General features: G+C 40.9%; 7 protein-coding genes and 1 pseudogene across 10 annotated transcripts; 3 read left to right on the top strand and 5 right to left on the bottom strand.

Moving 5' to 3' along the window:
• Nucleotides 1-2,175: 2,175 nt before the first annotated feature.
• On the bottom strand, nucleotides 2,176-4,973 carry LOC104420636 (annotated as a pseudogene).
• An 818-nt stretch (nucleotides 4,974-5,791) lies between these two features.
• On the bottom strand, nucleotides 5,792-11,463 carry LOC104419261 (L-aspartate oxidase, chloroplastic). The gene is made up of 8 exons (XM_010030879.3): nucleotides 11,047-11,463; nucleotides 10,290-10,430; nucleotides 9,558-9,912; nucleotides 8,894-9,136; nucleotides 8,644-8,700; nucleotides 8,474-8,554; nucleotides 7,597-7,658; nucleotides 5,792-7,054 (listed from the first exon to the last, which is right to left on the bottom strand). The coding sequence occupies exons 2-8, from the start codon at nucleotides 10,421-10,423 to the stop codon at nucleotides 6,049-6,051; spliced, it is 1,938 nt and encodes a 645-aa protein (XP_010029181.2). The 5' UTR covers nucleotides 10,424-10,430; nucleotides 11,047-11,463; the 3' UTR covers nucleotides 5,792-6,048.
• A 4,097-nt stretch (nucleotides 11,464-15,560) lies between these two features.
• Nucleotides 15,561-21,273, top strand: LOC104419259. 3 transcript variants are annotated; one of them, XM_010030875.3, is made up of 14 exons: nucleotides 15,561-15,864; nucleotides 16,523-16,667; nucleotides 16,772-16,839; nucleotides 16,944-16,997; nucleotides 17,104-17,187; nucleotides 17,304-17,392; nucleotides 17,898-17,978; nucleotides 18,498-18,628; nucleotides 18,951-18,992; nucleotides 19,652-19,728; nucleotides 19,799-19,889; nucleotides 19,963-20,044; nucleotides 20,688-20,760; nucleotides 20,963-21,273. In XM_010030875.3, exons 1-14 carry the CDS (start codon nucleotides 15,767-15,769, stop codon nucleotides 21,129-21,131), a joined length of 1,284 nt encoding a protein of 427 aa, XP_010029177.1. In that variant the 5' UTR covers nucleotides 15,561-15,766; the 3' UTR covers nucleotides 21,132-21,273. The 3 variants fall into 3 exon arrangements, with proteins under 3 accessions (XP_010029177.1, XP_010029178.1, XP_010029179.1); XM_010030876.3 differs by having other exon boundaries at nucleotides 15,562-15,864; nucleotides 17,307-17,392; XM_010030877.3 differs by lacking the exon at nucleotides 15,561-15,864 and adding an exon at nucleotides 16,161-16,309.
• Nucleotides 21,274-21,422: 149 nt separating this feature from the next.
• Nucleotides 21,423-25,716, top strand: LOC120285881 (protease Do-like 1, chloroplastic). The gene is made up of 8 exons (XM_039301862.1): nucleotides 21,423-22,203; nucleotides 22,379-22,501; nucleotides 23,024-23,195; nucleotides 23,751-23,788; nucleotides 24,390-24,588; nucleotides 24,727-24,879; nucleotides 24,999-25,133; nucleotides 25,305-25,716. The coding sequence occupies exons 1-8, from the start codon at nucleotides 21,770-21,772 to the stop codon at nucleotides 25,380-25,382; spliced, it is 1,332 nt and encodes a 443-aa protein (XP_039157796.1). The 5' UTR covers nucleotides 21,423-21,769; the 3' UTR covers nucleotides 25,383-25,716.
• A 1,866-nt stretch (nucleotides 25,717-27,582) lies between these two features.
• On the top strand, nucleotides 27,583-29,133 carry LOC104419258 (transcription factor MYB23). Its single transcript, XM_039302240.1, has 3 exons — nucleotides 27,583-27,822; nucleotides 27,931-28,060; nucleotides 28,538-29,133. The coding sequence occupies exons 1-3, from the start codon at nucleotides 27,690-27,692 to the stop codon at nucleotides 28,905-28,907; spliced, it is 633 nt and encodes a 210-aa protein (XP_039158174.1). The 5' UTR covers nucleotides 27,583-27,689; the 3' UTR covers nucleotides 28,908-29,133.
• A 493-nt stretch (nucleotides 29,134-29,626) lies between these two features.
• Nucleotides 29,627-33,956, bottom strand: LOC104419257 (carbonic anhydrase 2). Its single transcript, XM_010030871.3, is given in 11 exon segments — nucleotides 29,627-29,824; nucleotides 30,081-30,239; nucleotides 30,626-30,660; nucleotides 30,663-30,730; nucleotides 30,844-30,929; nucleotides 31,295-31,348; nucleotides 31,473-31,589; nucleotides 31,743-31,791; nucleotides 32,105-32,251; nucleotides 32,616-32,674; nucleotides 33,604-33,956. Coding segments are annotated over 11 exon segments (1,014 nt in total). The 5' UTR covers nucleotides 33,805-33,956; the 3' UTR covers nucleotides 29,627-29,785.
• Nucleotides 33,957-40,906: 6,950 nt separating this feature from the next.
• LOC104419256 (phosphoglucan phosphatase LSF1, chloroplastic) lies at nucleotides 40,907-46,659 on the bottom strand. Of its 2 annotated transcripts, none has more exons than XM_010030869.3 (10): nucleotides 46,290-46,659; nucleotides 45,923-46,029; nucleotides 44,910-45,369; nucleotides 44,719-44,790; nucleotides 43,886-44,007; nucleotides 43,310-43,525; nucleotides 42,611-42,716; nucleotides 42,261-42,373; nucleotides 41,813-41,957; nucleotides 40,907-41,329 (listed from the first exon to the last, which is right to left on the bottom strand). In XM_010030869.3, exons 1-10 carry the CDS (start codon nucleotides 46,590-46,592, stop codon nucleotides 41,210-41,212), a joined length of 1,764 nt encoding a protein of 587 aa, XP_010029171.2. In that variant the 5' UTR covers nucleotides 46,593-46,659; the 3' UTR covers nucleotides 40,907-41,209. The 2 variants fall into 2 exon arrangements, with proteins under 2 accessions (XP_010029171.2, XP_010029172.1); XM_010030870.3 differs by having other exon boundaries at nucleotides 46,322-46,461.
• Nucleotides 46,660-49,942: 3,283 nt separating this feature from the next.
• On the bottom strand, nucleotides 49,943-51,239 carry LOC104419255. Its single transcript, XM_010030868.3, has one exon. It carries the CDS (start codon nucleotides 51,095-51,097, stop codon nucleotides 50,180-50,182), a length of 918 nt encoding a protein of 305 aa, XP_010029170.2. The 5' UTR covers nucleotides 51,098-51,239; the 3' UTR covers nucleotides 49,943-50,179.
• Nucleotides 51,240-53,711: the final 2,472 nt, after the last annotated feature.

The raw sequence follows: 53,711 nt of genomic DNA, 5'->3' as shown, positions 1-53,711 counted from the left end.
TTGGTTTTGATGTCAATTCTCAATTATTTGTTAAGATTTCAAGATAGTCGACTCATTTAGCTATGCATTATTATGTCTGGGCATTCCTAAGTGAATAGTGTTATCTCTTCTTTAAATTTATAAACCTATGTCTTGATATAAAGATTTGATTTATTATGGGATATGAAAGAGCATGTTTGTTGCATTAAAATTTGAATTGAGCATTTACCATATTTTGGTATTTGCGAACTTTGTTTATAAAATGGGTTGTAAAATGGCATGTGAAATGTATTTTGGTTTAAGAAACGAGTTTTGAAATGATTTAAAAAATGCTATACGAAAAGTATTTCTGGTAAATGAGCTGGGTTGCAAAAAAATTATGTGTTTTGGTTTGTGAAAACTAATTTTTGATAAATATTTTGGTTTAACTTTGTGAATTGTGAAGGATGTTGCAAATTTGTGTTGTGCTCAATATTGCTGTAAGCCCAATGAAAGGCTTGTGAATATGCACACTAGTTAGGATATCCTTGTAAGCTAGCCACTAGCAATATATTTATAGACTTTACCAAGGGAGAGTTTGATCACCTTGTCACGAAACGTTATACGTGACGATAGTTGAATATTTGAGCAGGAGTTTGGAAAATGGATGAATCATTAACATATGATTTGAGATTAGTTGATAAATGAACCATTGACGTGTGTGTTGATGAGATTAATTGATTGACTAGACCATTGATGTTTGTTATAATATTATTGATTTAACAAGTGCTTCATACATATAGTTATGTTAAAGCAATATAATTCATTTTTATCTTGTATGTGTATCATGTACAAAAATTGAGTTGAATGAGTTCTGATATTGTGCATAGTAGGTGCTCAATCTGCTTAGAAAAAATATACTACTCACTAAGTTATGGATGCCCATTCCATTCATCTTTCAGGTTTTCCATATCCCTCAATTAGTAGAGCATTATCGTGGGGACTTTTGAAAGTTGGTCTTTGGTGGTTTGAGGTTATGTCATTCAGGTGGAAAGATGCCAATGTCATCACCCTTATCCCTATATGATTTAAGGTGTGACATCGCAAATTCCTCCTCACTTTATCTCCATCAAGCACCTTCTTGATGACCGCAATAGCAATTCCTCTCCATTCCTACCATATTCAACATCATATTCAAATTTGTCCTAATTGACAGTCACAAACCATTATTTTCATATCTAACTTCACCACAATCACGTCGGTTAAAATGTCATTTATGTTGAATTTTTACAAAGTCACGTTGGATAAGTAGTTTACCACGTGTATTTCAACGTCAGCAATTTAATTAGAATAGTAAATTGGAAGTTATTGGTGGATAAATCCGTTAGTAGTACCAATTTGGAATTTTGTGACTGAAAATTAGTTAGAGGTAAATTTATCACAAATATAACAAACTAGCAACCAATAAAACCAAAAAAATCATCAAAATGTAATCACATGTCATGTCAAGAGACTGGAGCTCAGGTTTTTATATCGATGAGATGTAGCATTAAAAGTCCTTTCAGCTGCACACATCCATGGCGCCCGTGGGGAAGTCTCGAGAAACATGACCACCGTAGAAAGCAAATCAAATGATCAAACGGAGATCTTACTCGATCTCGAATGTATTATTCGCTTTTGAAGACAAAAGCTTTGCATCTGTTTAAGATAACTTCAGTTAGCAGAGTCAGAATCATCCTTGTCAGTGATGCCAGAGAGGCAATCATGCCCTTGGAGAAGCAACCTTACATGAAATAATCAAGTTACAAATTGCAAGAGAGATCTTCTCTGCAAGAGATTGAGAGGCCACCCATAGGATGATCCAATCCAAACTCCTCTTCAGCATGACAAAGCAAGTCTTGGAATGGAGAGTGATTCAGATAATAAAGTCGGCAATGCAAATCGCTTCTCTTTTGCTTCAACATAAACAGACAAGTGCCCTCTGGGAATATCTGCATTTTCTGTTGATGAAAGAACACGGCAAAGCATATGTGTTCGCCCGAACCCCCTTGGGGACACAAATGGCAATGAGTCTTGAGACATATATCGGTCTAGGAATGAGACTGAGAGAGTATAAAAAAGGAAGCTTCGATGGTAAGGTGTGAAATTCTGTGCTGGTGGTAGAGCCGAAGGCATATATAGATAAGTAGATGATATGGACTTTATTTGCTAACAGGAATGAATGAGGAGGAATCAGCATGCAGGGCCGAGCTAGAGAGACAAGGACTCACGAGAGATCACATGGTAGTGTGTATATGCCAAACAATCATTGAGACAATGAGAGCAAGTACCGGAAAAAACAGTACCCCGCACCTCTTCCGAGAGAGGTTTCCAAAGAGGTCCTCGTAGAATGATGAAGACAGCAGGTAATGTAAAAGCCTCGGTTTCAGAAACTCTCAGAAAGAAGCGTTTGTACTCAGTGACATGCTGGAGAGCTCAACAGGCTCAACCTATTTTCATAATCCATTTTGACCTTAACAGACCAAATCAAAGGCCATGCAGTGGCTTTTGAACTGTTTCATAATCCATTTCTCTTGGTGGCATACATTCATGACATTTCAGAGAAGATAAACCCAATAACTGCGTTGTGACTTTACAGAGTACATATCTAAACATAGTTGACCTTCACCCATAAGCATCTCTGAGGAGTAACTACATTCCAACCCTAGCATGTCATATCCAAAAGTAAAATACTGAACTCTTAAGAAACTAACGCTGGTTCTCAACCCCCTTGTGGTCATGCATTCTCTGAAGCGTGACACTTCCTAATTGAAACTGCAGGGTAAGAGAAAGAGCCACTGAGGATTCGGCTCGCAACCCATTTGTTGGCCGCCTCTGTGTAGTGAAAGCCATCCCAACTTATGCGCTTGGATGGATACTCACATGGATTGCCATATACAGTTCCATTTACTATAGCTTGCTTGCCACAATTAATATGGTAGCCATAGTAACTGCCATAGCAAAAACTAGACAGATCAACAAAACCTGCACCATAGTGTCAAACATCGGATTTGGATCATGGGTTGCATTTCACTGAACTAATGCTGGGACAGCCTCAAAAACATCCGAACTTTATTTCTATTCAATGAGCAAGAGAAAAAAAAAGTGCAATTACCTCGATCCTTTAATTCACTAATCAAAGAGTAATTGGCTGAGTACACATCAACGTGTCACAGCCTCCAAAAGCTGTTCTCTTAGCTGTAGAATCCTGTCCTTGAGCTGCTTGTTGAAGTCTTAGCCACCTCATTTTGAGGCCTTACACATCCATTCTGATCCAGACTAGTGGGTTTATGATGGTCATATATGATAGCGTGCGGCACACGACGGGGCCAGTGTCGTGTACCCAGAACACTCTGGCTACTTCCTCAGACAGTTGCTGAGACATGAAGCCGGGTCAGTATTTTTAAGAAATTGCAGCATCATTGAGCTAGTCTGTTGCTTACATGCATCGCCTGAGAGATCTGGCTCAAAATATCGGGAATGGAGGCTATGACTTGTTCCATCAACGTATTTTGAAAATACATTCGCAAGATCATTCTGTCCTATCAAAGTGTAAAAAACCTCTGAGAAGTCTTGAGGCCTGGGCAATCTGTAACTAAATGCTGAGGTCTTTTGCTCCATTGTCGTATTCTCAGAAAAAAACATGATCATTTTGTCCCATGTCAAAAGTGTAAAGAGCTGAGGTCTTTTCTGCTGTCCAGATTGCCAATTCAAAGTCATTATCAACAATCTTATATAACCAAATGACATTTGGTCTCGCATAAGCGAAATTACATGCAGAGAGGTCTACAAAGGAATCTCACTGGACTGGTTGAGTGGATTATAAAGGTCGCTGATGCAGGGTTTTAACCTCAAAAATTGTGATATCTGAATGCCGCGATGGAACAGACTGTGGCAAGATGGATCAAACTGTAGGCACCAGGCTGAATGGATGGTCCACTAGTCACAAAGTTTGCACCGCATCTAAAATTTGTTTCAATAAAGTCTAGATATGCACCCATATATGACCAAGATCTTCAGCTGCACAAAATAGTATTAGCAGAAATACAGTTCTAATGTAGAAGGTAAGAAAGCTTTCAGATAGGAGTAATCCAAATTATTGACTTCAAGCTCAAAAGGTCAAATTGTGGCTTTCGCTTACACCCCTCTATGGCATACTAAAGAAGTGGTAGCTGAATGTAAGACGGGGCCAATTTGGCTGAGGCTTATCACGTTAGTATTTCAACAACAGGCACCAGAAACCATCAACAGTTGCACTTAGGAGCAATCAAAAGCGCATAGATTACACACAAAAGACAAAATATAGCTAAGCTTTTCGCACGATAAAGGTGATCATTCATTTCAAAAAGATATAAATGGTGAAAACATCTATGCCACCAATTCTCCCCAGGATGCTACTTTTTCTGTTGTGCAAGGCATGCTGAGAGTAAATTACACACAGAAGCCACGGCCGACATAAACTGAATGTGATCGTTCCACGTTATTACTCTGCTACGCTCCCTCAATAGCATGACTATAGAATTTCTATACCTTACTTGCCCTTTTAGCTAAAAGATCAAATGACTGACAATATGTTATCAATCACTGGACTGCCAAGCTGGTCTCGTAAGACTAACAAATTAAAGAAAAAGGAGACACAGGATCCTGAATGTCACACCATTGAACGTTAAATGCACCAAAAAACAGAGGATGAACAACACTAACCAATCTACATTCACCATTTTTGCTAGGAAATCACTAATGAGCCAGCTCACCAATAAATTTGATAATGAGACGGCCACCACAGAACCTGCTGAAAGGATGTCTGAAGAAGGTCTCACTGTAGGGGGCAGTGATCTCATAAAGCACGGCGGATTTCACTCCAGTGTTTGATTTCTACTTGCCGAAGTAGAAAATCGCCAGTAACTCGCATCCCGTTGGATCGCCAGTGGCAGCGAGAGCTCCAAGCAGCTGCATCAGCACCAAGCAGAGGGAAGGTAGTCTGACTGAAGAACACATATTGGAGCGGCGAATCACAGAGCACAAAAGCAAAGGAAGAGAAGCTTAATAAAAGCATTGGCCTTTAATAGAGACTGGGAGCGCACTGACATGGAGGAAATGTTTGAAGATACGATGGAGAGAAAGAAGATGACAATCATGTTGTCCGACTTTTCAACAGTGGCCCATTACCAAACGCAGCGAGGGAGGGTCATTGATTGCAGCGAGTTCAAGTTGGCGAGGGTCGTCGTGAATCACACGAAACTGTTGGATTCAGAATCCGTTTACCAGAGGGAAAACGCAATAGTGCTATGGAGTTTCTCTGTCCGACACAACATATGGAACACGAAAATGCATTAAAATGCAATGATAAGTCAAACTAATAGTAGGTAGGGAATGAATTGAGTTTACCTATTTGTCATGTCAAGAGAATTTCAACCCTCATGAACTAAAGCAGTTTGGAGTTTCAGTGAACTACCCACCCTCACTCTTGATTTAGCCAATTCAAGAGTCAAATTTAGGTATTTACAGTTTGATCCGCGCCTTCGTGCAAAATCTCTCTGCCTGACAAAGTTTGGGCAATATCGGAGAATATTATATCATCTTAACTCAAAGATTAGGGACGGACCCTGAACTCGGGCTCAAGCAGCCGCAATCTGATATAGCAATGCTGACGTGAATGGTTCGAAGCACGTAAAAGAAGAGTGCACAACGTCAATTGCATCAAAACAAGAAGCACACATGGAAAACTAACAGTTCAAAGAGAGAAAAACAGGTCCACAAAACTTTCAGGAAAGCACACACTTACATCTTCATGTATGTAAAACAGAGCATGGTTCCTCATGAAACTTTTCTTTGAGGACAATCAATACGCCATTTTCAGTAGCAATCAAATCAATAATTTTGGCAGTAAAAAAAACAACCAGATGACCTTTGCTGTGATTCATTTCTTCTGTGTGACCTTTAAATACAAATTCTAGCTTGAATAAATTACAGCCCCTAACCAATGATTATAGGGACTAAAAGTGCGAAAGAAAATAATAGCATCAAAGAAAAGTTAATCTGCACCAGTTATTAAACCGGCTGCCTGTGCAGTTGCCGCGAGCTCCACGTGGTATTGACGGTCGAACACGGGAGAATAATTGTCGGGAGCCTCATACTTTCCTCCACATGAGGGAAATCGATTGTATAATGGAGGCCACGACTCTCATGCCTGGCCAGGGCGCTGCTCACCACCAGCTTCGCGCAACAAAAGAGATTCCTCATTTCACAGGCCTCGAGCGCAACCATAGTCGGTTCCCATCCTCGCTGAAACAAGAACTTCTCCCATCGAGTCTCCAACTCATGGATCTTTTCCTCCGCACTCTCTAATCTCGTGGTGGACCTAACGATTCCTACATACTCCCACATGATAGATTGCAGGTCCTTCCTCACTTGCTTTGTAACGTTCAAAATGTCATCCATGATGCTGCTCCGGAGGGAAGAGGGCATGACTGGCGCCCACCGGCTCGATGGACCGATGTAAAAGCCGGACTGACTCATGTGATCTATTGAGGGCTGCACAGCTCTTCGAGCAAACACCAGTGCCTCAAGCAAAGAATTGCTGGCCAGTCTGTTCGCTCCATGCAGTCCAGTGCAAGCAACCTCACCAGCCACATAAAGGCCTCTAACATTAGTCTCACCTTGGAGTCCAGCACGGACCCCACCACACATGTAATGAGCAGCAGGAACTACAGGGATTGGCTGGCTAGTTATGTCTAGACCATACTTGAGGCACTCAGCAGCTATGTTGGGAAAATGTGCTAGAATTTGCTCTCTGGGTTTGTGACTTATGTCGAGAAGCACATACTTCTCATTCCGTTTTTTAAGCTGATCATCAATACTTCTCGCAACCACATCCCTCGGGGCAAGCTCTTCTCTCTCATCATATAAAGGCATGAACCTTTCCTTGGCCAGATTGTAAAGTATTCCACCATCACCTCTGACAGCTTCGGTGATGAGAAAAGCATTTTCCCGGCTCTTCTCTGGTTTAATGGGCAACCCTTCGTCTGCTAAGGCAGTAGGATGGAACTGCACAAACCTGTAAAAGTATATAAATACTGCCCTAAGCACAAGTACAGCATTGGTTCAAAAGCCAATGGAAAGCCAACCTATAAAAGCCAGAATGAGAGGCTTTTATCTCGTGCTTGTGGTTCTTAAGTTGAAGTATATATGAAAACGTCAAAAATACAGTCAAAAGCGTGTAGTGCATAGCAACAAATTTGTGGCTAGACTTTCCTGACATTAAGGACACACCATACAAAATTCATAATTTACAAAGTCAGAGCCACCAAATACTATACATACAGTGGCAGGTCACAATTGAAGTCAAAAAGCCAAATGCTGCAGTTTTTTTCTATCAGAATCCCAGCAAGATACACTTTCGATTCCAAATATATGTTCTAGGAATTAAACTGGTGGCAAGCAAAGGATTTTGGTTTTTGATCTTCAATCAGGTGGAAATTGCTACATTTATGATCAGTATGATATTCATAAAAATCCACAGCTGAAACACATATGACAAGAGACACTTGGGTACTCCATATATAGATAAACAGCAGCAGTTAGCAAGTATATACTCACTCCATATTAGAAATCACAGCCTCAGCCCGATGAGCCATGGCTATCCCATCTCCAGTAGCCACCTGTAAAATAAAGATAATTAAATAACTTAATCTCGCTCATCCTAAATCTGTATAAAAGATTGTATCGTGTTCAGTTGATAGATAATTTCTTTCTCCAGAAATTCAATAATGAGCTACCAACTGTACTCGTGAGAACATCTAAAAGAGAGAATGCATGCTCACCGCACTGTAGGTCAATTTTCAACAACTGAAATGATAGAACATATAAGCAAATAAATCAAACTGGGGAAGAGGTGAAGAATCCTATTTCTACTACTCTTCAACTACCAAGATACTGTGGCCAAAAATAAAAAATAAACTACCAAGAAACAGAAAAATTCATGTGGTTAATTTTCACAAAGCAAGGTTTTCCCACACAAACTCTACATATACTATCAAAAGACTTCCAAGCAGAACAAAGCTTAGAAGCAGATTAGTGCACACTTTTAGTGCGCTCCTATACTTGCATTCGCAACCCTTTAATTCTAGCTTAACAAACTATAGCCAGGCTGCGAAAGAAACAAGATTTTCTGAATAATTGTCAGAAAGTTTTATTGGACACATCTTCATGAGTAAACTTGAGATACATTTGCAATAAGTAGCATCTCAGACCCCAAAAAAGTAAAAAAAAAAACCCAAATTCAAAGTCTTTTGTTTGGGTTCCATGTTCACTTTTTAGAATTGATGTAGGCATGATAGCTGGCACCAAATCCACGTCTTGACGAGATCAAGAACACTTAAAAGAGAGAGACAAGAAGCACAAAAATCATGGATGCATGAATATCATAACTAATATGGATAATTAGATAGAGTGAAGCTTGGCATAAAATATATACCGGAGGATTTGTGGTTGTCGGATATATATGTCCAGCCCCACCTGATGCAAGCAAAGTCACCTTCGAAATGAACCTCACTACCTGAAAGATTAGAAAAGGAATTCTTCAAATTATAATGTGAAACCTTCCAGTAATTCTACACAGATAGCAACAGTTCACTTCATCACGACCTCCAGAGTTTCAGTGTTTAAAGTGTCAACGCCATGACAAACTGTCTCAGAACCATCCTGCAATGGCAAAACTTTTATGCATTAGTGGTGGTATTCTTAGGGTACTTTCAAAATTCCTCCTGTTATGAGCATTTAAAGCCCGCCCATGTCTCCGTAAATTGGTAACTCAAAGTGAAATGATATGCCAAAAAGCACAACCATACAGTCCACGAAAGAAACCATCCAGGAAAAAGAAAAAGGTGAAGCAAACCTGAGAGGTGAGTAAATCTACTGCAAAATGATGTTGGAACATAGAAATGTTGGGATCATTTACAACCGCTTCGAGCAAAGCCCGCTCAATCTCTTTCCCAGTCATATCAGCAGCATGAACAATTCTGTGATGCGAGTGGCCCCCCTCCCTTGCTAGATGCAGGTTCCCATCCTCCCCATGATCAAATGATGCTCCCATGGCAATCAATTCTCGAATTCTGTCAGGTCCTTCTGTACAAACAACCTGAGAGGAGAAAGAAAAAATGTCGGGATTCCTCAGTCATTTTGCCTGTCAATGGCTCTTCATTCCCAGGCTATGGATATGTCATGAATTCAACATAGATGATCCTCGAGAGTGTACAAAACCCAATATTTGCCTCAGTTAATGAGCATAAGTGTCTTAATTGCCATATGACATACCAGTGCCGCAATGTTTAAAAGAGAAAAGGTTGTGGTACTCAATTGCATAGCTTGTACTGTAAGAGCAGCTCCAAAACACATTGGTATCTGACAGTGTGCTCTTTAAACTTAAATGCACCTAAACAGACCACATAAAGAAATGAAGAGGAAGACCATTGAAACTTATCTCTATAAACTCTCAAATCCAAGAAATTCCAATTCATAAAGAAACAAGAGGATGGTCAGTCATCTATCCTGGTACTTACCCGAACAGTCTCCTCATCACATAGATAAGCACCTGCAACAATTGTGTCCCTCATGTGGCTCTCTACAGAATCCGAAGGACAGAGCACAGCACTAACACCGCCCTGAGCATAATTTGTGTTGCTCTCATGAGGCTCAGCCTTCGTAATCACGGCAACAGATCCATGTTTTGCCACTTCAAGAGCATACCGCAGGCCAGCCACCCCACTTCCAATGACCACAAAATCAAAAAATTTTGTAGAACCATCTTCTAAGCACGAATTAACAGCTGTTCTACTCGGCTTCCAGCTTGCATAGAATGGGTAACAAGAGAAGTTATATCTCTGGGTCTTTAAGGATTTTGATACCCCATGTGACCTGCAAATTGAAGAAGACAACCATTCAGTTGAGAAATACAATTTATTAAACTCAAAGGTGGAATACTCCAATGCTGTAAGTAATTATGCATCGAAATGGTTCCCGCAATTCAATGATGAGATGCAATGTGCCAAGAAAATCTGTTCATTCAATATCTCTCTTTTCCTGTTTCTTTTCTGCCACACATTGATGCAGCTCCAAACAGATCAGCCAACCAAACACCACTCTATGGTTTATATTTACATAAGTATTGACACTGTCCTAACCAGTTTGAGCATTCTTCTAGTCCACTGGAGTATTTCCAAATAGAAAATGATCTAACAGTCAAAATGTACTCCGAAATTAGAACATGCGCCTATCCAGCTGTAGCCAATTACCATGAAAGATCTTTCTGCATGCATCTTTTAAATGCTGTGACTGAAACACAAGAATTTCGACGAAGATTTTGCCCCTTGTAGATCGTCACACTGTAGTGCAAAGTGCCACTTCCAGCTGGAAGAACAGTTGTCATTGCAGTTCTGCAACACACAAAAGAGCAGCATCTAAGTAAGACACAATATAGATTCAGAAAAGAGCCCCCGAATCATAAACAAATAGAAAATTAAGTTCTTTTCACTTGAGGACATCCATTGTCAGATTTGAGAACCCACCACAGAAAGAAATGGCATAATTGAAGAAGAGTACAATTAAGTTTACAGAATTTACATATATGAAATCATCCCCCACCCCAGCCCTGCAAACAAAACCGAAAGAAATGATACCAAGGGGAAATTTTGAAACAAATCATCTTCACCATGTTGTTTCCCCTGGAGAAAAAGATCGTCCTTTTTCAATTGACTCGTTACCTCACAAGACATAAGAACCCCATAAAAATTTTGTAACCGAACATGATCGACTTACCCATGAAAGAGAACAAAAATGAAGAGACAAAGGTACAATGAGCAACCGAAAACGCACACACCGCAAAAACAAAAACAAGAAGAAAAACAAACGGGCTTACAGCAGAAAGCTCGTATAAAGCAGAAAAATCTATAAATCCATCAACCAAGCAACCACTCACCAGCGACAAAGATTCAAACCAAGAACGAACATTCCCAGATTCCAAAACCTCGAGAAGAAGAAGGAACTACTCACCAAAGGGTTTTTCTTCTCCTCCTCCTTTTCTCAGCTTTCGACGCAGAGAAAAACTCCACCAAGAACGTGACCAAGACCAACGACTACCAAAGTCCAAGAATATCACGGTTCGCTCTTTCGCTTTCTTTACGCGAAGAGATCAAAGGGAGGGAAAAGAGAGATCGCGAGAGGATTCGGAGGGAGAGAAACGAAGGGTGGTGAAGGGCGAAGGGGAATCCTAGAATACCGAGACGCTACACCCTCTCTCCTTTTTAGAAGAGAACCGGGGGGGGGCATGGCAACCCGCTCGCCCGTTCTTGAAGTTCGCGCCATGTGCGCCGCCATTTTTTTATTCTTTTCTTGTCCTCTTTCTGTTTAACTGTTCCAAAGTCGTTCGTCCCTGGCGAGGTTGTCCCCGTGTGGCGCTGATCGGAACGAACCAGGAATCAAGAACGGGAAGGATCGCACGTAAATTCAACGGAAATCGTGCGAGTTCTTTTATAAAAAATAAAAATAAAAATTAATCTTGGCTCTAGCTAAAGAGCTAAAGAGCTAAAGAAAGATCGACTCAACTAGGATCGAGACGGATCTTCCTTCCTTTTTCATGGAATACCGAAAGATTGGTAGGAATGAACACCGGTCCTACTCCTATCCTTTTTTTCTATATTTTATTTATTTCTCTTCTAGAACTAAAGTTGCATCAAGGGTGGAGGAAATATGCATTGTGAAATTTCTGCTTAGATCCAAAGCCAAATTCCAAAATCACAATAATAACTCAAAAAAAAAATTAAATCTTTATTGTTTTTTCACAAACAGGATAAAGAAATCATGCTGAGTTTTCAATTAAAATAGGAAATTCATTTGTACGTAGCAAAAAGATGAGCCTTGAATTATCATATTACAATATAAGAAATATGATTATTTGCAAAAAGAAATAGTATACTCTAATTCAGAGAGAATTATAGCTTAAAGATACCGTTGGTTTCCAGGTAGATAGAGCCAATTCCATATTCGACAAACCGAGAATCTACCCTGCCTCATCTATTTCTCGATTCCACGATTCTAAAACCAATCATCTTGTACTATTTATTTTAAGGCTTTTGTAGGAAGTCACTCTGTACAAGTTTTTTGGTTTCACTAATGACTACTATTTTAGATATGTCGAAAGTCGGGAAATACAAATTTCAACGACAGAATTTTCACGTTTGAATATTTGGAAGGCTAAAGCTCTAAATTTCAAGGCCACAAGCTCCACCTAAAAAGTGCAATAGAGAGGGGGTGGCCCTACAGCAAAGGTCAAAAGGGTCTTGCTGATTTATGGGCCATGAACGTGGTCCATTCCCTCAGCTGTGTTCATAAGCCACAGGACCATGATCTTCGCCAAGCGATTCTCACCACCCAAATTGGAAAAGAAGGGCGTGGAAAATCTAGACCAAAAAGGCAATTGGAATTGAACGTGGTAGGTGGGTCATGAACTTTCCGGGAAAGGCGAGCGTTCCCTTCTTTTTTCTTCTTTTTTTCCCGACATTATTATTTGTTGAAATGACTAAAAACGCGAAGGACGGGGGGAACCAGGACGGTGGTCCTGACATCACGTAGCTTAGCAGAGAAAGACGAGAGACTGAGCTGAGGAGAAGTTGGATTTGGTTTCTGTTTAGTCATTGGCCATTGCTAAGAAGATGGCCCGATCAGAAATTGGAAAGGCAGCTAAACAGATACCCATTTTTTTGTCCCTTCTTTGGAAAACAGACGCTGCCGGCTAGAAATTCTTTTTGGTGTTTATCCAATGGAGATTCACCATAAATTCGACTCCCCACATCACCAAATTTGAAAATGACTTCGTATTCAGATTATTATAAGAGATTGAGATCGACCCACGTCTCATTTGGTTCATGAAGTTGGTGCAAGCGTTTATTTCTTTTATTTAATTCGAATTCTTCAATTGAAAATATATGAATCGCACGCGTTAAGATTGACTCTTCGTGAACTTGAAGTAAGAAAAGATAGGATTGGAAACTCTCGTCATCTGAATTGATGGTACACACATCAAGATTGACTCTTCGTGAACTCAAAGTAATGAAAAATAGGGTTGAAATTTTTCGTCATCTGAACTGGTGGGGTACGGGAAAACAATACACCATGTGATTGTGGGCCTACTTCCCTAACGAAACGATGCTAAATTGAGTGACTTGTGGTATTTTTCTTGGAAAATGAAAGGAAAGTTACAAGAAGAAGAGAAAAGAAAGATTGGATTTCTTTTCTAGGATAGCAAGTCAAAGACTGGATTTCTTTTATGGTATAGCAAGTCAACTTGCCGTTGTAAAAGAGAATTCAGGCGCCGGGGGGGTGGCGGCTAGGGAAAGTGGGGAACAGTAATGTCAAAGTAAACCGTCCAATGCTTTTGGAGGGAAGGAAGCAGCGGTGGAGTTTCCGGTGCATTTCTCTTGGACTGATAAAAGCAAAGTTTCCATAGTTGACTTATGTCTTTTTCAGCTTGTGGAGAGCTTGCATGGTACAAGACAAACAGAACCATCGGAGGAGAGTTTAGGCTGCCTTAATCACCCCGAAACTAAGTAGTAGAAGGGGACAAAAACGAGTACATAATTATAAAAAGAAAGAGCATGTATCTACCCACTTCCTGGCTTTCAGCACATAACTATTCGTCACCCAATTGCGCAACTCAATGCCAAGTCTTTCTTTATGCCTCTCAACTTCCATTCTAAATAATGTCATGCCCAGAAAGTGTGTGATCATTATAGATGATGTAATGCCCCAACTTGAAAAGGATGGAAAGTGATCATCAAGGCCAGCTTGACAAGAATGGAGAGTGATTGTTAGAGCCAAAAGGCTCGAATAAGAAGTAACTCCCTATAAGCTTTTAGGATAGAAAAACGAGTAGAAATGAACTGAACTGTACATCGAACTAAACGAGAGCGTTCTTGGAATATATATATGTGAGATTAGAATTAACTCACAAGAAACGCTTCTGATGGATAGCATCATAACTCCAATTTCAAGCATTCTCAATCAAGAACACTATCGGGATAAGTAACCCTTGGGAAAGAGTGTCCACTTGCTTGGTATGGCACAAACCAAAGCAAAAAATAACTTAAGTGAGTTAATCCACAAATTATTTCAAATTGTTCAATTGTTTGCCCATAATTTTTTTTTGGTGCAAGCGGCTCCCTAAAGTGAATGTTCTTTTGTTTGAATTAGCCCTTCCATCTAAATCATGGACGACAATGTTAACATGGCTTTTAAGACATCATTAATACTGCAAAGGTGTCCTACATGGTATTCATGATATGATGACCTAGCTTGATGATAATGAAGAGTGATAGTTGGGGCTAACTTGACAAGAATGGAGAGTGATCGTTAGGGCCACGAATAAGAAGTAGCTCTCCATATATGGTATTCTATTTCTATTTTAATTGAAGTACCAATTCGAGCAGAGATACATACATTTTAAGAACCTAATTGCACAAAAAAGAAATTGGATGCCTAATTAAACAATTTGAAAAAGTTCAAAGACATACAGGAGTGCTTTTATCTCTATCTTCCAAAGGGGGAGAAATAAATTCCTGCGGACCATAGGCTTGTCGCAAGGCCCAACTCAAGTTTGATAATGGAAAAGCTCGAGTCCAATAAGCAAATAAGCCCAAGTTCTTCCAAGAATGCTCAGACCATTTTTCTTTTCTTTTTTCCGTCTTTTTGCAATATAGCATCTTTCTTTATAGTATTTCCAGGCCCGATCACAAAATGATATCATTATCCTAAGATGTCTGTATATACTCCTAAACAATGCACACAAAAAAAAGATGTGACCCACTTGATTGATAGAAATTTTATGTTTAGCTGTGAAATTTCTAAGTTCAATATTGACTTAACTATCTAGGCAAATAATACAAAGAAAATAAGATGAAAAATGGGCAATTAAAGCATGATGAATATTCATGACCGAAAAAGAAGAACAAAGTGTCCGATGAATATGAAATGGATTCGGTGGACATTATACGTGCATCTTGATTGAGATGTATATGAAATGTATTTGATCAAGATCACATATGACATCTTGATTTCGATATGGTAATTTATTATAGTATTTTCTGTGCTTGACTGTAATAAATTTATTTGATTTTGGGTTTTTCTAATATGAATCACTTATCGAGAGATGTTGCTTCAAATCGAACTTGGTTAAAATAATTTTTTATTTAGTAAGCCTAACAACTTTTACGAAAGATGCTAATATCACGATTCATTTTTGGGAAAGGAGAATCACATCGATCCCTATTTAAAAAATGTAGGTATAGTTAAAAGAAGATGAATACTAAATTTGAATATTGAGCAAAAATTCATCTACTCGCCACGCAACATTACCAGGGAGGCCACCTCACCCGGCCCGAACCGGCCCGAACCGGCCCGACCCGACCCGACCCGACCCGGGAAGAGGTCTTCGAAGGGAAGTGCCACGTCACTGGCGTCTGTTGCCGCTGATGTAGAGCGCCCCACCTCCTTCGAAACCGTTCTTCTTCTTCAACCAGAAAAAAGCAAGAGAGACATGCGCGCGCATCGAATCTCTCTCTCCCAACAAAATTCCTCCTCCGTCTCCGTCTCCTTCTTCGCACTTCCTCTGCTCTCCATTTCTCGACCGGAAGAAATACCTAACGCCGACCATCGCGGCGAGCTCGGGTAGCGCGCGCCGGAGAGCGAGAGAGCGAGAGAGAGAGAGAGAGAGAGAGAGATGGGGAACTGGTTCTTCAAGGAGCCGCCGCCGCCGCCGCCGCCGGTGGTGCTCGTGCCGCCGCTCTTCGACTTCCCTCCTCTCGCCGCCCGCACCAGGTCTCTGCTCCGCGCCGATCGTTTTCCTTCCGCTCCCGCCTCGGTCGTGGAAATCCGTGTTTCCGCTGCGACTTCCTTGATTTCTTTTTTCTATTTTCGGTCGGCGCATTGGCGAGTTTCGTGGGACTTGCTCCGTCTTGGTGATTGTTTCGGTGTTTCCATGGAGCTATGGATGCAAATCGGAAGTCGGTGCTCGTTTTGCACGTTGATCAGTGTGCTGTCTATGTTTTCGTTAGTTTAGCTGAAGTGTCTTTCTGATTGCGACCGCTGATTCGTATTTGTTGTCCAATCGATGTGAAGTTGTACAGCGAGGCGTGCATTTTTTTTCCTCGTTTATGTTTGAGTTTATTTCTAATAGCTTGTGAAGGCCTGCATTTCAGCTGCTCGGGTCCTCAACACTTTTGTTTATCCTCTTTTCGCACGGCTAGGAATATGGAAGAGCAAGGTCCATAAATTTGATTACGTTTTCGATTTAGATGTTGTTGGGCCAGATTGTTTTGTATTTGGCCTACTTTATGCAGTGGGTTTTTCCAGCTTTTGGGATAATTCACTGCTCTTTTATATACGAAATTGATATCTGCTAGTGTGGCTTGTTTTACTTCAATTCGAGGACATATTCAGCGATTTGTGAAAATGAAGAATGTTTTGGGTATTGCAGAATGTTGGAGTCCTCGTACAATTTGTTATTCGGGAAGCTTGTGCTTAAATGTTTATTTGAGGACTATTTTGAGGATGCAAGGCATTTCAGCACAAGAGTTATGTTAAAGCCAATCGATGATCCTCATGTGGATTTGGTGGCAACTGTATCCTTGGTTATTCTTGCTATTGGCTGGATATTACCCACATAATGTGCAAGATTCCATGGACTTTCTTGCTGCTTCGGTCTCTTTTTCCTTGACTTTTATAGGTTTCTGGTCCATTAGATCATAAGCCAGACGAGCAAATTGTAGGAAATGCAATATTTCGATGGCAGAGGTGATTATTTTTCTTCTGTCATTATGCTTCATTGTTATGAGATATGTTCTAAAGTTACTCATGGTACTTACTCTATCTTCTTTGTATGGTCTCTGTAAGAGCAGCGATGTGGATGATCCTCATACCTTCATGGATCTTTTTGTATCAAACTCTGATCCGTAAGAAACATTATTTGAAGATAATATTTACTATCACTAGTTCTTTGTGTTTACGTTCCATGATTACAATATGAGGCTTAGTTTTGCTGTGCTTGCTGCACCGAAGGATCTTGCAGGTGAGATCATGTGCTTACCATCCTAGATTTGGGTTTGGAGCTTTCGGCATTTTCCCTTTGCTGTCGGCAAAGAGGTAAATTCCTACACAAATCATCTCACTTAATTTTTGAGGCCGCGCTTGCTATACAGATTTATTTTGGTCTATTTGCTTAACAGTATTTGAATTATTGACACTGCCTTCTACTCTAGCAGAGAATCGTCAGAAGATTATGGTGTCATGGGCTTGAGATATGGCTCAGGAAATTTGTCCTTGGGCGCCACTTTGATGCCATTCTCTAGTAAGTCACTTCAATTTGCAATAACATATATTTTTCTAAGCATATGACCGGAGTCCACATTTATAGCTTTAATTTATGCAGTCATTTTTTGTGTCACTGGTTAACTATTTCTTTCTTGTGTCATGGCGAGGCAGTAGAACAACATTTTATTCTATCATTGTTAAGTAACCAAACATCTTACTCCTATCCTTGGTTGTATCTTCCCGATAGGTTGAAGGAGAGAAATCAGGGTGAAGTCTGGGGAAAGTTCATCATCTAGAAAATTTGATTATTGGACAACCAAGATGAGACAAAATGCTAGTTCCTTGAAAGAATTACCTGTCACTTTTTTTTGTCCTCCGTGTTAACTAACTCCCTTCTTCTTCATCAGAGAAGGGAAATTGTAAGGTTTGAAGGTGTTAATAGTGTCAACTTGCCTTTTGAGATGGGTCATTGTAGCTTGTCTTATTACTTCTGTGTAGCTCACTATGAAATTAGGGTTCTTACGCTTTGGTATCTGATGCAGTGAAGGATGAGTTGCCAAGGACTGCATGGCTGGTGAGCAAAATGGGAAGACTAACTGCTGGACTGCAGTACGAGCCACTATGTAAGGCTAGTTTAAGTCAAATTATTACATGAAGAACGTTTGACCTAGGAAGAAGATATTATAAATCAGGCAGATACATACATGTAACTGCACGTATCCTTCTGAGAAGATTGGCATACCTTACACCATGGAAAAGTATGCTCGGACTGGCAATATCATGCAGTTGAAACTGGTCATCTGAATTTATTAGATCCATTGTCCTCCAGTCCTATATCTTATTCTTCTGGAGCATTTAATAAAACTTTCTTTCTGAAAACATTATCTAGTGGGTGTGAAGGCAATAGAGCATGTGTGTTGTGTAATTGCAGCTGAACATATGGCAGATATGCATGAGTGTAGTTTGGTATGTCGGACACATGGCAGATTTTGATGGTCAGTCTTAACAACCTTTTGAAGCATGCATGTACATAATATATATGTGATGTCAATGAGACTATGAGAAATATCTCTGAAAGTTTAAGATGCTAGGATGTCTTTTTGCCCTTTTTTTCTTTTTTCCTGAATTGCTACTTGTTCCAGATGGGAAAGAAGACAAGGCAAAATATAAGAACTTGCAGAACTGGAGTTGTGCAATTGGCTATGGGGGAGGATCTGGCAGTCCCTTGAGCCCTTCGTTCAACTTTAATCTTGAACTTGCAAAGAGTTCCCAGGTATCTCTATGCTCAAGTTTATCTATCCCTATGGAGTGGTTAAGAACTCTGATGTAGTCTTCACCTTTTTCCAAGGTTTCAATAGGTTAGTTAGAATGTGGACTTTTAGATAAATGTTAGAGGTTGTTTGGAAGCAGTCATTAAAAGTGTACAATCTTGCTCAAACTTAACGCAGTTCTTTATTCAGAGTTTTAATGCAGTCCTTTATTTAATGTTGCCCTTCACAATGTTCAATATGAATTTTTTTTCCCTTTATACAATGCTCGACGTAAATTTGTTGCATATAGTTTGCTATGATCATCTCACTTTTCTTGGACTGCAGTTCATTGCCTCATTTTACCAACATGTGGTGGTCCAAAGAAGGGTATGCTACTTTTCCCATTTCAGACTTTTGAATCGTCTTGTTTTCATCCTTATGTGTAGGCAATCTCGTGTTCATCGAGTTTACTTTTAGCTATTTATGCTGTTTTTATTGTACTTCTTGCGTTCATACATATGGAATTTTTAATTAGATACTAATGGTACTGTACTTTAGCTGCCTCAGTTACATATTTTACAAAGATAAGATTTCTACTGGTTCAAGATAAAAACAATGCTAAGGACAGAAACCGCTGTATCATGTTAAATTCCACAATTAATTTAAGAACCCCATACTGTGTCTGACTGCAATTGAGGCTATGTACGACCATGTTTGAAAAAGAAGAAGGGGAAGGAGGAGGAGTAAAGAAATTTCATGTATTTGGCAGCTACAGACGTGGAAAATCTGGTTGAACAGTTAGCATTGTGCTGTTTTGGTTCCTTTTCGGCAGATACCGGTGACTAGCTTGCTTTTCTGCAGTGTTAGAATCTCATGTCATTGTTGTGTTTAGTAAACTTGTAATTGATAAGGTACTTAAGATCATGACACATCGTTCTTCCTGGTTGCAATTGTTACTTTCCTGATATGTTTCCTGCTGTGTACATTGTGGCACTTATTATCGCATGGCATTGTTTTTTGAGCTCTGAAGTGCTTTATCCGAACAGGTGAAGAACCCCCTTGAGGAAAATGAAGTCATCGGAATCACAAATTATATTGACTTTGGTTTTGAATTACAAACAAGGTACTTTAAATGCTAGAGTCTGTTATTTTGTTGCAGCAGAATATCTTAATAGATTTACTCCTTACAATAGGGTCGACAAAACCCAAACGTCAAAAAACTATTCAGAGTCCACATTTCAAGTTGCTGCGTCATGGCAGGCCAACAAGAACTTCCTGTTGAAGGTAAAGATCTTCAAAAAAATTTGTGCTCATTGGTATGCACTGTAGCATTAACTAGTTAATATATTTTTTCCAGGGTAAGATTGGTCCTCTAAGTTCATCAATAGCATTAGCATTCAAGTCATGGTGGAAACCTTCCTTTACTTTCAGCATTTCAGGTATCTTTTGGGTACAGAGTTTTATACATTTGGTTCAAACCAGCTTTGTTCTTTAGTACGGATAGGAAATATAAACTACTATATAATTAAAACTATTTGAAAATCTCATGAAAGACCGAGAGAGAGATTCAAAAGCTACATTTTCACTCATAGCTTAATAAGAGAATACCTAAGATGCCTCTTATTATTGAGCATGAGAGATGCCCCAAATCTATTAACTTTAATTAGACCTTACCCCACTGATTAATGCTATTAAAATATACTTCAACAGGATGGAGTACAACTTGTGAATTCTTTGTTCACCAGATTTGTTCTTTTAGCTACCCCCTTCCGTACTGGTCCTGTAGATCTTGATTTGGTATAGGTCTCGAGCAACAAGGTTCAGGCCAGTGATCAGTAGAAGCAAATTTATTCCATTCAAGAATGGCTTTAATGTCAAGAGTCCTTGAAAATAATATGTTGGAAATAGGATTTTCAATATTGATGATGGAGTCTTGCCTTCTGAAAGATCTTAAAGAAATTGTTGAAGTTGGATAGCTTCTCGTTACTTGTATTCAATTGGACATGAAACGACCTCTACTTCTCAATTATTGCATTATACGTCATTATAGTGTTGTGACTGGATCTTCCGATCATCCTGCAGCTACTCGAGATCGTTTGACTGGATCGAACTCCTGTGGGTTTGGCATTCGTGTTGAGCATCTAAGAGAAGCCAGGTTTGAATTATACTTGCGGACATGTTTGTTGCCTTTGTACGAGACTATGCTTTTCAAAATTACGACAACTTTGCTTGAGAATTCATAGGATGCCTGCGACTTCCCTTGAAGTTCTTCTCATCAAATGAGTGCAACATGGTACATTTTGGTATTAATGATGAAAACCAACCCTGATTGTTCTTTTGGATTCCCAAACTCGCAGCTACCAGAGAGCTGATCCAAATTTCGTGATGCTGACACCCAACAAGGAGCACCTAGCAGAGGGCATGGCGTGGAAGACTGGGAAAAGGCCGATGCTGCAGGCCGATGTCAACGCCGGAAACTTTTCCGGCTTACCAAAGGAGTTGAGACCCTTCGAGAAGATCTTATAGTTCATGCTTTTCCTTTCTCTTCCCTGATCTAAGCCACCTCTTTCTTCGCTGTTCATGATTAGATCGAGGGATTCTCTCGACGTTATAGTGGCAAAATGTTCCAGACGTTTCACGACTCGATAAACCATCTTTTCATCCGATGCTGTTACATTCGCACGCACTCCATCAGATAAAACTTTCTAGTGTAGTGGATGAGACAAAAGAAGGTGGAAAAAGACGAAGACGAAAAAAGGCCGTGGGCAACTACGTAATCCAAGGGGCCACGTTCTTGTGGCTGAGGCGATTTTGGAGAAGAGGGGGGGGATCCCTCGGAACGCATGCCAATGACGGAACTCTCTAGGACGGTCCAGACGAGTTCCCTCGGTCGCCGTGGTGCTCTTCCGACAATCGACGCAGCCGCGGTCCTCGACACGAGACAATAAAATAGAGGAGGAAAAAGCAATTTGATTGGCCAGCGGAAAACGATGAAATTCTCATTGGTCGAACGAGCAATTTTTTAATTTTTTAATTTTGGCTCTTTTTTGAATAGTGGGGGATATTCTGGACGTAGCTCCACCACAAGCTAGAAAAACAGGACGTTAACCCGGGAGTCAAATCCTCTCCCGTCGGGTGCTCCGACGAAGTTGTAAACCCGAACAATGGCGGCGGCAACTGCTCTCCATTCGCTGCTCTGCACCTCGCTCTCCAACTCTTCCTCTGCCTTTCCTCTCTCTCGCTCCCACCTCGCCAGGCCCGCCAAATCCGTCCTCTCCCTCCACCGGACCCCCGCCGCCGCCGTCCTCTCCATCCTCCGCCCCGCTCCTTCTCGATCGCGGGACTCCGGTTCCGGCCGGACCGCCCTCCTCCTCCTGGCGAGGGCCAGGGACCTCCCCCTCGCCTCCGCCCTCGACTCCGTGCTCCTCGTCTGCACCTCCATCGCCCTCTCCGTCTCCCTTCTCGTCGCCGACGTCGACCCCGCCTCCGCCTTCGTCGTCACCCCCCAGCGGAAGCTCCAGACCGACGAGCTCGCCACCGTCCGCCTCTTCCAGGAGAACACCCCCTCCGTCGTCTACATCACCAACCTCGCCGTCAAGTACGGGCCCCCTTTTACCCTCTCTCTCTGTCGATTGCGTTTTGCATCTTTAGAAATCCTGCACACTGCTAGCCCCCACCGTTCGTGCTTGCTTTAATAAATAAAAAAAAGGATTTCTTTTGAGCGCTGCCTTTTGATTGGTGCATGGCTCGGTGGGATTTTTTGGTGGGTTCAGGCAGGATGCCTTCACCTTGGACGTGTTGGAAGTGCCGCAAGGGTCGGGGTCTGGATTCGTTTGGGACAACGAGGGTCACGTCGTGACCAATTATCACGTCATTCGCGGCGCTTCTGATCTCAAGTTAGTCACCTCCTTCTCTGGTTTTCGCTTCCTCATCTTTGAATGTCGCCGCTAGTTTCAGCAACCCCTAGGTGCCTACTAGTCGGGCAATGTAAAATAAGGGAGCATCGTTTGCCTCTCATCTATGTTGTGTTAACTGGATATGAGGTGCTTACTGGAGACAATTGATCAAGTGTGCTGGTTTTGATAGAAAGGGAGCTGCTTGTTGATGCTAATCTGTTTATTTGACGAGTCATCTCTATCGGAAACCGCTTTCATGAATTAATTCTAATTTTTGAGGCCCAGATTCCTAGGTCTGTTTCCTGGTGAGATATTCCGATTTTGATTGGAAGGTGGTTACGGATACATTACCATTTCGTTGCTATGCCGTGAATTCCTTCACCTATGGAATAGAACCCTCTTGTCATGCTTCATTGGGAACTCCAGAGGCGAGGGTTGCTGGATCCATTTCCTTATGCTAATGGATCAATCTGAAAGCTTCCGTTGTGTTCTTCGGTGTAATTTGGCTATAGTTGCCCACAGGGTCACACTTGCGGACCAGTCCACGTATGATGCGAGAGTTGTTGGATTTGACCAGGACAAGGATGTTGCCGTGTTGCGGGTCGATGCGCCAAATGACAAGCTTAGACCAATCCCAATTGGTATCTCCGCAGACTTGCTTGTTGGTCAGAAAGTCTACGCAATTGGCAACCCTGTAAGCACGGACGTTCGCTTTACCATTCGAACAGTGTTTTCACTGTTCCTGGTCATGATTTGTGCTCTAGGTCTTACATATAAAGTCTTGTGAAGTATGATTTCCGTTTTCCTTTCCTGGTGAAATATGTACATGTACATTTTAAGAACATTTACCTAGTATATTACTTCACAACCCATGTATGTGTGATACTTATCTAAATGATATGCATTGTTTTTTTAACCTAGCAAATTGGCAAATTTCAGATGCTTATTTTGGACATGAAATCTTCATATTACCTCAATTTGATAACTCATATATTTTCTATGTGAAGAATATGTGGCATGGTCGCTTTTGAATGTCTTAATATATGCATCTATTTTTTTGTCCTTTTGTCATGTTGGAGGCTGAGTGAGTCATGATTTAGTTATTGCTTGACGTGAATGTGGTGGACAGGAGTGGCAAAGTTTAGGCCTTGGCTCTAGTATTTAAGAGATTACACAGAATTCAATTTAGTTAAAATCCGGACTTTGTTTTGTGGATATAATCATTTGAGATGATTTTTGTTTCTTGCAGTTTGGACTTGACCATACCCTTACCACTGGTGTTATAAGGTATGATAGTGTGAGAAAGGAGCTTTGCAATGTTAAAGAAGAGCATCTTGAGTTTGTTCATGCTGCCTTTATTTCCTTTTGTACTTTCTGGAGATGTTTTGCATTTACCTACACAGTTTTCACAGTTATGTAACCCTGCTCGCTTAACCTGATTTAGTGGTACTGAAATGAAAAGGTGGTAATCAGTTTTGAGGGCACATTATTGGAGGGGTGGGTAATTAGACTAAAAAAATTGATCCTTCGGGGCAAAAATAATCAAGGAGCTTATAATCATTGGGACTCTCCCTATAGCTTGACTGGATTATTGGCAGTTTTAATGTTCCAAATTTTTGCAATTACAGTTGGGTCTAGCTTCAAATAACGATCCTAAAGTTCTCACAAATTGAAAGGGAAATGATCTCTTCAACTGGAGGATATGCTTGAGGAATCAGCTGTTTTGAGTTTATCTGCCAGTGAACTAAGTCCGGAATTAAAAAAGAAACCAGGCAGACAACATGAAAGAGAAATAAATGCTGTTGAATTTTTTCTTTTTCCAGCTAAGTCGAGAATTTTGCAAATTTTAAGTGAATATCCCTCTCATTTTATCCCCTACCTGTTGCAGTGGCCTTCGCAGAGAAATCAGTTCTGCTGCCACTGGGCGTCCAATACAAGATGTCATACAGACTGATGCAGCAATCAATCCTGGAAATAGTGGGGGGCCGCTACTAGACAGTTCAGGAAGTCTGATTGGAATTAACACGGCAATATACTCTCCCTCTGGTGCTTCCTCAGGCGTTGGATTTTCAATTCCTGTTGACACTGTGAGTATTTCTTGGATTTTTTTTCTATATCCTTAAGAGGCCTCTGCAGCATGCATTCTGTAGTTGACGTCAATACTGGCATAATTCAATCATCATCTGCCTTACGAGTAAGTTATTGATATAAATTAATTGATTCAGGTAAGTGGAATTGTTGATCAGCTGGTAAAGTTTGGCAAAGTCACTAGACCAATCCTAGGTATTAAGTTTGCACCTGATCAATCTGTGGAGCAGTTAGGAGTAAGTGGAGTTCTTGTGCTAGATGCCCCTGCTAATGGACCAGCTGGCAAAGCGGTATAATTGATCTTCTTCAGGCATCATATTTCATACTATGTCTCTTCACAAGTTTATTTCTTTGGAGACGAAGGCTCTGCTTCAATGCATATAATGCTTAATTGGTTTTAATCTGGCAGGGCCTACTACCGACCAAACGTGATTCATATGGTAGGCTTATTTTGGGTGACATCATAACATCAGTCAATGGAAAAAAAGTCGTTAACGGCAGTGATTTGTACAGAATTCTTGATCAGTGTAAAGTGGGTGATACGGTATGTGCTATATGAGCTGCTCAATTTTGTTATTGGCGGTGCATGCTAAATGAATGATAGCCATCTTATGTGATATGAGTCAGAAATCAGACCTATGGCTGTATGAATTAAAACTTCATCAAACTTTCAGCAAGCTGTCATATGTATTGAATCTTGGACGATCTTATGCAGGTGACTGTGGAAGTTTTGCGTGGTGATCACAAAGAGAAGATACCTGTTATCCTTGAACCGAAACCAGATGAGTCATGATAAGCCAAATGGTTCGAGATTGCAGTTTTGTGCAGTACATATAAAGAGGAAATACCATTATTTTTGTGCCTCTGCCGTTTTCTCTGGTTAAGTCTTGTTGTACATATTCCTCGTTTGTGCTTGAATGCCCGCCTAAATTGTAAAATCTAGCCTCATACCAGGATGCGATTATGACATTTTATCCAGCTGGTGCTAAGTTACTTACTCATGTAACACAATACCTGTGTAAGATAAGAAGCGCTCGCCATTACCATTGTAATGGGAAATGTTCTGACGATGAACCAAGTAAGCCTGGTCAGGGAGTAATGTGCTAAAGGACCAGCATTTAGTCTGATTTCAGATCTCTTTTTTGCAAGTGGATGATTTCCGTTCCTCCATTGGTAATGCCTAATGGACGGCATGGGCACAGTCAGACTGAATTGTCATGAGGAGTTATGGAGAGATAAGTAGGGAGCTTTTATGCTTGAAACTTTAAGATCAGTGCTCGTTATTTACAGTGCAATGAGGTGTCGCTTTTCAAATGAGGAACCTAAATTATGAGTGCCCGGACAAGAAAACATACATATCAAGATACAAATCCGCCAAAATTCGGTGCTTCATTCGAACGGGTGGTCAGTGATTGTTGTCAAAAACTACACATGGCTATTCCTCTTTTGTCTTTTCATCCGTCTTTAATGCAGCAAATTAAAAATTGATCACCGCCTGAAAAGTTGGTATTGAGAGGTTGAGCAAAGGCAATGCCTGCAAATTTCAGTGCACGATCGACAGTAGAAACAGTGTCATCTTTCGGTGGCTCCACCTCCTGAGTGTGGGCAATCAAGAACGTGAAGTGGGAATCACGTGTGAGGCCAAGTACACCACGGTAAAAAAATCTCATTGCTGCGATGGTTATATTGCCAGGACACTTCGCTCAAAATGGTACTCACCTGAATCTCCATCGCTAGTTTTTCAAGCACCTACTCTCATTTTCCCATCGATTCGGGCATGCATCTTTTGATTCCTCGAAGTCAGTGTTTAACGGAAAGATGCAGATGCGTCTTCCAATTATGCGCAGCATCTTGACGCACGAGTTAAGCAATTTCACACGGCTTTCGTATTGTTACCTTGAGTGAAACTCATGAAACCTATCAGGCCAATAATCCCACCGGAATCTTCTGACTGTAGTCTGATAACTGTCCTCATTGTCGAGTCTATCACTGTTTACTCTTATTACTCAGGATTTCGGGAGCTCGAGAACCACATTAGAGAAGAGCGCAGCAGTAATTCCCGACTGCTAATCGCAACTTGTCACCCTGGTGAGGTCAAGAGGTCAGCATTTCTTTTTCCCCTCGAGTCATTGTGGTTTTTACCAATGGAAATAACCTCCAAGAAAGATGATATGTTTCCTTATCGAGCCCCACACGAAGGACCAATAGATTGACAACTAAATGTAGGTAAACAGTCTAGCAATAAATAGGTTTACCAGACAATGACGATGATGAAAACAGATAAATGGTCCTCCCTCTGCTGGCCTGACTTTCCATGGACCACGGGTCTCTTCTTGTCCTTGGATTTTATGACTGATCCAACCTACTTCGACCGTCGAGGATCAATTTAGGCATGAATGAATGGCTTTTTACATTTTTACTTTTAGCAGCAGCGATACTGTCCTTTCAAAAATCTCTCCCCTGTACTCTCGGGCTACTACTAAAACCTCATTTGGAAATTTCAAATTCATGTCTTGTCTGTACCTTGGAACTTTTTCCATCTTGCTCCAGGTCATGTGATGGTTGGAGAATTCCAGCTCTGCAGTGAAACGAATCCAAAGCTATGGATGAAAGCCTTCATTTATCTTGAGAAATCAAAGCACAAAGAGGCCATCTAAAAGGAAAGAGGAGGCAAATTATCAATTAACACTCGGTTCAGCAAAAATAAGAAAGGCTTTAATGACACGCATTTTAGCTCTGAGATGTGTGCCAAAGCTGCATATATATATTTATATATATATATATATATATATATATATAATACCCAGACGACATCCATTCTGTTATTTAATTTTCCACTCTCTCGGCTCTGGCAAGTCAAAAATACATTCAAAAAAAAAGAAGTCAAAATTGTATACTAGTTTTTTCATTATCATCATGTTAGCCAAGTTTCCTTTCATCTGTTTTTTCACTTTTAATTTCTTTTTTACTGCAACAGACAACACAGAGCCCTTTTTCAGCTTATAAAAGAGTGTAACATACTGAAGCATGATTGCAAGTGCGATCACCCCTTTTTCTTCCTGGTTCTTGAACCGAGTAAGAAAAAGAAGAAGAGGAAGAGATGACAAAGACAGAGGGAGGAGGAGGGAGCCAACTCAAGAGAGGCTTGTGGACTGTGGAGGAGGACAAGATCCTGATGGACTATGTAACAGAACATGGAAGAGGACAGTGGAATTCCATAGCTAGGAGGACAGGTTTTAGAGATAAAAGTCTTCTTCTTTCTTTAATATGTTCTCACTTGTTTTGCTGTGTCTTTTCAAGATGAACTCATGGGCAAACCACATTGGCTTTGTGATGTATAGGCTTGAGAAGATGTGGCAAGAGTTGCAGGTTGAGGTGGATGAATTACCTGAGCCCAGACATCAAACGAGATCACTTTACTGAGGAAGAAGAAGACCTCATTGTTAGACTCCATAATTTGTTGGGCAACAGGTTACTTGTTTACTCCTCTCTTTAGGTATTCCCATTATAAATTTTTTCAGCTATGTGAACCCCAGGTAAACTTGAATTGTAAACGATGCTATCTAGAGAGAAAATTCTCGCCATGATTATTCTTTGTTTCACAAGAGATCTGTTATTCAGCAAAACTCTCGATTGAACTCATTGTTGTCTGGTCCCTCTGATATGATGAGTTCCTGATAAAGCAGAACATTTTATGGACACAAGGAACATGTCTCTCATAGGTTTAAGAAATTCCAACGTGGACAAAATGGAGGTAAAATTGTACAGTACAAGCAAAAATTAATCCCATTCTCTTCCCACTCTTTGCTCTAGGCAAATTGTTTCCATCTATAGTACAGTTTGAGTTATGCACAATTTTGATACTTATCGGCATAAAAATCACTGCAAATGTGTAGCAGCAAAATGGGATTTCTACTCTAACTTGTGAAAACCATTTTTCCCCACTAGGTGGTCTTTGATTGCGAAACGGGTGCCTGGTCGAACGGATAATCAAGTGAAGAACTACTGGAACACTTATTTGAGCAAAAAGCTGGGCATCAAAAAGCAAATTTGTCAAGTCGAGAGAACAAAATCTAGGATCTTGCATATTTCTGAGAGTTCAACACATAAGGATTCTATTTCATCTTGTGCTGGCAACAGCAGGTCTTCGGAAATGAATGTGGACAAGAGTCCGGAATCCCAAGAGATGTTGGACCTGCCGGAGTTGACAAGCAGAGAAGAGTATTCCACCCCCTCTTTCTGGGATTTTGAATCCGATTTAGAGATGAATCTTAGCATGATGGAGTTTCTGGATGGACATTCTCTCCCTTCCTATTAGCATCATCCAAGGGTATTTTCTTATTAGTCTATCTGTTGAATTTGGAGCATGGAGCTGCTCCAATAACCAAATAGATGATTGTTCTCCTGGAAAAATGTTGAAGCTTGCATCGGAAGACTGAAATCATCATGTGTAAGTGCAAATTATTTCTAATCTTGGTTTCTTTATCAACGGGCTGTCTTTACGCCAGTTTTATCAAATAAACAATTATAAGAATCTTGTATCAGTCCCCAGGAAGAACAGTTTACTTTCAATGGGTCTCAAGTAAAGGTAAAGAGAGTGTAGAATGTCAATCAGACCAGATGATGCATCCCTTAAATGTGACTCAACACAAACAAAGGACCGCCAGGTGATGAGTAAGTGAGATGAAGACACCAATCCCTCTAATGCGGCAAAACTGGCTTAAGTTGAAATGTCCTAAAATTAGACATGGCAACCAACTCACGATTCATCTAGGCAGCTGTTTGTGCCTCCACGAAAGCACGCTCTAGTCCTGTATTCTTGCACATGAAGTTTTGAATCTATTTGGCCTCAAGTGTAGTGAATGACTTCTGAAAACCGACTTCAATATCCAGTCCTCTTATTATTTTATTATTTGTGCATTTAAACCAAAGATAGGAATCATTTAGTTGATCAATTAATCCGGTTGTCTGCCAATTCATTTGTTATGTGGACTTCGGATGAGGGACTCTAAATGCACCAAGAGTAAAAGAAACAGCTAATGAACTTGGCTTTAAAATGATTCAGATTCTGAACCACCAATTCTTGCAAAGGAGGTTTATCTACATAGCCCAGTTCATGTTATTTCATGAAAAAACACAAACAGAATCTCCTCTCTGCAGGGAACAAGTGACTTCTAAGCGTGTCTCTAGTACTCCCTAAAGCTTCCAATGCAGTATCGTGGCGACATCTTTCATCTGACAAACAAAAGAAAGAAAAGGCAAAATTGCCGTATGAATCAAAATAAAGTAGCCAAGTTTATTAAATCATCAAATTCTCATAATAAAAACAGAAATTTCAGCCAGCAATCACACAAAAAAGGGATGAGCAGGTGATCAACGCCCATATTTATTGGAAAGAAAGGTTGTACAGGGTACATTTTTAGGGGGGAAATCAGCTTAGGGAATAAAGACAGGGGTCGCTACTTAATGTGCTCGATGATGATGTTCATACTGAGAGTGGTGGAGAGAGGCCAAAGTCAAGCCCCCAGAGCTCAAATGCCCCATTAACAAAGTCATAGTAGCCTCCCTTCAGTGATAGTGTCTTGTTCACCAGCCCATCTCTCACAAATGGGTAAGTCAGCAAGTTCCCAAGTGATACATTCACTGCTTCCTGCAAAAATCCAACCCCAAGACATAAAAAAAAAATTAAACATGCAGGAAAACTATAAGATAAGTCGCCGTTCTCCATCGGAGAATCGAACGCTTTCTTTGTCTTGTGCAGAAAGCAATATTGTCGATTAGAAAAATAGCTTAGCTAACTGGATGTTCGACAAAGTGGCTTTCTCAATTAGCTACTGCTATAATCCTTTTGACTTACGAAGTATCTTTCTTAAGCGAAAATTCAGCTTTCTCTATTGAAACGTAGGTTCTTCTAACAACTCTAGTTCAGCTCTTCTTGCTAGGAACAGGTTCCTCCAGCGCAAAACACTCGATCTACCGTGTGGACTGGCACGTGTCCTAAGAATAGCAAGCTTTGAGAAAGGGGCAACAGAATACCTTCTCACAGTGTCCGCATAGGTCAGGGAGGGAGCCCCGTTGAATTGCGAGTTGACTTTGGCTTTGGCAGGCAGACAGATCTTGACCCAATCTTCTATGAAATCACTGGATGTCATTTGTCAAAATGCGATCAGGAACTAAGTATGGTATCCCTCCTGAATGTTCTAGGTGACTTTTTGTAGCAATAGCAATGGCGAAGGGGAGGGCTAATTGCTTACGTGGAGTTGGGTCCATCATATTTGAAAGTCATCAGTCCCTTGATTCCGCCGCAGGCGCTGTGCCCAATGACCACAATCTCTTGGACCTGGGCAATGAAAATGGAAGCAGGGGAAAAAGAGAGCACATTAGTCGGCTACATGCTCAGGAATTTCTCATTCTTGGTACACGCTGCCCTGGAACTTTGATAGCATTCCTCTCTTACGGTTATCCAAAAATGAGTAAAGGGAAAATCGATGGTCGATTACATTATCATTATTGCCACGGAATATATATATATATATATATATATATATATATATATGCGCTCTCTCTAGGTTGTGACACTGTTTCTTGATATCTCAAATTTCAAGGGACGCAAATATTCGTCCAACAGTTTTGATTTATCTGTCAGAGGACACTTAACCGGTACATAGGTCGATACGAGAGCACAGAATTTGAGTGAAGTTTTACCTTGAGGTGCAAAACAGCATACTCGATGGCAGATCCAGTTCCAGCATACTTGGTCTGTTTAAAGCAAATGTGAATTAACAAAGACAGACGATTATGTTGCTTGGAAATGAATCGGGAATCGCTGAACACAATTAATGATTAACTTTTGTTTCTTTTATTTTAAAGGGAGAAGTGATGCCTGATCATATGGAGGGACCATGTTGGCGACGTTGCGGACCACAAAAGCCTCTCCTGGTTGGAAATCCAGCACATGAGATGGGCACACTCTCGAGTCCGAGCAAGCAAACACCATGAACTGTAACATAAGGATACACCGAACTGTCTTCGTGAGAAATATTGCCAAAACTCTGGCAGTGGATTCTATATATTCATAGCAGGAGATGGTTCATTTCAGGTGCGTTATATGCTCGTGTGAACATGCGAAATAATGCAGTTTCTGTAAATTTACCTTTGGACTCTGTCCTTTGGCCAGTTCACCATATAAAGCAGGGTTCTTGCTGAAACAGATTGAAGGGAAAAGAATAAATGAAAGCAACAGTGCTCTTCTGCAGGCGCTTATATCAGTCCTAAAGAGAAACTCATATAGATCTAGGCGAGCACATGGGAATCAAACTGTAAATGCAAAAAAGTAAATGAGTCGATCATACTCAAGTAATGATGAGCTTTCGCCACGTGTTTTACAAAACTAATTTTTACTCACATCTTTTAGTATCTTGCATCACTCTATTTTTCCTTATAAACTTCAGATCACTGATGATTATAGTGTAAAGAAGTAGAGACAGAGGAAAAGAGAGAGAGCGAAGAACAGACTCGTATTTCTCCTTCTTGAAGAAGGTGAAGCCAGTTTTGATTCTGTCAACGGAGCTGGATGGCTTGATGTCTGGGGAAGCAGTTTGCAACTCCGCAGTTATTTGCTCCACTTTTGCGGCTGCTGTGGCTTTCAGGTCCCCCTTCTCACTGTACAATCATAAATCATCATCGGTTGATATATTCGAGTGAAAAGAGCGTCGAATAGTACTCTTGAGACGCTCACATAAGACTTTTGTCACATATGTCCGATCAAGATGTACATTTTCGTATCTGATGAGGTTGGTTTCTTTCGAGATGCATATTTCCTCAATTTTCGAAACGTCTCAATAATCATTTTACTGCTTCGAGCGCGATTAACTAGTGCCTCAAGAGCATACCAACCACAAACCCTGTTAATATATATTCAACTGACCATATCCGTGTCGATGTTATGGTTGATTACAAGGGTTCAGACAGGACCATAAAAGCAGAGGTAGAAGGAAAAGAAACAAAACAGTCGAGCAAAACAAACCTGAGGAGTTTCTTGAGAGCCTCAATGGCCTCGTCATAGTCCTTGCCCATCTCTTCTGTCTGCAGATCATCATGCCCCACGTAAGAGTCGAGTCAAGAACCGGAAAATTGGAAAAAGCTCTAACCGGATATCAAAACTACACGAACTGCGCAAGACGAGTGCTGAACGACACCAATCAGATGCGTGCGGATTACTGCCAGCTCGTCGGATCGAAGTCTAAAACATGCATGAGTTCATACCTATCTCGTCAGTCTCCTAAGCATCAGACGAAACTGGGGTCAACTGAGGTGACGAAGGGAAGTTAAATACACGCGAGTGATTAGGTGCAGGTAGGGTGCCGAGGAAACTGGCTTTAAATGGACTGTTTCTATACACAACTCCTCCGTCCTCCGTTGCGCAACACGTGTGGCCTGGAATTCGCGGGCGAAATCCGCATCTTCTTTGACTCGGCCATGTGTTTCTCACTTTCCTGTTCTAACTCCTGGTAGTTAGGAGTTTGCTTGGTGGCGGTTGTGCATTGAATCATTTCGAGCCACGCGTTTGTCGCTATTGGTACCATGTCATTGAAGACGGAACCAAAGGAAAAGGAACAGGAGAGAAGAATCGGCATACATTAGTGTACTACGAAACTTAAACACGCGTGTCCGTATCGCGAATAGGACGTGACTTCTCGGGGTCGTCCTTTGCATGCTCTTAATCCCCCTCCGGATTAAGAACTTTCTCGTGCATGCGACCAAGCCTAGCCAAGTCGAAAAGCAGCTACTCGAAATTTCACGTTCAAGCGTCGAGTACAAGAAATGCACTTCATTACATACTTAATCCACGAAATGTTTTCCCCGTACCAAAACGCAAGGACTCGTGTCCAGTTTTATACGAAGGAATTCTTTTCTTTACTTTTCTAAATGCATTGTCGAATGCATGGCCGCTAAGCGGGAGAACGGATTACATATCTAGAGAGAGTGTGTGTGAGAGTGAAAAAGAGAGGTACCCAAGTGGGGTTGATGACAGGGGCGGGGGCGGCGAAAACGGGCTCGTTACGGATGAGGGTCGGAGGAGAGACGGAGGAGGAGGAGGAGGAAGGGCCGAGGCGGGCGGAGAGAGAGGGCCGTAGGCCGGCGGCTCTCTTGAGCGAGGAATGGGCAGGGGAGAAGGAGGTGGCGCACCAGCTGCTAACCGGAGACGTCGACATTGTGGCAAGGGGCCCTCGTTGCTGTGGAATTTATAGCATGCGAACCACCCCGCAATAAATTCACGATACCGAGAGAACGGTCGAAGGAAGAACGAGAAGAGGAGGGAGAAGAAGAAGATAAGAGAGAAAGCGACGGACCGGTGAAGGAGAGCTTCAGACTCCTTGTGGTGAAGATGAGGAATGGGGATGGATTGGATGATGTTTTTTGGGGGGAGAAAGCAACAATATCTCCATCGTCTCCTTCATCGCCACCCTGATGCCCGTTGCATTTTCGAAAGTTTGAGGTTGAGGGTGGGGTGGACCATGCGTGCAATCGCCGCTCGCCACGTAAATCCTATCTCCCGCATCTTGCCTTCTCCTTTTCCTATTCACCTCTCGTTCCTTTGTCCACTATATCCCCACCACCCACCTTGTTTGTTCCATCTGACTTCGGTGGTCATGCTTCAAACTTCCACCAGATACTCTTTGGTTGTTCTTAATCTAAGGACGTGCACAGATATTAACTCTATGAAATTTGCATGCGGATGAATGAACAATCGAATGGGAATCGAGTACGGCGTACGTATTTGAATGCTCATCTGTAAAGTCCGCTACATTATAGAACATTATGCCGATTTTGTACATTCGGCTATAGACATTGTGAGAAGCCGAGACACCGTTCTCTAAGCGGGGTGATGCTGTCGATGGATATTTTAAAGTTAAGCCAAATCGACAGAACGAGTGTTGAAGATAGACAGTTCTAGACTCTTAGTTAGAACGAGGGCATGAGATCCTTGAGTTGCACATAAGGTCTAGGCGACGGGAGATGGGGATAAGGGCCTTATCCCCGAATCACGGTTCTCTGCCACTCCCCATGGGAAGATCGTGAGCGTGACGTCCGTCGTAGTATCTGGCGCACGTCGTTGGCACGATCGATGGGGCCGTACGATCGTGTGGTGAGCAGTCGCGCTCTTTCATAGCGACTGATTCGATTTTGGTTTCTCTTTGTTTTTACTTTTCCATCACTGCTCATGAGCCCAGGAGAGCGTGAATGTGGACATCGGGCATCATGAACGTGGTAGCGGAATAAGGGTGAGATATCAAAAGCTAATTTACTAAACAAGACTTTGTTCCTAAATAAAAAGGAACAAGACTCCGTTCTTTTTGCGAAAAATATTACATTTCTACAAAATATTTTTCAAAAATCATTTTCAAGTGATAATATTTTTCGATATTTAGCTAAAACCTAAAAATAAACTAGAAAATATTTTTCAATCTTTCAATTGTTGATATAATATTTTACAAAAAATTGCCAAAAAAATCTAATTTTTTACTTTTTATTATTTTTTATTTTCTTAATATCAATTTTTTATATTTTTATTCTTTTTCTTTTCTCTCTCTTTTCCTTTCTCCGCCGTCACTTGGCTCAACAATGGCACCAGCCAAGATGTGGGCAAGCTAGCTCATGCTCGCTTGAGGTGAGGTTGCCGGACCTCAACAAGGTCCTAGCAACCTCAAGCAAGCTCAAGCCTCACTAATATTTAGTGAACTTGGGCCTCACCGGCCTATGGTGAGACTTGACTTGGTCTATGGCTAGTCGGCCGACCATCATTTGTCGTGTAGATGACTGCCAAGAAAGAAGAAAAAAAAACTAAAAACTTGATTAAAAAAAAAAAGAGAAGACCAAAGTAAAAGAAAAATGTGTATGGTGAAAGTTGGTGAAATGAAAAAAGATATGAAAAAAAAAATTCCCCACTTTTGAGTGTGTTTTTTTCATTAGCAAAATGTTTTCCATGAATAGTTTTTTTTTTTTTTTTGGGTGAAACAAATGCTGAAAAATCCATAAAACGTTTTCCTTGAAAATTGCTCTCCATGAAACTAACAACGCCAAACATCATGGTCAATTGGATGCTGAATATGGTCCACTGACTTCAATTTGATTATTCACTTACAGTCCTTTACATACTAGTACACTAATCTCCCTTAATCAACTTAAGTGTATCTAATATTTGCTCAAATAGAAATGAAACAAACAAATAACAGTCAGTGCCAATGGCTCTAAAGATTACACAGCACAAGGCAGTTGAGCCAAGTCGGGCAGGTGAGAAAGGGAGGGAGAAAAACGCAGCTAACTTCAGCTTAAACACAATAGGAAGTACCTCTTGATTTGGTCCAATTTCATGTTCTGCCTCACCCAGTTGAGTTCTTGTTGGCTGGGTCCACCTTCATGTGGGGCCCAGCTAGCATTTGAAAAAACAAAAAGAAAAAGAAAAGAAAAGAAAAGAAAAGAATAAAAAGAAGGTGGTGGCTTCGCAGGTTGATGTGTGCCCTCAAAAGTCCTCCCGCTTGGGAGAAGACCCTTCATTTTCCTGTACCACGCCCTTGTGTTAGGAGAGAAAAAAGTACAATGAAAAAACCACCGAAGGAGTTAACCCCAAGAGCGTTGAGAAGAAGAGAAGAAAAATGGCACAACTTTGCGGCTTCAATTCAAAAACCAAATGTTGATAGAATCGGCTCAAATTTGAGTATATTGTTCGTGAGACCAAGAGTTACAAGTTGATGGTTTTCATTCATCGAGAACTGCTTCCGAATTTTCCAGTTGCAATTAGGATTTTCTTACTCATAATTTATTTATCCACATATGTGATAATTGAATGAAACTATAATATTGATGTCAAGCCTCTAGTATGTGACTAGAGAATAATACTTTATGTATCCTGCTATTCTTGGTGATTAGTGGATTTTTTTTGTGCGGTTCATAATTTTTCTCACATCGGATTTCTCACATTAAAACTTTGGTGTCATTATTTGCTTTATCTACTTACATTTTGTGAGGTTATATATTGCTGGTTATTACCGAAGATGAAGAAAATTTCAGTTTATTTAGTTTCGGAGGAGAAATTAATCCTAGATTGCATTTGGCTCATGGTGAATTATTGTTCCCGGGTAATCTCCAACAAAGTGGTATCAGAACTAAGATTGAAATTCTAATGTTAAATGGAAGAAACTAGCGGTACCATGTTTAAGTTAAAGGGTTAATACCCTAAAAAACCCCAAACTGGTACACCTATGACAAATTTACCCCAAACTATTTTTTTGACCACCAAAAACCCCAAACTGGTACATATGTGACAGATCTACCCTCCGTTAGTTTCTATTCGATTTTTCTGTTAATTTTGCTGACGTGGTTGCTGACGTGGCAAGTCATATGAAAATTCATAAGTTTAATACCATTAAAAACCCCAAACTGGTATAATTATGACAAATTTACCCCAAACTGGTATATTTATGACAAATTTACCCCAAGCTGATATATTTACGACAAATTTACTCTAATTAATTTTTTCGATCATAAAAAACCTAAATTGGTACACGTGCGGCACATTTACCATCTTTCAATTTTCCCAAATTTAACTGAGTTGTGATGTCCAATCAATTTTATTTTCCGGATTACTCTAACATTGCCTCCATATCATTAATACTTAATTTTTTTTTCTTTTTATTGGAATCATTATTAGAAAATATTCAAAAACTACCAAATGTGCACTTCATTCTTGTGCCGAGAGGATGCCCATTAACTAAAAGATGGACAGATCGCTTGCGCACATATTGTGATTGTTTCACTCGTTTTTGGTTTGTGACAAACTTGGCTTTATGTTTATATGTCTCAGCCCCACATGGTTTACTACTTGTCCGCAATTTGTTTGTACGCTTACATATTACTCTTACTTTGCTGGTCCTTATTAGCGTTACGTAGTCTTTCCTACCTTAAATCGTAAGTGTCAAAATTTTAACATGGAACTTGCATGTGAATGGTATAAATGACTCGTACATCACATGCTCGTTGAAATGCCGGAACCAAAATCACTTATGTTTGTTGTTAATTTCAGGTGTGCTTTGAGTGTGATTCTTTTGTATATGTGCGTAAGTGATCTGTCCATCTTTTAGTTAATGGGCATCTTCTCGGCACAAGAATGAAGTGCACATTTGGTAGCCTTTGAATAGTTTTGTAATAATGATTCCAATAAAAAAAAATCAAGTATTAATGATATGAAGGCAATGTTAGAGTAATCCGGAAAATAAAATTGATTGAACATCACAACTCAGTCAAATTTGGGAAAATTGAAAGATGGTAAATGTGCCGCACGTGTACCAATTTAGGTTTTTTATGATCGAAAAAATTAATTTAGAGTAAATTTGTCGTAAATATATCAGCTTGGGGTACATTTGTCATAAATATACCAATTTGGGGTAAATTTGTCATAAATATATCAGTTTAGGGTTTTTAATGATATTAAACTTATGAATTTCCACATGGCATGCCACGTCAGCAACCACGTCAGTAAAATTAACAGAAAAATCGAACGGAATCTAACGGAGGGTAGATCTGTCACATATGTACCAGTTTGGGGTTTTTGATGGTCAAAAAAATAGTTTTTGGTAAATTTGTCACAGGTGTACCAGTTTGGGGTTTTTTAAGGTATTAACCCTAAGTTAAATGTCTCGAATTACTCTATTTGGAAGCCTCACATAAAAAACGTGTTATATTGCAAAAACTTGTTAAGGAAAACAAAGAATATGAGAGAATGAATCGGAAAACGGTTGGATTTATCCGACGGTGGATTAATGATAGTGTGAACGAAGGCGAACATTTTGTGGAAGAAATTACAAGATCTTTACTAGAGAAAAACTCCACAAAATAAAACTCTTCTAGTTAAGCGACTCGTCAATTTGAGATATAAGGAGGGGAGTAATATGGCGGAATACTTGAGTGAATTTCAAGATATTGTAAATCAATGACAAATCTTGAGATTAATCTTGATGATGAATTGCAATCATACTTATTACTTAGTACTCTTCCCGATAGTTGGGACACTTTGGTTATGGGGTTAAACAACTCGGCTTATCTTGGTGTGCTTTCTATGAGCATGGTTAAAGAAAATTTGTTCAATGAAGAAACAAGAAGAAAATGCTTGACTTATACTTCTATGTAGGATGCTCTTGTTATAGAAAATAGTAGAATGCTCTTGTTATAGAAAATAGGGCGAGAAGTCAATCAAGAAGGTTTCAAACAAATAATACTCAAGGAAAATCAAGAGGAATGTCGAAATCAAGACTGAGGAAGACTATCAAGTGTTATAATTGTGACAAGATTAGACATTATGCAAAAGAGTGTTGGTGGCCAAAGAGAGACAAATCCCATAATAGAAATGGAGATTGAAAGAAAAAAAAGAAACAAGTTACGGCGGTAATTACATTAGATGGCGATATTGTGTTCGTATATGATGACGAATATGTGAATCTTACATGTCAAGACTCTACGTGGGTTGTTAATTCTGCAGTTTCTTTTCATGTCACTTCACGGTGTAATTACTTTGCTTCTTATCGCGGCAGCAACTTTGGTTGTATTAGGATGGGAAACAATGGCGTTTCCAAAGTTATTGGCATGTGAGATATTTATTTAAAAACCGATGTTAGATGTAATTTGCTTTTGAAAAATGTGAGACACGTTCCGAATATTCAACTTCACTTGATCTCCATGGCTACCTTAGATGATGATGGTTATTGCAATTCCTTATTTGATGGCAAACGGAAGTTGACTAAAGGTTCCGTGATAGTAGCAAAGGGTAAGAAAATAGGGTCTCTTTACACCATACAAGCTAACTTGATTAAAAAAGAGGTAAATGTAGTGGAGGATTCTTTGATTGATTTATGACATATGAGGCTAGGTCATCTTAGCGAAAAAGAGCTTGAAACTCTTGCTTTGAAATCTAAATATCAGGTATTTGTGACTTTCAAGCAATTTCACGTCAACATAGAAAGAGAAATCGGGCAAAAACTTAAATGTGTTCGAGTTGACAATGGTGGTGAATATAGAAAGACCCATTTGAACATTATTACAGAGATTATGGTATCAAGCTTGAGAAGACTGTTTCGAAGACAACACAACAAAATAGAGTAGCAAAGAGAATGAACCGAACAATAAATAATTGAATTCAGTATATGCTCTCTCATGTGAGGTTGCCTAAGCCATTTTGGGGTGAAGCGATGAGAACGGCAGTCGACTTGATAAATCTTTCTCCATCAATTCTTATAATCATCTAAAAATATTTGGTTGTCGGGCATTTATGCATGTTCCAAGAGATGAAAAACCCAAATTAGGGTATCTTTTTGGGTTATGGACATGAAGAGTTTGGCTACAGCTTATGAGATCCAATTACAAAGAAAGTCATTAAAAGCCAAGATGTGTTGTTTTGTGATCAATAAGGCTGAAAAACCAAAGAATATAGCTTAACGTTCGGTTAGTTTTAGCCCAAATCCTATGTGCATAGAAATCATGAAGATAATGAATCGTTAATTCTTCAACTAAGATAAGTGAAATAGTTGAACCCTACCTCAAATTAGAAGATCTAAAAGAGAGTAAACCTTCTCAAAAATATTTGCGGATATGACGAACCCTCCCACATGAGGTCGAGGGGGAGATATGTTGGTTAGGTCTACCTTCATGTGGCGCCCAGCTAGCATTTAAAAATAAAAAATAAAAAATAAAATAACAAAAAGAAAGTGGTGGCTTTGTGTGCCCTCAAAAGTGAGGAGAGAGAATTGTAGAGTGAAAAACCACCGAAGGAGTCAACCGAGAGCATGGAGAAGAAGAGAAGAAAAAGGGCGCAACTTTACAGCTCAGATTCAAAAGTTAAACATTGACAGAATCGACTCAAATTTAAGTATATTGTTCGTGAGACCGAAAGCTACGAGTTAATGATTTTCGTTCATCAAGAACCACCTCCAAATTCTCTGGTTACGATTAGGATTGTGGTTAGGGTTTTCTTGTTTTGAATTTATTTATCCACTTATGTAATAATGAAATGAGATTATAATATTGATATCAAACCTCTAATGTTTGACTAGAAAAGAATACTTTATATATTCTACTATTCTTAATAATTAATAATTTTTTTGAACGATCCGTGATTTTTTCCGCATTGAAATTTCCACATTAAGTCCTTGATGTCATTATTTATTTTGTCTACTTATTATTTCAGCATTATATTTGCATATTGAATGGTTATATATTGTTGGTTGTTGTTGGAGGTGAAGAGAATTTCAGTTGATTTAGTTTCGGGAAGAAATTAATTCTGAATTGCATTTGGCTCGTCGTGAATTATTGTCCCCGGATTGTCCCCAACAATTCTGTCGCTCAAAATAACAACCCTCCTCATAGACTGAACCAAACTCGGATGTTCATGCCCTGAAAGCTTACAAAAGGCAGTTGGTTACCTCTTCCCGCTTCATGGTTAAGAGAAGCAGAAGGGGATATTGCTGGTGTCTCGTATACAGAATGCAGGACTCTGATTGAGCAGCATCAATTTGGGAACTTATCTGATCACTCGAAAAGCCTTCTTGACATGATCTTGCGTATGTCGCATCACTTGGGAGCCAATCTTATAGGGCAGACGGAGAAAGCAAAACAACGAGCTGCTTTGGCCAGCATGAACCGTTCACTCTCCGTCAATGGCCTCTCGATTACTTTCACAATGTTGGCATCCTGAAAAATGTTGAGCAAATAGTGCAATAAATAGATCCATCTATGCCATTATTCTCACCAACAGAAATAGTGAATTGGTGCAAAAAATCTCCTCTTTTTCTAAAATTTTTCAAGAGAGAATACGCTGCAGTCCATAAGTAGAATTACACTGCCCTTACTTCCGGAACTTTTAAGTGCAAAATCCAAACAAAAACCTCCTTTATTTTTATCCGTCATTTAGGATGTCATATAAGAAAACCTTATATCTGACTATGGACGCTGCAGAACCCACAGCTCATCAATATGATGACATCACACCATAACCAAGCAAGGATGTTGAAAATCAAAGTCTTCAAGATTTCAAAGTCACCAGTCAATCAACATGAAGTTCCATGTTGCATAATGAAGCATGTATCATGGAAATCAAAATACAACTTCACATTTAAATCAAAATCAAAGTGGTAAATTTGGTTCCAATTGTATGATAGAAAATATTGCAAGTACCTTCTTTTGTTGTTGAACTGAAGGCCTTATACTGGCTGTATCACCAATCATGATCACATTATTAACATTACCACTGTCATCTCTCTCAGCTGGTGAATTTGTAGAATGACGCCATTGTCCATTAATGATATACTTGTAGTAGTATCTGAGACCAGCAGGTTTCAAAATATACTTCAAATCATTTTCAAACACAATTAGGAATGAACAGAAAAAGTAAGTTCCAAAGCTGCAGTTATTGTTGACCACAAGTCATGAAAAGAAAAATTATGAAAGCATCAGCTATATAGAGGATGCAAGTTCTGATGCCACCATAATATATTATATTAACGACCTTTGTTCTGAATAATTTTTGGGACTTTGATTAGAAGCATCAAGATCACTGCAAAAATAGTTGTCTTTTAGAATTCATGGTGTCATTAGCAACATATAACCAAGTGTTTGGACTTACTTCCCCTGTGGAAGTCTCATTTCAGCTTCATATCTAGATCCACCTTTGTGGGTCGCCTTTACTGGTTCCTTCCAATTGCCAGTAAAATCACCCACCAAGTTTACGTCCTCTCCCTGAATTTCACCAAGTAAGAGAACTTAAAATACCAACCGAAAATTGCATATTACTTGGCCTACTAGGAGTTGAGTCAAATAGATGGTCTATGTATAGCAAGTAGTCCAGGGGGAGAAAAAAAAAAAAGAAATAGCACCCTACAATAATGTAAAAATATTGATGAATTTATACATCTCCATGTATCAGGTAAGTTGATGCTATTAGCTGAGAAGATATGGATTCTGGTCATGAACTACCTCATGTCCATTCCAGACAAAAGTCACAGCATGGGTTGCTGGTCCATCATGTCTACCCCTCTCCACCATAGCTATGAGATCCCATGTTGCCCAAGCAATCGCAGGTCTGCAATAAATATCTGATAACAACTTTACCAAGCGAGTAATGTCGACATAAAGTTCTACCACCACCGATGCTTTTAAACATCAGATGGCAAATAGTTTGATGTATCCTAAAAGCATAAATTAAGCAAGGGCTGCCATGGCATATCTGGCGATGGAATATAGTGAGCTTCTTTTACAGGCAAAATGGGTTTATCAGGTACCAGCAAGAAAAAGACAGTTGAAACTCTACTCCTTCTATAAGGAGTTTGTGAAATACTACAAACTACTAATTTGATTATAGAATATCCTTCACAAAGCAAAAAACTTCTATCGTTCCAATTTTATTGGATGCCTCTGGAGTACAATGCAAATATTTTGCCACCAAGAGGCATCATCCAGAAAGTTCATCAGGCATAATAGTCCAGTTAGAACTTTTAGTGCATTTAGAGCAATGACCTGGAAGACTATTACTTTGATGTAGGAAACAGGCTGGTCAAACTAGAAAATCTCAAGGAAGCAATATACATCCTCTTTAATAATTACAAATATGAAAGGAAGCTGCCATGAATGGAAATCTCCAACCCAATAGCCTAAAGAAGAATTAATGGTGAGAACCTGTCCGGACTGCAAGGGTGTAGCCCAGTTACAAAATTGTAAGCTGCATGGAGGGAAGTATCAGTAATCCAGTGGAGATATGCTATCACACATGCAGGTGACCGATCAAGACCAGTAGTACAGGTGATGTAAACACGATGGTTCTTCTTCAACAAACGTAACAGGAGCCCCACACAGAAAGGCAGTTTCTTCCTCATATCAAAGGAATCTGAGTCCCTAAAATGACCAACAAAGCCGAGCAATGTCACTCTGTGTATTACTAGAGAGTAATGCAGCACATTGGCATTAAATCACTACTAAACAATAGCCGCATCGCCCAAGCATATAACAATGACTGAATTCAGTAAATAATTGTCACGAGACATGCATGACCTTGAGGAATGATGCAAATAGTAGCAGCAATCATGCTCAACTCCTCATTTGATAGTTATAAACACACATCTTACTACCAGTAGAACATATTCCAAAATTATGAAATCTGAAGTTGCCATGATGCATACTTGGAGAATTTACTTCTTCGGCATTATTTGACTTTGCTCTCCTGTCAAATAAGTTAGAGTGTAAAATTATCGTTACCTTATGGGATAATTTATCATAAGAACACCACGTTGTTGGCATGACTCATTAATTGCATTTGGATCAATTCCCCAATTTTGTGATTCAACTCCTCCTTGAAAATTCAATATAGCAGTGACACCCTGACATAGAGATTTGCTTGCTGTTACAAGTGATTTGACATGAGAAGCTCCAGCATGAAAGCAGACAAAGATGGGATGATAACAAAAATTAAGTAAATAGAAGTCAGTGCATACACCTAGAGATAAGAGAATGAACGTCTATCCTCTGCCAATATGGGCAAAACAGAGACAAGACTACAAAGAGAATGCATGAGGTGTTCCGAATTAATTTATTTTCTTACTTTTTGTTTGCTTCTATACAAACAGATGGGAGAGAACTATAGATGAGTTCATTTGTGCCTTGTGTAAGACAACAAGAAATTCTAGCAATTTCATTTTGGACAAAACTCGGTCTTAAATTTTCGCACTCTGTAAGATCAGGACAGATGACAGCACAGCTTCCACCCACGATGATAAGAGTAGACTACCGAGAAGTAGAAGATGATGATCAATCAGCATAGTACTATTGTCAGACAATTAAAAAAGGTACACAAACTCAATCTGCCATCACTTTATTTATCCAAAATATTAATTGCATCATATAGTTTTCATACCAAATTATACATAAAACACTCTCCAATTTAACAATTGACTGCTCATACCCATTGTGAATGGTCTCTAGGTAAATAGCAAGTTAGATATATCAACACAGCTTGCTTGACTGTTGGGCATATATGGTGTGCAAACTGTTAAAATTATGTCAATTGATACCACATTCAGCTGGATACTCACCACAACGCTTGAGAGAGTATCCACATCAGCATCTGTCTGTATGCATGATCCAACATATACTTGCTCCGTAATCTAGAAAAAAGGCAACCAGGGATTTGATCAAAAAGCATAAAAAAAGAATAAATTGAGTAAGATGCATGACCAACAGAATTATCACAATATACACATGGCACATAATGATGAAATCACACCTTACTGTAGCGCATACCGAGGGAATGGTTATAATAAAGCTCGCCTTCAGATCGATCAAGTGCCTTAATGTACTCTTCAATAGGGAAGCTTCCATGAGCCCAGTCTCCATCTCCAGAATCATCTTCGGAGAAAATACAAACAACTGAACTCATGATTGGAGTGGTACTGTTTTTCTGCAGAACTTGGGGAATGGTTTGTCCATTTTGATTGCTCAACAACCTCCATCCATCCAAGGAAAAAAACTTTGAAGAAAACAACACAAATCCACAATTTCCACTTCCCTCGGAAGCTCTCAAATTTGATGCCAGTAGAGCCTTATTCCAAGTAACAACAGGAATGCGACCTTTATTGTATAGTAGATCCAGCTCACTCAAATGCTGTAGTTGTTGAACAGGAAATGGAGAGAATGGTCGTTCCAGAACCAGGCTAAAAGAACCCATTTTCTCTTTCATCATCATCCTGATGAAAAGGAAACCAAAGAGAAGTGTAGTTGAGACAAAGATGAGAGATCGACAAGACAAATCTTCCGATGCACTAAACATCCTCCAGGCCGTCTAACTGGCTTTCTTTTGACTGTGATACACAAGTTTTGGTGAATCTATAAGCCCGGTATATCTTAGAGTTAGGTAAATCTCACATTACTCTCTATCTATAACACCACCCATAAAACTTCTTAAATTGGATTATACTGGGGACAGAGGCTTAATTTCTAATTTCATCAGCTCATATAACCAAGTCTGCATAAAAATGACCATGAAAGACATGATGCACTGCTGATCGTAACAACAGAGCAGCACCGATGTTGCCACTCCAGACCGACGATGAGCAATGACTTCGCTCACTCTTACCACAAACTTAAGAGAAGACTTGACGTCCCACCTCCCAAGTTAACTAAACCACCTCATACAATCCAAAGTTCACTAGCTCAACTTTCAGAAGAAGATCACATCTGCTGTGTAATCGGCATTGAACCAAAAGTAACTGTAGAACACCAAAGAATGAAGCCTCTTACTCTGTATCGCCAAAGTCCCTAATCTCAACAAGCTTGCCGCCAGACGGATCGCTCGACTTTTTCAAAGTGTCGCCTACCATTATAATCCTAGACTTCTCCGCATTCCCCTGCAATCGTTCAGACAAAATCCTACGTGACCAACACATTCCAAATGCGGCACCAAATGTACCCACAATGCTATTCGAATTGAGCCATAGCAACTGCAACTCAAACATACACACCAAAAAAAAAAAAAAAAAATGCAAGCAAGAATAGCATTAGCAATACAATCTCGTCAGCTGAACAAAACTGAATTCACTCGCGACGAATCGGTAAATCCAAAAGTAAACACTCCAGTTCCGGTGCAAGACCGTATACATCCACGTACCCCTCGCTTGAGAGCGTGGACGAAGATTTTACCGTCGGCGGAGAGCGCGAACCGGATGCCGAGCGGCTTCTCCAGCGTGACCATGTACTCGTTGAGATTCATCTTCCACGAAGAAGGATCGGTCGACATCGCGAGGACCCTGCGGATTCCTGCGCGGCCCCTGGCCTTCTCCCGACGGGCGAATCCCCCAGCGCCGCCGCCGCCGCCGCCGCCGCCGCCCCGCCACCGCGGCTCTCCGCCCCAGAACGGGGCGCGGGGGGCCCGGCCGAGGGCTCCGCAACCGGCGAGGTGCAGAGAAGCCATGGCGCGCCGGCGGAGAAGCGACGGGACGCGATAGCGAAGCGTTCATCTTGCCATACCTCTGTGTGTATATAGAGAGAGAGAGAGAGAGAGAGCGTTGGGGCGTGTGTTTATGGAGAGTCGTGGCTTCTTCGTCGGATGACGATCCGGAAGAAGAAGGGAAAAAGGTCTGAGGGGTCCTTTTGGCGCCACAGGCCGCCACGTGGAAATATCGCGCTTTCTGGAGGGAAAAAAAATCTGGCGCCAGCAGAGCGGCGTTGCTAAACGGACAGGGCACCGTTCGGACGGGAGATGACTGACCAATCAGCGCGCGATGCCGACGTCTCGGATTCTCAATCAATTTCAGCCCGAGCAAGATACCCCCCCAAAAAAAAAAAATTGGTATTATATTTTTGTCAGAAAAAACCCCAGAATACATTTTTACATCATCAAAAACTTCAAATTATACAACTATCATAAATTTTTCCTAAACTAATTTTTAGCTCACCAAGAATTCAAAATCAATACACCTATTTTAGTACATTTTGCCGTAAAATTACCGAGTTATATAATATATATTTGACAAACCATGTGAAAATTTATATTGATTTGAAGTTAAATTTGTCATAAATGTGTTGGTTTAAGATTTTTGATAATTTAAAAATTAATTTGGGTAAATTTATCATTGATATAATAAATAGGGATTTTTTTTTTTTGTTGTATTAATTCTTTATTTTTTTGATATTATTATTGTTAAATATACTTCATGATTATTCTTTTTAAATACATGACGTGCTGGTACTGAGTTTCCTTCTATTTTGAGAAGCAGGATCCTCGTTACTCGGATCCCCATCGCGATCCAATCGAAGATCAAATTATTGGATCCCCTTCTTCTCTAGCTGTCATTTTTGTTTGTTCAAGCAACTTTGTAAGTACAATACATCACGTGCAGCGTAATTTTCCTACTCACGTTGAAAGGAGGGACGATTGATTTTAATTTCTCGATCTCCAAATCGTCCGTACTCGCTAGATTTTCTATGGACAGGTTCACACGTTTGATCCGGCAAATCAGGCCCACAATCGAGAAGAGCTAACGATCGTGATTATGATATAGTATTTTGCACTCCTTTTCTATATAGTATTTTGTACATTATATAGCTACTTTATGTGTTTAGGTGTGTTACAAGTCAACTCCTCATTCGCGTCATATATTGAGAGCCTAAATAGTGGAATATCAATTTGCGAACAATTGTTTTATAATTAAAATACTCATGATTAGTGGCGATTTACTATTTTCAACGAAATGAATGCGTTTAGGATGAAGCAAGTCTCGGAGCATCTAGTACTTGCAAGGTAATGACATCCTGTATTGGATTAGGATGAAATCAAGTACGGCTATAGTGACCCTGCGATTCAAAGACACGGCACCTTAAGGCACCTATGGGTGGATGCTCCCATATTTTTCATTATAATCATATTCTACAACAAGTCACGAGGTGTTTATTTACGAAGGATCGATGGTATGTGTGACGTATTATCTAGTCATGTTTGATTCCAAGAGTCAATCCGTTCATGTTGCCAAATTAAGATGGTCTCATTTCATCCACTACGACCCCAATTTCATGGCTCACACCGTCTTTCCAGATCCAAGATTGGGTTCATAGCTTCTAAAATCAATGAAAATTTTGTATAAAATCATTCCATTGTGCACATTGGGATATCAAGGCTGGATCCCTCACATAGCACATCATGAACAGAGTAGCATGTGATCCAAGAATCAAATTGAATGGGACCCAGTCAATCTTAAACATATTATGTGGATATCAAATCAATTCAAAATTTAGTCATAAATATATGGATAGATTTTCAATGTAATCATTTCAGTTGATTTTTTCCGAAAAGATCTAATGCAGTAACCCAATCATTATTGGCATTCTTTGGTGCATCGCCACGTCAGATGTTTCTGACGAAAATTAGCTTAAATGATTACATTGACAGTTTGCACAAAGGTTTAAGATTAAATTTAGCAAAATTGAAGAGTATATAACCGAATATATATCGATACAATTGGTTTATAACCGATTGAACAATTTCTCTCCGAATGGGTCTCATATAAGGCCCACGTATCACTCTTGTCAATAGGGCTGAGTGCCTCAGAAGGCTTTCAAGTGGAGAAACCGAGGCAAAGTGGGCCGCGAGTGGGAGAGCCCAACGAGTCGAGCAATTATGGAGACATCACAGCATCAGAAATTGACGATCGACTACACCGTCAGGACACGGATCAATTGACCCTTTTGAGTTGCCCGTGCAATCAAACTCCTGGGCGATCGTCTCGCCTTTTCGAGTTGTTGGGAATCTTTTTAGGTTTGGGTTAGTTGGACGAATCCGAAATTCGATTCGCACACAAAATCGGAGAAGTTAGAACAGGAGAATATGATCTCAGTTAACACCCCCCACAACCCCACCCCAATTCGCACATTTGTTTATTCCTCCAATCAAAACGCGAACCTCGTACCCGCCCCCTTGGACGGCCAATTTGAAATTCCAAAGGGATGGGACCAGGCCTAATTCAATACTTATATGCATGGCAATGCAAAGAATATATGAATGGATAACCCAAAACCTAACACGGTAGACCGGTCCCTACTTAAGAGCGCCGGCGTTTTCACAGAGGCGAGGATTGAACTCCAGGCTTTTCTTAATGGTTCGGCGAGGTAGAGGCCTCGGTTATTTAATTCGCCGTCATAATAGGGCAAAAGAGAGAAGCAAAAGAAAAAGAAGACAGGTTTCAATCAGAGTCCCGTTCACCTTTGGCAAGTTGAAAGCGCGAGTGAAGTAATAGCCCGGCACCTAGAATCGTGAAAAACGAATTTGTCCCCCCGGCCGCTCGAGTGCCGAGCAGACTTGTTAGCGATTGATGCGAGGGGCCGGCAACCAGCATTTCCACGGTGGACCCGACAGCAACTTGGCATCCCCCAACACCCCCCACCTCATCTTGCTCCGCGCAATTGGACCCGATTCATGTGGGAAACGCCTCGCTCCTTCGCACGTGTGGGATCCCCAGCTGTCTCGCACGCGTGCAGCGGGACCCACCGCCCCACTCTTAAAATCTCCTCCCCACCTCTCCCCTCCCTTAGCCATCGCCATCAGATTAGGTGCGCAGCCCCTTGTCAAGTTATTAAGGCCGACAGAATTCGCTCTCGTTAACATCCCTCTCCACTCGATCGTGGGGATCTATTTCGTACCTACGCTGCGATAAATTTTTGTCTTTTATCAAAAACATAAAGATGATGATGAAATCACGTTATTAGATTTGTGGAATTAGGATTTTGTTTGGGATCTGGGCCATCCTTGTTACGAATTATAGCCACAAATTATCTCAGCAACCGGAAATAAAAATATATATAATATATATGTCGTCTGTCCATACGTTTCCAGTAACCTAAACGGACAAAGCTTATATGTTATGTACATATAATCGCAGGAAAACTGCACATCGCTTTACGTCCTAATTGGAAAGGCCTCTTTTGGTAAACCAAACCCATTAATTTACTAACATAAATAAATCAAAACGAAAAAAAAAAAAAGAAGAAGCGAAATTGTGCCCAGGCTCAGAACGGAGGGAACGACCTTCCCAATCCGTTCACGTTGGCGAAGAAGCCGACCAGGTCTTGCCGGTACGGCAAGTAGGACCTCCGCTTGTCGCCTTCCTTCAGCGCTCTGTTCCTCACGTAGAACGCCTCGTGCGGCGACGCCGACGCCGCCGACGCCTTCGCCTTGCTCCTTCTCTCCGCGACCGCACCGGCTTGGCTCGGGCTCGGGCTCGGGCTCGGGCTCGGGCTCGGCCTCGCCTTCTCCTTCGCTGAGGCGTCGCTGCTACTCGACAGCGAGCTCGACCTCGAGGCCGGCGTCAAGAACACGAACGACTCCTTCCCGTCGCTGTTGCTGCGGCGGAGCAGGTCGCGGAACCTCCACCGCTTCGAGCTCGACCCCGTCGAGCTGCTCTTCTTGCACCGGCTCGGCGACAGCGGCGACCCCGCCGGCGACTTCGGGGACCACACGCAGTAGCTCCCCTCCGGTACCCCTTCCAGCTCGTCGACCTCCGATGACGACGACGACGACGGAGGATCGCGATCCTCGACGAACAAGTCCTTCAGCGGAATCCTCAGCGAAGCCACCGCGCGACCGCGATCCCCGTCCCGATCCGCCTTGGCTTCGCCATCCGAAGCCCGATCGCCGCCGCCGCGCACGTACAGAAGATCTCGATTGAACACCGGGAAGACCGGGCCGATCTGGCCGCCGTTGATCAGGACGTCGTCGCGCTCCCTGACGAGCGAGACGAACTCGAAATCGTCGTCCCCGGCCTCGTCCGACCCCCCGCTCCGATCACAACCCGAGGAACTGGGGCCGTCGCCGCCGTCCTCGAGGGCGACCCCGCGAGCGACGTCGGCGAGCCGATCGGCGGAGTAGCTGTTGAAGCTGGGGCACACCGCGAGCTGCTCGCGGCTCTCCGGTTCGCTCGACGCCATCTTTTCCCACCGGCGAGTCCGACGCGCCGCGTGCTCGATTCGAGATGCTTCGGCTTCTCTCTGCTTATTGCTTCGTTCAGGTCTGGCGAGTGTCGGGGGGAAGATGGAGAGATGGTTAATGGGAGGAGAAGGCTGGGGCGGGGGTGCATTTATATGAGAGAGGGATGTGGGAAACGGATTCTCCAGGGGGAGGGAGAAGGAAGCCGCGGGGGGTTGGGAGCACGCGCGCGGGGGCGAGCGCGTGAGGTTCTGGAAGGACGGATTGGCTGTCATTTGTCGAGGGGGAATGCGAAAAGGTCATTAGTGATGTCAGATCTCGGATGGTGTTTCGCGCGCCAGGTTAAACGTTGTAAATGCACCTTTGTCGCCTGGCCAAGGTAATTCCCAGTCCCTACCAATCCGTTAGATAAATTATTATTATTATTATTATTATTATTTTTTAATTCGGTTGTCTTATCCATAATCCCTGATTCTCCTGTTTAATAAGTAATTCTTTATTTACCGATCTCTTCATCTTCATAAAATCAAGCTCTCTTTATTCCGTGAAAAAGAAATAATTTATATATCATCACTTGAAATAATTAATCGATTAAAAATATTTTCCTTTTGAGTTATAAGAATAAATGAACGAAACGGTCATTTTATAAAAAAATATTTTTTAAATTATTTATTTTCCGCAAAGTAAATAGAATCTATTTATATCTGATGAAAACTTAGGTATTTGATGTTGATGCATGAGCCAATAAGAATTGTGGAGCAATTCAAGATTATGAGCTCCCTCGAGGAAAGGTAAGGATTACAGATAGGAGTGTCCCGATCATCTTTTAAGTAATAAATGCCAAAACTCCTGACCTAAGGGTGTGTAGCTTAGATTTTGACTCGTCGTCCTTAAGGACGTTTCGGGGGAGCCATACCAATTCATATGTACATCAAGCCAACAACAATGTTGCTTTCTTCTATGGTTAGAACGCCTTGCAATTATGATGTATTCGGAGCACTCGCCATTTCATCAACATTTTCGACCCTCAAATCACCAACGAAAGGACTTGCCCACGCATGATTATGGAAAAGAGCTCGCGGATGGCCCATATGCCTTGCCCGTTGCGGCATTGCCTAATCGAACGGTTCATGTTGACTGGACTCGAATAGATAGATATTAATTGCGTGTCTCGAAATTAATGATGATGATATATGTAGGAGAGAAGAAGGGTCATGTAGCGAGCACGACATTCTAGAATGAATGTTGCCCAGAGAGAGAGAGAGAGAGGGATGGGACAAACGAATCTAAACGCATCTTCTTGAGAGTTGAAGTGCCTGTTGCGGTATGTTGCATGTGAGCTTGATCCGCACGTTACGTGCACTTTCAGCGTCCACAAATGTATTGTATTCACACATTGTGACGATGCTAAGTTAAAAGTCTCTTAGATTTGCCTAGCTGGGGGGAGGCCAAATTCAACGCTCCCTCTCCTCGTTTTCCGTTGCTCTATTTCCGCAATTTTTTGGACTTATTGAACATAAAAAAAAATTGGCTTCTCATTGCAAATGCTGGCATAAGTGATCGAACCGGTTCAATATGAAAATTGAACGAGTTTTAGGTTGATCCGCGTGAAGATTGGATGTGCTATGGAAAAAAACTATTCAATACCATGAACAATGATTCTAAAGCCGGTCTTAATCAGTACAGTTGTCAAGTGAAATCATGAATTGCTTTTTAACTATTCTTTTAATTACTTTGTTTAAAAAATAATGGATACGTTGTGTATAGGATCCGAACTTGGACATGTTATAAAATCCATCAATACCTAAATCACCATGTCAAGAATTGTTCATATTTTATATTTTCCTATAAATGAGAGCATCATTAAAAAATCAGGCTCGATTCTTGAATTTATTCTAGAACCGGCGCTGTGATTCCCTTTTTTCGAAAATCAGGGATCAATTCTTACCGGTTAAATTTCGAAGCGACAAACGTACCTACCACCGATAAATGGATGGCCCTTTTCGCATATGCTGGTGGTTAAAACGGAGGTAGTTGGCAGAGCCAAATGATATTACGAACAACGTGCGAAATCGGGTTCCATAAATATTTAAGGATCCACGGAAACGGAGCCCCACGACTGTTCCCCCCGCACGTGTGAGCGAGCGAGAGGATCCGGGTTCGGTGGAGTCATACGGGTCGTTTGTCTCGTTGTCTTCTTCGCCCTACACGTGCGCCTCCCCTCGCCTCGCTCCGCTCCAAACTCATCGGGCCGTACACCTGGACGCCGGTGCTGTATCCTCCAAATGGAATTTCCACCGTCGATCAGATATCACCGCGCGTCCACGCGGCGGGTCCAACGCGTATCGGGACGCTATCGACTTCTTCTTCTGCTCGTATATTTTCCCCATTTCACATGGCTGAAGTGCAATTAACGCAGACTAAAAGCGGACGATATATGGGACTTCAAGCACTTGCCACGTCAATTCTTTTTCCCACTAAGTCATGCAAAATTAATTTTTAATGCTCCCTATTGAAAGATAGTTCCCGAGACCCTTCTAATCATTTCGAGAAAAGATTCTCGAAGATCTTTTTTTTTTTCGTTTTTATTGCATATTCGTAACTGTCGATACTATA

The sequence above is a fragment of the Eucalyptus grandis genome, chromosome 9 (genome assembly GCF_016545825.1).
Source record: "Eucalyptus grandis isolate ANBG69807.140 chromosome 9, ASM1654582v1, whole genome shotgun sequence".
In the NCBI taxonomy this organism is placed as follows: domain Eukaryota; kingdom Viridiplantae; phylum Streptophyta; class Magnoliopsida; order Myrtales; family Myrtaceae; genus Eucalyptus; species Eucalyptus grandis.
The sequence above is the reverse complement of the archived record's forward strand: the minus strand, read 5'-3'. Positions and strand labels throughout refer to the sequence as shown.

Coding starts and splice junctions, on each gene's coding strand:
- LOC104419261 (XM_010030879.3), bottom strand. CDS start 10,423: ATGACAACTGTTCTTCCAGCTGGAAGTGGCACTTTGCACTACAGTGTG. Junction 9,913..10,289: donor ATGCAGAAAGATCTTTCATG/GTAATTGGCTAC, acceptor TTCAATTTGCAG/GTCACATGGGGTATCAAAAT. Junction 7,659..8,473: donor CGACAACCACAAATCCTCCG/GTATATATTTTA, acceptor TTTATTTTACAG/GTGGCTACTGGAGATGGGAT.
- LOC104419259 (XM_010030875.3), top strand. CDS start 15,767: ATGGGGAACTGGTTCTTCAAGGAGCCGCCGCCGCCGCCGCCGCCGGTG. Junction 16,840..16,943: donor GCAATATTTCGATGGCAGAG/GTGATTATTTTT, acceptor CTGTAAGAGCAG/CGATGTGGATGATCCTCATA. Junction 19,890..19,962: donor ACAAGAACTTCCTGTTGAAG/GTAAAGATCTTC, acceptor TATTTTTTCCAG/GGTAAGATTGGTCCTCTAAG.
- LOC120285881 (XM_039301862.1), top strand. CDS start 21,770: ATGGCGGCGGCAACTGCTCTCCATTCGCTGCTCTGCACCTCGCTCTCC. Junction 24,589..24,726: donor TTTCAATTCCTGTTGACACT/GTGAGTATTTCT, acceptor TAATTGATTCAG/GTAAGTGGAATTGTTGATCA. Junction 25,134..25,304: donor AGTGTAAAGTGGGTGATACG/GTATGTGCTATA, acceptor GATCTTATGCAG/GTGACTGTGGAAGTTTTGCG.
- LOC104419258 (XM_039302240.1), top strand. CDS start 27,690: ATGACAAAGACAGAGGGAGGAGGAGGGAGCCAACTCAAGAGAGGCTTG. Junction 27,823..27,930: donor TTCCATAGCTAGGAGGACAG/GTTTTAGAGATA, acceptor TGTGATGTATAG/GCTTGAGAAGATGTGGCAAG. Junction 28,061..28,537: donor CATAATTTGTTGGGCAACAG/GTTACTTGTTTA, acceptor TTTCCCCACTAG/GTGGTCTTTGATTGCGAAAC.
- LOC104419256 (XM_010030869.3), bottom strand. CDS start 46,592: ATGGCTTCTCTGCACCTCGCCGGTTGCGGAGCCCTCGGCCGGGCCCCC. Junction 44,791..44,909: donor TCGGTATGCGCTACAGTAAG/GTGTGATTTCAT, acceptor CCTTTTTTCTAG/ATTACGGAGCAAGTATATGT. Junction 42,374..42,610: donor TTGTCTGGAATGGACATGAG/GTAGTTCATGAC, acceptor GGTGAAATTCAG/GGAGAGGACGTAAACTTGGT.
- LOC104419255 (XM_010030868.3), bottom strand. CDS start 51,097: ATGGCGTCGAGCGAACCGGAGAGCCGCGAGCAGCTCGCGGTGTGCCCC.